Below are 72089 nucleotides of genomic sequence, written 5' to 3' on the forward strand. Positions count from 1 at the left end.
TTCAATGCTCTTGGTGTTCGCTTGATGGTCCATGCATGTGCATATGCCTCCTTCGCTTGCTACTTGGTATGCTTCGTGTGTTTGTCCAACTGTGATTAAGTCTTCTAGCATGCGGTCCTTGTTCATCTCGTTCATCGTTGCTCCATGTCTTATCCATGTACCTATTTCTGCAATCACTCATGACGAGACAACATCAAATCCAGAAATCCCCTAGTCTATAATGACGCATTGTCTTTCATTTCTGGGTGCAGGTGATCGAGAGAGAGGACAAGGCTCTAAAACAGCGCGGAGCACATGTTAGGTCAAGATGCGAGGCTCCGGGACACCGTCGAGAAAAACTGCGTAGAGGTCACTAAGAGGCTGGGTTGAGCAGTCCAGGACAACAGTGACATCTGTGGGATCTGGCTCAGCTGGGAGGTAGAATTGTGCAATTTTTCTGGGGAAGGCAGTGCGGTCAGTAGGAGGCACTGTTAGTGAAAATTGCGCATATTTTCAAAGGAGGCCGGGATCAGGTTACCGAAGCTTGGTGGCCAGAATTGCGCAGATCTGGTAGGCAATCATGCAGGACATGTTTGCATAGTTTTGGGGTTGAGAGAGGTGCCAGTAAATAGGTGGATTTTCCATGAAAACTACACAATTTTTAGGAGGAGTTGCAAGCACGCCGACAGGGGGAGTGACTGACAAAACTGTGCAATTTCCAGAGACAGTGTAGTGACAAGCAGTGGGTGCCTATCCCTCTTATCTACGCAATTTATATAGGTAGTGCAAGCAGGCAGGCTGCCAGCTTCTGCACAATTTTTGGGAGGAGTGCAGCCTTGTTTCACTGCCTAAGTCAAATTCCATGGATAACCAGTGGGAGGCTTGATGGATAGGCTTCCAGGAAGCGCAAACTAAGATAGCTTCTTGGGCAACTTTTGCGTTGTTTTGGGTGACAGTCAACTGGGTTGATTCCAGAATTATGCAGTATAGACTCCCTGGAGAGCAACCTCAAGCTCTATGCAGTTTTGGGCAACAGGGCTTGGTCACTGAGGGTTGAGACTGTGCAGTGCAGCTCAGTGGAGGTCTGAATGATGGAGGATGGTCCGGTTGACAGAATTTCGAAAAAAATGGCTAAGTGTGCGAGCGAGTGAACTTGTGTATACATGACCTTGCGAACAGACACTCAACATGACTCAACGACAAGACACATCAAACCAACATGATAACATATGCTTAGTGTGACTAACTGTGGGACTATCTAATGGTGAAAGCAATAAGTGCAACACTTCGGATAGACCTTCGGATGACTGTGACGACACTCGCGTGACAGTGCTTACAATATTGTGTGTGAGTGCGATGGGTGTTTACATAGTCGAAACAACCCATGCAGACGAAGAAAAACCTTCAATATCACCAGAACAAGGTCACAGTCGTGACATGGCAATCAAAATGTCGAAGATGAAAGTTGGTCAAACAAGCGAAAAGGAAGAAAGACATGTAGAGGAAACACATGAAATAACTTTTTTGTGTTTGCACACATGCATGTTACTAAAGGAAGGATGATATGACAATGACAAGTAGTCCTGCAAAATCAACTAAGAGGTTTACTTCGAAAGGTGTTCTTTACTTCCTATACTTACCCTCGAGATGATCATGCATTTGATGGAGCTTGGATGCGGTCTTGATCTTTTGTCGTCACTTAGTCTCCTGGTCCTTCTCCCCAACTCCTTGGGAGTTATCTCAGCATGTCACCTTTCCTGTAGTTACTGAGAGATAGATTAGCGCAATTTCAACGGGCAGTGACTGCTGTCGGGATGAGGCCATGGGAGGCCCATCTACGTAGTTTCTGTATGCAAGACAAATAGGGTAGCTTAGAAAACACTGCGTAGTTTTGAGGCATAGGACTCTGCTATGGGATGGGGGTCCTAGGAGGACACCTCTGTGCAATTTCTAAATGCAATGCAACCTCGACAATTGGGAGGCAATACTGTGCGGTTTCTGGTGTTGATTTGGGGTAGCATCGGATGTGCTTTAGCCACGAAAATTGGTGGAAAGGCTATAGCACATGAGATCTACAAGACCAAGAAATGGTTTGGGCAGCATCTAACCAGTTTGGGAGATATTAAAATAATAAATAGTTTTAATGGAGTTCCTATGTCTAAACTTATCCTATGTCTAAACTTAGGAAAAATAAAATATTAACGTGAATTAATATAAAACCAAGTTAGAATGGTCCAAAAGTCATGGATCAAGCCAAATTAGCCATTGATTAGAGATTTAATCTCGGCCATTGATGGACCAATGAGAAAAGTATGAGAGGAGGCTTGAGGGTGAGTTGGAGAACATACCGAGTTGATCAAGAATTCAATTTTCTGGGGCAGGGCTTGTTGAGGAAATCAGAGTGAACAAAGTTGTAGCTAAGGGGAAGTGAATACAATATTAGAGAGGCAGAGATAGTACCGAGAGCATCAACATAGAAGTCAGGAGAGGGTTGACATAGAGCCAGCTAGAGGCCATGCAGAGGCAGTGAGAGGCCACGCATAGGCAGCCAAGAGCTGCACAAAGCCTGAGGAGGGCCAGCATGGGAGACACAGAGGCTGACACAGATCCCCAAGAGGTTGACGTTGGACCAAATAGGTTGACGTTCGGCCAGAGACACTGATGTTGGGAGATTTTGTGGAACAAATTGGAGCTGGAGAGCTGGATAGGGTGACAGAGAGCAGCAGAAGTGTTGCAGTGTTGCTGTGGGATTGTTCATCTGATGATTTAGCTAGAATATTTGTCTCCGACTGAGAGGTACTACTGCCGAGGGCATTCTCTGTTGGGTGAGCCATTTTTGGCACCCAGATTGTATTCTAAAACTGCTTAATAATAAAACCCTCTGATAGTTGCACCGGTTTTCCCGCATTGGGTTTTTTCGGGGACATTAGTCCAAAAACAACGATGTCACTTGTGTGCTTGTTTCTTTCAGTTGATGATCTATATGTGTTGATATTGTACTTGTATTTATTTTCAGTATTTACATGGTAAATAACTTGTTAAGTAACTGAACAAGTAGGAAGAAATAAATCAGATAGTACAGGAAGAATTTCTAACGGATAGAATTAGAAATTCCAACACAGTATCAAAGTGTGGTTGCAGATCATAGGATAATTGAAGGCATTAGCCGAGCAGAGCATCAACAATGGAAACAGTTATTCGAAGTGACAAAAGTTGTTCCTAGCAGAAAGCAACAAGAAAGGGGTGATGCAGATAACATGCGTCATCAGTTCGATCCAGGAGGAGGATCAGCGCTGAGGCCCTACGCAGTGCCTGGTCATCTTTCTCAGCCAGGAAGGATTCACGTTGTGGCCAAGAGGTGAAAATTGTGTCAGTGTCGGGATTGCGCAGAGCCTAGAGGCTCTAACCTTCAGACTGTTGGGGCATAGGAGGTTGTGGGTAAGTTGCGGAGTGAAGCTGGTGGGGTATTATGGTCAGAACAATAACTAACAGGGAAAGACCAAGGAGGAGGGAGTTTCTACCGAGGATTGGCAGAGGGATTTCTAGAAGGGAAATCGAGGCTTAACAGGAGTCAAACTAAGAACTTCCAAATGAGAAGTAGAGCAACTTGAAAGAGTCGAAAGAGTAGCAGGGAAATGGCAGTGAATGGGCTAAGAGACCACGATAGACTGGACAGAGCTTCAAACTTTGTAGTTTGGAAGGCCAGGATCTTGTCCATTCTAGACAGGTATCACATCAAACACTCTGCCTTGAAAACGATAATGATCCCGGTTGACCCAGCTAAAAATGACAAGTACGAGGAGGCAATGGCCAGGGCAAAGCTCATCATCCTTGATGGTGTCAAGGATCATGTGGTGCCACATATTGCCGAGAAAGAGATGACAAATGAGATGTGGGAGGCCCTGAAGAAATCGTACCAACATACTTCTGTGCAAAGGAGGATGTTACTTGAAAACCAATTGTGGTCATATCATATGCAGAAGGGAGAGCAGATAGATCTCTTCCTCGGTGGATTGAAGGAGATCCGTGATCAGCTAACTTCCATAGGGGCCACACCAGATCATGAACTGATGGTGAGGACCGCATTGAATGCAGTCTAAGAGGATTGGGAGGTATTTGCCCAAAGTATACTAGGCAGGACAAGCCTTCCAGATTGGGAGAAAATGTGGGCAGCTCTTTGTCAAGAAGAGATCAGACGGGTGTCCAAGGCGAGGAGTGGCGGAAAAGGGGTTAGAATCAAGAAGGAGGAAGAAGAAGATGCAGCTCTCACATCTGCGGGAAGGCAAGAGAAAAGAAAGAAGAAGGACCTCTCTAAGGTCAAGTGCTTCCATTATGGGGAACTAGGTCACTATGTGAACCAGTGTCTTATGAAGAAGAGCAAGGGAGAGGCTTCTGAGACCAAGATTGCATCGGCTAAGGTGTAGAAGGAAGTGGAGACTGATGACGACTGTGCCATGAGTGCTCATGCACCTCAATAAAAGAGGTGGGGAGACATCACGCTGTAGTGAGACAAACTACAGGTGATGAGGGGCAGGATCCTTGAGGTACCCAACCTCTTGGATTATGCCTGGCTATGGGAGCCCCGAAGAGGAGTAGCAGGACTGGCGGATGTCGGTAGAGACAGGTGTAGATGGAGTGATGGAGAGTGCTACAGTGGAGGAGTCCTAGGACAACGTGAGGCAGCATTGCAAAATGCATGGAGTTGTAGCAGCAACTTAAGGTCAGAGAGGGAGCACTTGTGAGCAACAGAGGGAGCTTCAGCGTCAGGAGTGTCTCTAGCCTAACAAAGATGTCAAAGTTGGGAGTATCAATTACTTCTCAATAATTGAGTTGCAATGCAGCAGTTAGTAGTTGCAGTGCTATGGGCAGCACGATACAGCATGATGAGAGGGGATGCAGTGCAGATGCAACAGTGGCAGGGCCATGGGCAACAACACGGATGCATAGGGAGATGTCGTATGGATGCAGCAGTGGCAGTGGTAGGGCCATGGGTAGCAGTACATGATGCAGTAGTGCATAGGATGTTTGGTGGGGAGGCCTATCATCAGCACAGGGACCGATGCTGGATGATCAGGGTGATCCTCAGTGAATAGTATTACTAGAGCACAGTCCTCACTAAGAGGGAGTGTTGATTTTGGGTAGCATCGGATGTGCTCTAGCCATAAAAATTGGTGGAGAGGCTATAACACATGAGATCTCCAAGACCAGAAATGGTTTGGGCAAAACCCAACCAGTTTGGGAGATATTAAAACAATTAATATTTTAATGGAGTTCGTAAGTCTAAACTTAGGAAAAATAAAATATCAATGTGAATTAATATAAAACTGAGTTAGAATGGTCCAAAAGTCATGGATCGAGCCAAATATAATCTTATTTATTGATTAGAGATTTAATATTGGTCGTTGATGGACCAAAGAGAAAAGTATAAGTGGAGGCTTGAGGGTGAGTTGGAGAACACACCGAGTTGATCAAGAATTCGATTTTCTGGGGTAGGGCTTGCTGAGGAAATCGAAGGAGTGATCAAAGCTGCAACTGAGGGTCAGTGAATACAGTAGCAGAGAGGCAAAGATAGTACCGGGAGTGTTGAGATTGCAACAAGATGATGGAGCTTAGTGAAAAGAGTCGCCTTCACTAAGTGGGCCAGCAGGAAAATTATGGCGCAAGTTCTATTTTTGGATCCCAACAGGGATGATCACAGCAGGAGTGACCACAGCAGGGATGATCACAACAGGAGTGACCACAGCAGGAGTGATCACATCAGGAGTGATCACAGCAGGAGTGATCACAGCAGGAGTGATCAAAGTCTATTTTTAGACTGGCTATCCAAAATAGAAAGGTCAAATATTATTGTCTCATAATAATATTTGGACTATAAACTTGATCTTATTCTCTTGGAGCACTTCAGTTTGAGCTACAGATGTGGCACATGCAGCTGTCAGAAGGAAGTACACTTTTCTTATGAGTCAGTTGAGTTGTTGCATGCATGACTTCAGTTAGAACTCAATCAATTGAGTTTGGTGGAGTTGATTGTGGAGTTGATTGTGGAGTTGATGGAGTTGTGTTTAGTTTGACTTGGTTAAACTAGTTGTAATTAGTCTAACTGCAAATAGACTAATGATGAGTTGTTAAACTAATTATTAACTCATAATGCAACTATAGAATACATCAGTTAACTCAGTTGCATGTCAGTGCATGTTCAGTTCAACAGGGACAGGTGTTAGAGGATCAGATTGCTATCAGTTGTGACTATAGTTGTGCATGAGGATTTGCACAATTAAGGGATTGAGTATGCCAATGAGTTTGCCCAAGTATTTGCCCAGTATTATAGCCTCTACTCACGTCTTTCCTAGTGTGAGTGATTATTTGGAGGTAAATACGATATTGGTTAATCCATTCTCATTCATTCTTGAGTAGGTATTGAGCAGTGGAGGCAGGCAAGCAGTGGAATAGATTTGGAGATCAGATCTTAGTTGTATTGTGTGTAACAGGTGGAGTTGGTACTGGATTGCTTGTGATAAGCATTGTACTTTGTAATGTTACATGGTCTCAATCATTAATATACAGATAGTTGGGGTTTTTAGCGAGATGCTTTCCCCGGGTTACATACTGTGTTAATGTGTGAATGCTCTTGATGTTTTATTGTTATTGATGCTGCTAAATTGATGATCAACGTAGAGGAGCTTATGTATTGTGTATGTATTCCGCAATAGTACATGATCAGGATAATCTCCATTGAATATGTGTTAAATTATTCAAAATTTCTACAGGGAGCATCAGCGCAAAAGCCGGGAGAGGGTTTACGTAGAGCTAGCTAGAGGCCACACAAAGGTAGTCAGAGGTCATGCAAAGGCAGCCAGGAGTTGTGCAGAGCTTGAGGAGATCCAGCGTGGGAGATGCAGAGGCTCCAGAGGTTGAGGCAGAGCCTCGAGATGCTGAAGTTGGGCCAAATAGGCTGACGCTAGGCTAGAGAGGCTAACGCAGACCCTAGAGGCCGACTCTGGGAGATTTCGTGGGACAAATTGGAGCTGGAGAGCTAGATAGGGTGACACTGTCCCTATCAGGGTGATAAAGAGCAGCGGAAATTCTGCAGTGTTGCTATGGGATCGTTCATTCGGTGATTTATCTGGAATATCTGTCTTCAACTAAGAGGTACTACTGCCAAGGGCATTCTCTGTTGGGTGAGCCATTTCTGGCACCCAGATTGTATTATGAAACTGCTTAACAATAAAACCCTTTGATAGCTGCACCAGTTTTCCTGCATTGGGTTTATCCGGGGACATTAGTCCAAAAACAACAGTGTCACTTGTGTGCTTGTTTCTTTCAATTGATTATTCGTATGTGTTGATATTGTACTTGTCTTTTTTTTCAATATTTACATGGTAAATAACTTGTTAAGTAAGTGAACTAGTATGAAGAAATAAATCAGATAGTACAGTAAGAATTTCTAATGGATAGACTTAGAAATTCCAACATCTGGATGCAAGGCACTGTTGCGGGATGGGTTCCGAGAGGACACATCTACACAATTTTGGATGCCAAGGGAGGGTGGGGTCTCTGCGCACTGCGGAGTTCCAACAAGCAAGGGAGGAAGCTTGAGGGTTGCAAAAGTAAAGTGCATGGTTTTGGGAAGCTAGATGAAGCTAGGTTTCTTAGGAAATTAGCTAAATGTGAGATCAGTGACATAGATGTAAGCAGTGACAGGACTCTACTGTGATCACACACGGAAACTTAGTGACACAACGTAGACCATCCAGAATGCATAAGACATAGTTTGCTTGATGCAACGACCTTCATGACAAGAGTGCATGAAGTGAGTGTGAAACATGTCTACGTGATGATAATAACTCATATGCACACGATTCCCTTGAAGCAAAACAACATTCCCTTTGCATGCCAAACAACAACACCTATGCCCAAAGGTGACACATGCTACATAAAGACGAGAACTCTTAATATCAAGGAAGTGAGCTTGAAATCATCATCTTACCAACAAGTGACCAAGGATGATCGATCACAGGATCCAAGGTAGGCTCTAAAATTTGCATGCGAGCCAAAATTTTGGAGGGTGGTTGTAGCCGCTACAACATTGACGACACACTGGTAGAACTCCAGCTCTCTGTATGGACCTTGTTTCGTGAAAAACGAGTCTAACCCTTCCAGAAGTATTGTTCGATTCTTTGATTGTGATGGCTTTCGCACTAGCTTGTGTGAAAGATGTAGTCCCTGCCATTCTCTTGATCGGTCAGCACACATTCCAAGCCAAGTCAACTTAGTTGTTTCAATTGGGGATGAGGGGTATATTGGTGCACAAGTAATATAGTTGTCAAAGTTTGAGTTCCATCTCTAGTGTTGCTCCGCTGCCAGCAGGCCTAGACAGTACCCCGATGAAGTCACGCAGGAACACAAGCATCGCTCCGCTGCGAGCGTGCCTGGTTAGTACCCCGGCAGAGTTACTTGTATCACCTCTTTGCGTAGGAAGACTTTCTCTTCTTTCACCTTATTCATTTTTCATCATTTTTTTCAAAGAACTGTGCATACACACTTATTTACTTTAGAGGCAGAAGAGGGATCTCGACTTATTGACAATAAAAGAGGTTGTTCCTTTAGAGAAGTATGTTATATATACCTCTGACATACTTGTTAAGGTTTTTCCTCCACACCTTACTCTACTTGACTGAGTTGACAAGGGTTAACTCAAAAGAACCGATTAGAGTAGGCAATACTAGTTAACAATACAAGCGTTGTGTTTTCACCAAGACTCACTCTGAACAAAACATATTTTCCATCAAGGCATCATCGACTGAAGACAACAAGCTCTTCATAGAGAGAGGGGACAACAAATAACCAAATGTTGATAATTGTACAAGTCCTCTTAGATTTACTTGGCTTGTCTCGAGAGCCAACACGGCTTCATGGGAGGCTAACCTAAGCAAAAGCCAAAAGCAGAAGTAAAGCAAAAGAAAAAAAAGTTAGCAAAGCAAGCAAGCAAGCAAACCAAACCAAGTAAGCAAGAAAATTAAACATGCAAACCAGGAAGCAAAGCAAACACTACTCCTAGTCCTACACTAAACAATGCATGGGTTTATTCACGTGAAGTGATATCTCTAATGCAGCCACTGGCACATTGGTTGGCCCATGTTGTTGAAGACATGATAAAAAAGAAAGATATGCATATGAACCACTGAACAAGAAATATAGATCAGTGAAGATCAACACGCTCCAAGTTCTAAAACATCCACAGAAAAGAAAAGAATGAATGCACAAAACAAACATTCTATAGACGTACCATGGTGTTGCGACACACTGTGTGCAGACAATAAATATACACACTCTTTGGAATGTGACATATGAGTGAACATGAGAAAGACAAACAACTTATGTTTTACAAATGCGCCCGTTGTGTAAGATTCCTTCAAGGCCTAAGTGATGGGATCATGTGATTCGAGTGGAGGAAGTGAACTCTGTGTCTTAGATTGATCTTCAATGTGAAGCAGAGAGTGATGAGGAGCCTTGGGTGTTTCAAAAAAAATTTGATCAGAAATGGAACTACCCTCAAGACAACGAGGGCCTGACCTAACCATCAGATCAAGATGAAGTTGCTCGACAACCTACGGGGTTTTCACTTTGTCAATAAATAAATCGTCAAAGACTAGTGGCTTAGGAAGATAACAATGAGTGAATAAACATCATGATGAAATGAAGAAGTACAAAGATCACGACAACCATGATAAAAAAAAAAATTGGTATGTTTGTTGGCATCCTCATGATTTAATGAATCATTGAGAGGGGTAGATGAGAAAGAAGGATGTTCACCTTCTGCGTGTTCAGAAATGACAGATGACAGATGGGACGAATTTTTAGAGGAAGATGTGTCCTCTCCACAATGTAATGACAGGTTGACATTCGGTGTGTCTTGTGAATGATAGGAAGTAGAAACATCTGAAGATGAGTATTCACAAGGAAAATCAAGAGTGGAAAAATCACAATAGATTTCAGGATAGAGCAGATGAGGCACAGATGGAAGGGAGTCATCCTTCACCGCGGGTTCTTCTTCAGGTTCCCGCACACACTCATCATGAATGATAGCGCAGGTTGGTTACACAACACCAACTCTTTCGACAACTTGATCCTCGTTCACAACAAGTGTGGAGTCCGGAACGGAAGAACACAAGACAGTACAATCTAGAGGATCAACAGAACGCAGGGACAGAGGTTGAGGTAACAATTCCACATGACAACCAATAGGCTTGCAAGCCAAATTTGCGAAAACATTGAGAGCAGGTGGGGTGGGAGGATGTGACAGATCAACAAATATGTGCGCACCTTCTCCCACCTCGCACTGTGGAGCTAGAGTTGTTTGATGAGAAGAGGACGGATAGTCACTTGTGACAATGACCTCGTCCATCTTAGATTTGGCATCTCTAACAACGAGGTATGTTGGGAAGGGTTTGAATGATTCCAAGAGTTGTGGATTTTCGGAGATGTAAAGAGATAACTTAAATCTTCCATCGAGGAATACCCGATCCATTTCATCTTCAGGAAATCGATATGCAAGATTACGAAAGCACATGTGAAATTGTTCAACAGATTCATCAAGTGATTTCCGTAATTTCAGAATTTCTTTGTTGAGTTCTTTATGATCAAAATGATTGAAAGCATGGGTTGTCTCTATGATCAAATGATGGAAAGATTGAATAGATTTTTCGATCAGTGTGGCACACCATAGTAGTGGGTGCCCTCCAAGCGTGTATGCGAACAGTGCGTAGGTCATGTAATCTTCATAGATTTCATGCCTTTCACAGGAGCCTATGACGCCAACTATGTCTAAGCAAGGTCGTTACTTCACCTTCACCATCGTATGTTTTACGTGACAAGTTATTCCAAAGATCTTCGGAGATTTCAAAGTCGTTTCCATAAGACATACAACTCGAAGGAGAAACTATGTGGTCACTCATGATAAGTATGTGAAGATCCAAAACAGACTTTTAGGACTCAGCTTGTCATTTGGCCCTCCTTCTAGCGCCAGAAATGTTGATGGTGTTGGACCTGTTATCACAAAATCGTGTACTAAGGGCTGCTACTTAGCAAGATCTCATGCAACTATTTCAAACCAGGCTTTAGACTAAGGCTTAGCCTCCTTAGTCAGAGAGGGCTCTCTCACAGATTTTTGATATGAATTAATAACAAATGGCTAACTCTTCAAACAGTACATGAAAAATAAGCTGGTTGGAACAACAAAATAACACTTCTTCCATTGGGCTCATGGAGTCAAACACCTCTGCAGTAAACTATTAACTACTCAATCATGGAAGCCAAGGCATATAATGTTTAAACACTCAGAACATTTCTCAAAAAGAACCTCAACTCATAAACATACACAGGAAGTCTGAGCACTAGGTGAATTCAGAGTGATTGCATGTCTATTGAGCTGTAAAACAGAAAGGATAAAGACAAAACCACATATATTCTGAGCCTTTGAACACAAGATGAATCTTGGGAAGAAAAAGTAATCTTTCTATTACTGTCAAAAGTCTTTTACATCAGTCAATATAAAAACTCTGTTTTTTGTATAAATCTCCAACCTCACTTACATCAGAGTTTCTCCTATATATAGGAAAACAAAACTAAAACTACCTTGAGTCTCCTCCTCCAGCATGAGGGGAGCTCGATGGTCTATCATTAACTAACCTTATCTATTTTTAAACAAACTTATTAAATACATAAGGTATTGTGCTGTAAATACATAGAGTCCTAATCACATTGAAATTCTAACTCTATCTCCTCGTATGCATGATGCCTTTCTTGAGCTTTGACACCTGTACATTTTCTGTTGTGGCCGAGATATGTTGGAGGAGCATTCACTGAACGAGCTGGCCTTGGATACTAGCTGTGTAGATGGCTCATTAATTAGTAAAGATGAGTGCCCTGCTTTCACTGTCCCTGTCTTCCATTATTCTTTACTACTTAAAGACCACGCTCCAAGCTCTTTAATTCTTCAATAACAACGCATAACACCATATGCCTCATGATCTGGATGCCTTGTGGACTAAACAGGTGTACAAACCAAAAATTCCGGTAACCCTACCAGAACCCTAGTAATTCGGTCATAAAGTACCTTTAAGAAAACTTTAGCAAAAAACAAAATATTTCACCTTTTCTCCAAAACTCACACCTGTCACTGTTTGAATTGCTATGATAGCCTTGTATGGTCTCCCTCCCGTCCTCGAGGCGTTCCTTTCAAAATTCGCTGACCTCATCATCAAATTCATTGTTTTCTTATAAAACAGCATCTACAGCAGTTTCGTAGCGCGCTACGAAACTGCTGTTTTTGTCAAAACAGAACATATTTATCTTGAAGCGCTTTCTGCTTAAACTCATGATTTCTTCAGACATTTTGTACAGGTGTTAGGGACCTAAATAGTTTCAAAATGATGGAGCTTTAACCAAAATTTATCAAAACTTGAAAAGCACCTTTCCTTTTAAATCAGTGAGCTAGTTTACCTAGCTTCTTCTTCAAACTGCTAACCTCTTTCTTCAAAGCCTTATTTTCTGATCTCAGGCTCATGTTCAGCTTTCTTATGAGTTTTGCTTGCTTAAGTGCTGGTACCATCCACGAAAATACATCAGACCCCGAGTCAGCTTGACCCACTAGGCTTGTGCTGCCTTTTAATACAGCCCTTCTATAATTAGCATATCTCACTGCACGTTCTCTAGAAACATTCTTTATCTGGGCCACTTCTTCCTGGATTGTTCCTGCCTGGTTCCTGATAGCTATGACATTTCCTCCTTGGCTAATAATAACCTTTTTACTCTTGTCTTTACGCCTGGCTGCATGCACTGTTTTAGTCAAAACTTCAAGAAACTCTATACTGGGCATTTTTACAGCTGCCTCCTCTTTATGCACTTTCTCGGCCTCTTTCATTTGTCTTCTTGTAATTGGCCTCCGTGGCTTGAACACATATTCTTCACTAGGCTCTTCAAACCTTAACCTTTTCGAAGCCTTTGATTTCTTCATGCTCTCTGGTGAGGATTGGGTTAAGTCAATGTGCATTGGCTGCACTGGTTGGTCCTGCTCAAACTCTATTGGCTCAATCTGCACTGGCTGATCTTGTTCAAGCTCAATTGCCTCAAGTAAATCAGTTAAACTAGCTTTTGACATAGGACTTTCTTCAACAGCAATTGACTTGCCTTTCTCCTTGCTTAACTGACCTCTGGTTTTCACTCTTGATACCCTTTCAACTTCACTTGGTCCAGGTGCATCCTTCTTCTGTTTGACCTTCTCTTTTGATGATGATTGAGGTGTCTCCTTGACTACCAAGGGCTTCACTGGTTTCCTCAACTTGGTTTTGGACTTCTTCTGATCTTTCACCTCTTTTCTAAGCTCAGCAAGAGTAGGTTCTTCAATTGTTTCTTCTCTTTCCCTAACAGGCAATGGAGTGAGGCCTGTCTTGCTCTGAAAGCCAGCCATAAAAATAAAGGAGTTCCAATCTTTACCAATCTTCTGCAAACCATCTAACACTAACAGCTTTACCAAACCATGGTGAAACAGTGATGTTTCACAGTCATCTTTTTTCAGTTGAATTTTATCACACATTTTACTGAGGCTTCTGAACAAGTAGAAATGGATATCTATTGATGCTTTGCCTGTGAAATGTAACAAAAGTTTAAAATGATAGGAATAAACTTTGTTATACCTCCCTTCGCATGTTAAATATTTTTGGATGCATGTAAGGAGCAGTGCAAAATGTTCCTTCACATAACTCCTTGGCACAGCCTTTGTGAGATCCTCATTTACATAAGGCTCCTTCAAGAATTCCTTACAGGGGCTCATATCGAATTTGAAATTTTTGAACCATTCATGTCCTCCTCTAGGAATCTCAGTCACATTAGAAATAGCTTCTGGAGATACAGGGAATTCTAGCATTGACACCTTAGAGTTTAAACTAGTAAAATTCAATGCAAAAGCTTTTGTTACCTCTGCGTGCCCTCCCTGCAACTTCTCACAAAACCTCCAGCAACCAGCATTTTTAAAAGCTCTTGCTACACCTTCATCCTTTAACGTAAGATCAAGCCCCTCCGGTTCTGTTCTTTGGCACCTACCGGATCGATGCTCCCTCTTCTCCATTTTACTTTGAAAACTTTCGGACAGAGAACTAACAGCAGCTTCAACTCAAAAGGCAACTTCGAACTTTGGAATGCAGGCTCGCTTGCAATCAGGTCCTTTTAAATGAAAACTCGGGCTCCTTTGCGCTTCAATAGTCTTGTCATACAAGCAAGTCAGTTTACGCACTAATAACAAATATCATGACACTACCATACATCATAAAATCACTTTGAATGATGTTTATGTGCGTGGTTCTGAACCTCATGGCGGAATGATGACCCATAATGACCTGGAGAGGACATCAACTGACAATATATGGACGGACCTAATGACTCATCCCCCCAGACTTGACATTTCAAGAAAACGCACTGCAAAATCCCCGAATCCCCGATTTCGTAGCGCAGACAGTTATAAATTAACAAAATGCGCTACGAAATGGCTGGTAAATGACACGCTACGAAAAGGCGGAAACATCATTGCGCTGCCAAATTGGCCAATCAGACTGCGCTGCGAAACTGCGAAAAGGACCAATGACGCAAACAAGACAAGACATGCCTTAAACAATTATGATGGAGGATGATTAACAGTTTTTTGCAATGATTCACATCAATACCTTTTTAAATCATAATCCCTAAGTGACACACATAGGACCATAACCATTTGACACACAATTTTTGACAATGAAATTTTTTTTTTGTTTTGTTTGGGAAAACATTATGTACATGGACTGTAGTTCTAGGTGATAACAGGACCCGCCAACATTCAGGGGATCTCCCTAGTATGAAGTCCCGACTAGACCTCACACCGCTTGGTGTAGGAGTCCCATCCAGTATGATGGCATGGCTGCCATTATCTTAAAGATATGCCTTAGATCTTGCTTGTCAGCACATGAGAGTGGTATACTTAGTCTTCAAACAACGAGGTTCGTGTGCCTGGTGAGGGCTTAGTGTCGCTTGTGTCAAAGTTATTTCACTGTAGAGGGAGAGGGTGAGAGTGAATCTCAATTCAAAAGGGAATAGTCCCAACTTAGTTAGAGACACACCACACAACAAGATATGTGCAGCTTCTGGTGGAGTAGTCCACATGAATGTGACATTCACAAACACAAAGGTGAATAGATAGCTTGTACAACACCTAGCGGAGTAGTCCACCTGAGTATGGTGATAGTTATAACAACTTTACAAGAATGACTATGTCGAGTGTCTGGCGGAGTAGTCCACATGTGTGAGACAACGATAACAATTGATACAACACATTTCCAACAATATATGCACTAAAACAACCAAAACAGTTCAACTATCTTAGTACGAGTTAAAGTAACATGCATTACAAGCATCCAAAGAATAGTCGTACAAATGAATACAATACATGTGTGAAAACGTGTTGGCCTGTTAACATGCTTCTGAATTAAGCGAAAGTTCCAAGACACATTCGTACACCATACATCACTATCCCTGATAGCGGGGCATGGGAGCCACTACTTGCTTCTCAAAGAAAAGATTACAAACACTCAAGGCTATGTGGGAGGAGCCAAGTTGAAAAGTCCTTTGCATGTAAAAATGAGGATAGCCAAGGGTGAATTTGACCCTTGTGACTCTTCAACTTCCCTCATGACTTTTCGACTTACATGACTCTTCAATTTACATAACTCTTTAACTTCAACTATGGGTCTCTTGGACTTCCACGTTACATTACATTGATTACATAGTATGACCCAAAATAGTGATGTGGTCGAGGCGACTCATGACACAACTCGACATGACATTGTTGGTATGCACATGCTAGTTGTGTTTTTCATGTCGATTTGTTGTGTTGCTCAGTGATGAGTGTTACTGTGGTGTACCATAGCTTGACCTCCGCATAGCAAAGTGCGTGGAGTCTTCAGTGGTCTTGGTTTTCTCTTGATGGTCCATGCATGTGCATGTGTCTCATTCGTTGGCTACTTGGTATGCTTCATGTGTTTGTCCAACCGCGAGAAAGTATTCTAGCATAGTAGTCGCGCCATGTCTCATCCATGTACCTGTTTCTACAATCACTCATGACGAGATGACATCAAATCCAGAAATCCCTTAGTCTACCATGATGCATTGTCTTTCGTTTCTGGGTGCAGGTGACCAGGAGAGAGGACAAGGCTCTGAAACAACACAGAGCACATGTCAGGTCGGGATGCGAGGCTCTGGGACACTATCAGGAAAAACTGCATAGAGGTCACTAAGAGGCTGGGTTGAGCAGTCCGGGACAACAATGACATTTGTGAGATCTGGCTCAGCTGGGAGGCAGAACTGCACAATTTTTCCGGGGAAGGCAGTGCGGGCAGCAGGAGGCATTGGCAGTGAAAACTGCACAGATTTTTAGAGGAGGCCGGGTTCGAGCTACGGGAGCTTGCTGGCCAGAACTATGCAGATCTGGGATGTAGTCATGCAGGACATCTCTGCGCAGTTTCGGGTTGAGCAGGGTGTCCGGAAGAAGGTGGACTGTCCATGAAAATTGTGTAATTTTAAGGAGGATTAGCATGCAGGCCGGCATGGGGATTAACTGTCAGAACTGCATAATTTCCAGAGACAGTGCAGTAACAGGCAGTGGGTGCCTATCCCTCTTGTCTAGGAAATTTCTACAGGCAGTGAAAGCAGGTAGGATGGTAGCTTCTGCGCAATTTTTTGGAGGAGTACAACCATGGGTCACTGCCCAAGTAAAATTCTTTGGTTGACCAGCGGGAGGCTCGATGGATAGGCTTGTTGGAAGCGCAGACTGAGATAGATTATTGGGTAACTTCTGCATTGTTCTTGGTGACAGTCATCTTGGTTGATTCCAGAATTGTGCAGTGCAGACTACCTGGAGGGAAACCTTAAACTCTACGCAGTTCATGGCACTAGTGCTTGGTCACTGAGGGTTGACACTGCGCAGTGCCACTTAGTGGAGGTATGGCTGATGGAGGGTGGTTAGTTCGACAGAATTTTGGAAAAAATGGCTAAGTCTGTGAGCGAGTGAACTCGTGTATACATGACCTTGCAAACACACACTCAACATGACTCAACAACAAGACACCTCAAACCAACAAGACAACATATGCTCAGTGTGACTGACTGCGAGACTGTCTAATGGTGAAAGCGACAAGTGTGACACTTCGGATAAGCCTTTGGACGATCGTGACGACACTCATGCAGTAATGCTTACAACATTGTGTGTGAGTGTGACGGGTGTTTACATAGTCGAAACAACTCATGCACACGAATACAAACCTTCGATATCACCAAAACAAGGTCGCAAGCATGACATGGCAATCAACATGCCAAAGATGACAGTTGGTCAAACAAGTGAAAAGGAAGCAAGACATGTAGAGGAAACACATGAAATGACTTTTTTGTGTTTTCACACATGCATGTTACTGAAGACAGGATTATATGCCAATGGCAAGTAGTCTTGCAAACTCAACTAAGAGGTGTACTTCGAAAAGTGTTCTTTACTTACCATACTTAGCCTCGAGAAGATCATGCATTTGACAAAGTTTGCATGCGATCCTGATATTTTGTTGTCACTTAGTCTCTTGGTCCTTCTCCTCAACTCCTTAGGAGTGATCTCAGCATGTCACCTTTCCTATAGTCACTGAGAGATAGATTAGTACAGTTTCAGCAAGCAGTGACTGCTACCGGGATGAGGCCATTTGGGGCCCATCTGTGCAGTTTCTGCATGCAAGACAGATAGGGTAGCTTGGACAACACTTTGCAGTTTTGAGGCATAGGACATTGCTACAGGATGGGGGTCCTAGGAGGACACCTCTACGCAATTTCTGAATGTAGTGCAGCCTGGGCAGCTAGGGGGAAATACTATGCAATTTATGGATGCAAGGCACTATTGCAGGATGGGTTCCAGGAGGACAAATCTGTGCAATTTTGGATGCCAAGGGAGGCTGGGGTCTTTGTGCACTGTGGAGTTCTAGTAGGCAAGGGAGGAAGCTTAAGGTTGCATAAGCAAAAGTGCACAGTTTAGAGAAGCTGGATGAAGCTAGGTTGCTCAAGAAATTAGCTAAGTGTGAGATCAGTGACACAAATGTAAACAGTGACAAGACTCAACTATGATCACACACAGACACTTAGTGACACAACATAGACCATCCAGAATGCATAAGACATACTTTTCTTGATGCAACAACCTTCGCGACAAGAGTGCATGAAGTGAGTGTGAAACATGTCTACATGATGCTAACAACTCATTCACACACAATTCCCTTGAAGCAAGACAACATTCCCTTTGCATGCCAAACAACAACCCCTATGCCCAAAGGTGACACATGTTGCATAAAGATGAGAACACGTACAACTCTTAAGATCAAGGAGGGGAGCTTGAAATCACCAACTTACCAACAAGTGACCAAGGATGATCGATTGCAGGATCCAAGGTAGGCTCTGAAATTTGCATGCGAGCCAAAATTTTGGAGGGTGGTTGTAGCCACTACAACACTAGGGAAGGAGCATTGGACAACTGTGAAACGGGTTTTCAGGTAGTAATTATGGTTTGTGCTACCTAGGAATACCGGAATTGGACAGAGTTTTGGACATCCATGGCTTTGTTGAAGCAGACTGGGCCGGAGATATGGATAAGAGAAGATATACAAGTGGATATGTGTTTAACATATTTGGAGGTGCAGTCAGTTGGATGAGTAAGAGATAGTCTTTAGTGGCACTTTCAACTACAGAGGCAGAATACATAGCAACCACTCATGCAAGAAAGGAAGAAGTTTGGTTGCAGAGATTGTGTTCAAGTATGGGGTTAGTACAACGAGCTATAAGGATATATTATGACTGGCAAAGTGCAATTTTCTTGGCAAAGAACCCTGCTTATCATTCAAAGACAAAGCACATTAATGTTCAATATCACTTTGTGAGGGATATGGTTGAGGACAAAAAGGTGTTGCTAGTAGAGGTGGACACTTTCAAGAATACTGCAGATGCATTAACAAATTTTGTGAGCACTGAGAAGTTCTCTTTGTGTAGATAAACAATGGGCATTGTAGGGTTGGACCAATGACTAAGCTCTCATGTGGCCCCCTATGGAAAGAAAAAAAACAAGTGGGATAATGTTGGGTGTGTGTTATATTATTTCCATGACTAGCCCCAGTAGTGAAGTCAGGGGGTTAGAGGGGGGGTGGTCAGTTCCCCCTTCGTTGCGCCAGGCGCAGTGTGGGGGTCACAGGGGGGGCGACATCCCCCCCTGTGGAGGGGTTTGAGGGGGGCGGTAGTGCCCCTCTATGGGGTCTAGGGCAGTGCCCCGACGAAAAAAAAAATTGGACCCTATATTAGGTGGGAAAACCTACCTATGGTTTTGTGTGTGGTTTTCGCACATGGTTTTGGGCATGATGGTTTTTTGCCCATGGTATTTTGTAGATCCAGTCAAGGGAACTACTGTTATGTTCTAATCCAGGGTTAATGGATTCTTCGGCATGTATATATATGTATTGTAACATTGAAAGGAATATAATGAGAAAATCAATTTGGTAGTCCCAGTTTTGGGATCTAGGGAAAATATCTGTGTATATTTGTTTTATGGTTTATTCTCTTGCCATTGTTTATTTTCTATTTTTAGAATTCCTATGCAGGTAATTTTTGTATGGGCTTAAAACCTACATTCTATTACATTAGCAAGAATTTGGCTCCTACAAAAGTAAATTACACTGTTACAGAGAAGGAATTTCTTGTTTTTGTACATGCTATTAATAAATTTAGGCATTATATCACTAGCTACAAAACTTTTGTGTATACAAATCATTCAACTATCAATTTTTTAATGAAAAGACCCATTACAAATGCTAGGGTTACTAGGTGCTTGTTGCTACTCCAAGAGTTTGATATTACTATCATAGATAAATCTGGAAAAGATAATGTTGTGGCATACTTTATTTCTAAATTAACTAATGCTACTAACAATCTGCATGTTAAGGATGCTTTTCTAGATGAATATCTATTTGCAATGTCGGCTTATTCACCGTGGTATGTAGATATTGCTAATTATCTCGTTGCAAGAAAGTTGCCTTAGATCACCTTTTTCCTAGAGAAAGAAAGAAGATTGTACAACAAAGTGCCATATATTTTTGGGTGGATGGAAACCTTTTTCACACTGGTTTTGATCAACATATTAGGAGGTGTGTGAGGGAGGATGAAATCCATGAGATCCTTAAGGCCTACAATGATGGACCTTATGCAGGAATTTTGTAGATAAGAGGACAAGTCATAAGGTGTTGAAAATGGGCTACTTTCGGCACAATATATTTCGAGATTCAAATAGGTATGTTTAGGGTTGTGGTAGTTTCCAGAGAATGGGTTAGCCTACACAATCATATGAGAGGTCGTTACATTTCCAGCTGGCGATGGAACCTTTTGAGAGATGGGAATTAGAATTTGTGGGACCGATCAATCCCCCATCTCAGTAGAAGGTTTACATTCTTGTTTGCATATATTTTATTACCAAGTGGGTCAAGGCCAGAGCACTTATTAGGGAAACTCATCAGGTTGTTTTAGACTTTTTGTTTGAGGAAATTTTTTCTTGATATGGAGTACCAAAGGAAATAGTAATAGATGGAGGAGTGTATTTTACCTCTCGGATGATATAGGATATTGTTAAGAAATACAGAGTTCATCATAGGATTACCTCACCCTACAATCCTTAGGAAAATGGGTAGGCGGAAAGTACTAATAAAGTACTTGAAGCTATTCTTACGAAAACTCTGGCAGGACATAGAAAAGAGTGTGTGTAGAGACTTCTTGAGGTACTGTGGGATTATAAGACAACTTGGAGGAATACCACATCTTTTTCCCCTGATGAATTGTTATTTGGTAAAAATCTCATCTTCCCCATTGAGTTTGAGATTAAAACATTGAGGAATGCCTTAGAAGTATATTTAAATTTGATTGCAACTCAAGAGCATAGGCTGAAACAGTTAAATGAGTTGGATGAAAAGTGCCTGGTTGTTGTGAAATGAACATATATTATTCAACAACAACATGCTAAATGGAATGACAAGTTCTTTAAAAAGAAGTTGTTTCATAAGGGTGATTGTGCCTTACTCTATGATTCTACGTTCAAGGATTTTAAGGCAAGTTGCAAACTAGGTGGTTTGATAACATGGCTATAAAATTGACAACCATTGATAATTCTCAAGTCTACTTTCTAGTAAATGGACATCGTCTCAGGTTGTATCATAAACCTAACTTGAAGGATTCATTTGCGAACGTTGTCTCAATTGCAAGTCTGGACCTTGAAGTTGTTGGGGCAAAGAAGGTTCCTCCTATGCTGCCCTTTACTTAATTTTTTTAATAAAAATATTAGTAAAAGAAAAAAGGAAAAAATAATAATTAAAGAGAGAGAGAAAAAAAATAAAGGAAAAAATAAAAATAAATATTCAATGGTGAAAACCCCTTTCGGGCACAATTGGATGGTTGTGATGATCGAAAACCAGCTTGTTGGCGGTCATCAACTTCTTTTCTCTAACAACACTGTAATAATTATATCTAATAATTGATTTATTATTTCAAGTTTTGTTGTTATAGATCCAGCTTGGGACACATTTGGTCCATATAGTTTAGCTTTGGTTAATATTTTGTCGTTATAACTGAATATATGACTAGATGTCAACATTGTTTTATATTTTCATATGGTTGTTACTAACATCGTTATTATAGTTGGAGATCCTTTTCGAGACTCATTGTTGTTGCTTTAGAGTTGATAAAATATCTATTGTCACAACATGGATCCTTCTTCTCAATAGAATTTCACTTTTGAATATGTGCCACAAGGAGATCTTCACAGCATCATTTGACCAGTACAGTCCCATGTCATCATAACGGTAAGCCAAGGACAGGTTTGTTCTTTTGTCATTTATTTGTGGGATTTGTACTTAAAAAGTGACATCATTACCCTAATGTACATATGTTGAGGACGATTATTACAATAAGTTGGGGGGAGGAGTGTATCGTGTCATTAAACAATACACTATGATTTCACCTGAATCATTAATCATTCGATGGACAATCACCTCACCCTATTATAATAATGTATGATTGGACTTTGCAAACGTCATTACTTTTTACCCTCACGTATAATTGGATCAAGGTAACCATCATTATCATTTCCATCATTACCCTTACCATTATTACCTTTATTGTCATATTTAGAAATTGGTGCAATCATGTGAAGTCCTTTTTGTACTAAAAAAAACACAATTTGGTAATAAAAGGAAGTAATTGCTATTAATTCCAATATCTTGGCATTCTCTCCTTAAAAAGTGTCTATGTGAAATGAGGAAAAATTTTAACAGGTCTTTAGCAGTGCTAAGAAGTTACACTCTTGGGTAGCCATGGGAGGAGAAGCAATAAGGCATGAACCTGACTTTGTTGACATGTTGTTACAATACCCAAAGGCTCTAGAAATTTTTCAAAATGTTGGGTGGTTGAGTTATTTTGGGAAGTTGCATGGTTTTAGTGAGTTGGTTTCTTTGGAATTTTCTCAAACCCTAACTGAATAACACTCTAAAGTCAGGGGATTTAGAATTGTTGTTATAGAGGAGGTAATCACAAGTTTAACATGGTTGCCACAGATAAGGGCTCAGTGGTTTTCAAGGAAGGTGGAAAATCCATCAGCCAAGGCCCTATTTTTGTAGGAAGGAGAAGAATTGAGAACTAAGGGTAGGGGTTTTGATAGAACATCTCTTCCCCACCCTTGGGAATATGTAGCCCTTTTCATTCAAAAATTTATTACCTACGAGGGTCATTTTGGGATCATATTTAATTATCATTTCAACTGCTGGCACACCTGAGGACAGGGCAATTGATAAATTTTTCCATATAATTTGTTGAAATCTTTACAACACATGGTAGAGGTAGTGTGAGGGGAAAAACACCCAGAAACTTGCTTGACCAACCATGCACTTATTAAATTAATCATAATTCACTCGTTACAGGAGCAAGGAAGTTCATGGCATGGCTTGATAGAAAGACCTTGTGTTGGTGCAGAGGATGATGAAAGTGAGGAGCATGAGGAGAGTGCTGAAAAAACACCTGAAAGTAAAGCAGCCACACCCCCATGAGTAAGTTTGTTACACCCCCCAATAGTAGAACAACTATAGTCTCTAAGAAAAGAAAAGCAGCCACAGCCCCCAAGAGCAAAAAAAAGAAAGCTTCGAAGCAAATTAGGGTTGATGCATCTCTTATACATGGTCATTGAAACCCTAAGAGGTGGATCTCTATTAAAAATTCTACTGGTACATCCTCAAGAGGAAAAAGAGCATGAACGAAGGAACCTGTGGAGGTGTCTAATGAATCATCAGACAAGGGACATCATGGGTGCCCTGTTGAAGAAGAAAAACCATAAGCATCAATTTTTGAAGTAGCGGTAGTACTTGAGACAATAGATGTGGAAACAAATGGCTCTGAAGAATCCTGAGATGCCTCGGGAAAGGTGAAGGTGAAAAAGAGAAAACTAAAAAGGTCAATTGGTGAAGGACCCCCAAGAAAAGACTGTGAGTGGTTGTTGCACGAAAAGATACCCCAAAACCTGAAGAAAACATTGTTACAATTGAATCTGAGAAGCATGAGGAACAACAGGATGAAGGGAAACAAGAAAATCTTGTAGAGGAAGACACTCCTATATTTGACGACATTTTTATTACACCAAATTTCGAGGAAGGATTTTAGGAACAATATAAATAAGGAGAACCATTAACAAAAAAATTGACATAAGATAAGGAGGTTTCCCCTTCACAAGGTAAGACTGAAATAGACCCTCTTATCCATCAAATTTAAAATTTGAAGAAGGAAAATGAGGAGTTAAGGAAACAACTTTCCCTTATTGAGAAACAGTTTCAATTTAAGAAGGAAATTTGACTACAAATGTTAGGAGAAGCAGTAGAAACAACATCATCTACTGAATTGAATGTGAAATTTTGTAAAGGGTGTCAACAAATTTTTAGTGAAGTCGGGGTTATGGAATCTATTACTGTCTCAATAGGAGTTCAAGTAGGAGAACAATATGAAGAATTTAGACCTATTTCTCCAAAAGAACTTGTTGATGACGTTATTTTTACATAAGAACCAACAGTCGAAGCAGAGAAGGGAGAAGAAAAATAATTTGTTGCTCCACAATAACCTATTTGTGATGTTGTTGTTACACAAGAGCCAACAACTGAAATAGAGTGGACTGAAATTAATGTGACTTTTTCTACATAAGAACCTATCAACGATGTTATTGTTACACAAGAAGTAGTAGGAGGAGAAAGGGGATAAAGAACAGAATGTTGAGTCTAAGGATGTAACAACATCTAAAATAGCTTAGCTAAAACCTGGAGAATTATTGAGAACGACATTTCTTCTTAGAGAAATAGAAAAATGGAAGAAGTTAGCAGTTTTTCCCAAGGAGGAGATGGTCAGATGTCTTAAGAGAAATAGAAAAATGGAAGAGGTTATTTTCTTGAAAAAACATGAGGAGATGGTCAGATGTCTTAAGAAGGAATGGGTTGAAAAGTTGAGAATTCAATATTTTGTAAAAGTTCAAAAAGAGAGGAACTAGGAAATAGAGCAAGTAAAGGAATTGTAGGAGGAGGTGCAGTTGTTACAACAAGAGAAGGAATTCATCTATGAAATTATTAATTGTTTACTATGTGGCATCATGGCATGATCCCTTCTCCATCCTATCCTATATATTTGTAAGAAATACATTTCCTCTTTGAATTGAAAACTCGTAAGGAAGAGAGGTCATACAATACAAGGAAAATTCAATATTTCTTGGAAACTTTTCAGAGTGCTAATTTCTTAGAGAAGCATTTGTTGTGTGAGTTGTATCTGCATGACCTTGCTTGTTTTGGAGATCAATATTTTAATTTGACACCTTATGTGGGGGATGTTCAATTGAGGGATTTTGTATCTTTTATTCAGAATCAAGTAGGCTTGAAGGCTACATATGACACGGTAACACCCAATGGGGGGCGAGTAAGGTTGTGCATCATAAATGATCCTGACTTAGTTGAAGTTGTTGCACACATATACAATAAGATATGGTGATTTCCATACACTAAAACATTGCTAATGGACTATCAAGATTCGGTCTTACAGAGATGCCTCAAGAATATATAGGGGATGAAAGCTAGTGCATTAGAAGGGAGTAAGATAATATGGGATATTTTTCGAAAAGAGTTGAAAGAAGAGGACCCCTATTGTTATCAAAACTTTATGCAAGCTCTCTCTAAGGTTCATCAATATGTGGAGTGTATTAAGAGAAGTGGCATAGGATGGATTGGACTTAGATTCAAGTTTCCTCTTGTTTGGATTCCAACTTATCAATATTATCATCCATACCATCTTTCTGATAAACTTTGGGAAGCAAAGTTGGTCCTTTCCCAAGGCTACAGGGCCAGAGGAGAAGATATTGCAGGATCTTATGATTTCACAAGACTACACTCTCAACATGTTAAGAACCAGTCACAAGGGTCTGCATGAGGACATGCAGATGCTTAAGCTGGGGGGAGATGTTGGGCCATGGAATTGTCATCTTTTTGCATCTATTTTCCTATTTCTTTTTCCTCCTTTTTTACCAACAAGACCACATTTTACCACTGTAACAACCTTTATTCACCTAAGTATGTCATTTTCCATATGTCACTTTCTTAGTCTAATTTTTCTTATAATTTGGCATAAGAACTATTGTCTTAGGTGATTTTTATCATAAAACTAATATATGGGTTGTTTTAGGTTTAAGTGGTCTGTTGAAGTTGTTGTTACAGGATTGCACTTGCAGTTTCCTTTATCAATTTGGATCAAATGCTTCGTGAGTTGTGGCTAATACACAAACAATTTTCCTTGTGCATGTTATATTTTTCTAATTAGTTATATGGACCGGATCTAGGAGCACATCAAATCAAAGTCAATTCAACTACCGAGAGATATTCATGGAGCATAGAGACCACTTAGTTAATATTCTTTGTAAAATCATTGTAATTAAGGGAAATTGTTACAGCTTCACCCCACCATGAAAATTGTTGTATGAATTATTAAAATATATTTTTTATTTTAAGATCACATGAGAATCAAAAGATTCTCATGATGATCTTCTTGTTGTATTAAAAAATTATAAAAAAGAGAATTGTTTTTCTGCATGGACAACAAATATTGTAGAAAGATAGGATTGGAAAGAAGGGGAAAGCACTAAAACATTGTAATCCTGATGTTTTGTTAATGCAAATCTCAACCTTGTGGAATTATATCTTTCTCTAAGTAGCTTGTGTGTTGTTTAGTGCACCAGTCCCTACTGAGGAGGAAGGACCCTCCTTCTTAGCAAGGATCACTGGTTAATTAAAGTATATTAATTATTTGCATTAATTCTTCTCAGTTATGTGATTGTTGTTATTGTCAAATTTATTTATGAGTTATTGATTGTAGAGTTTTTAAATGGTGTGACAAGATAAGTCCTAGACCAGTCACTCATACTAGTGTAGCAACAATTTATTTACTTTTTTGTTATAGATTGGATTGCACTTTCTTTGAATGTGTGTGTTCAACATTTAGTTGAGTGATTGATGGGTTGCATGAGTGTTGTCTCTGAGTGAGAATGGTTGTGTAATATAGTGGCTTGTTCTGCAATTGTAAGACTCTTTTCTGGGGATTGAGATTGTGCCGAAGAGTGTAATAGCTTGTATGTTTGCTGAGAGTGAGTGTGCAATGACCTTGGTGTGAGATTCATTTTGCTAGTTAGAATTTCCCTTGCATAGAATTTGCGTGATCGCCTTAATTCTAGCTTACCTAGATTGATAATTAATGTGAGAGTGGACCTATTGCTATGATTTAAAAGAACAATTGTTTTTCCCAACATCTGGTAAATACAAATCATCTCTCATGTGTAGTGAATCTCTAAACTCCAGCAGAAACGGGGCTAACCCAACTTCTTTGATTGCATACTTGTCATTGTCTCCAAGTTCCACCTACAATGTTGAATCCCTATCTGTCAAATCAATGGGAGAATCTCAAAAACTTGTCATGTACCTAGAAGCAACATTATCCATCAACCAAACATCACTACTATTGGTAATAGTGCCTGAAAGGGTAGAGACAAGGAATATCTCCTTAGCTCCCTCCGGCTCTGGAATGACACTATCCATCCTATTTTCCATTTTGTGGCTTGGAACCATTAGGCAAGAGATCAAAAAATCTTATCAAGTTGTTGAATACTTGTCTCTTAGGATGACTTAAATGGCTACTCTTTAAACAAAGCTCTAATACCCTGTTGAATTTTTTACACGATACACAATATAATTCTATTTTCTACCAGATAATCACTTCCTAATGATTTTCTCACGATATTCTTATGACATTGATATCATTGAGAAGTTACACTCTAGAAAATATCAATAGTAAATGCAGTGAAAATAGTAAATATCATAGAAGGACAAAAATGCATAGTAGACACAAAAAAATTCACCTGGGAAAACCATCCTTGGGAGAAAACCAACAAAATTTCTTTAAGATAAATTATTCTTCAACAAGGTATACAAATCCAATTTGTCTATAAATATGTTCCATTATCCAATTAAACCTGGCCATACTCCAACAAATCAAATCTAATCAAACTGCCCAAAATACCAAAAGTTAACATTGGTAAAATAATCAATTTTTTGGCCCTGTAGTCAATGGCCTACGTTAAAAAATATACATGTGCAACCTTGCGGTTAACTTGTAGTCAACTTGCATGTGCGTGCCCATACTATGGTCAATGACTCGATCAACTTATTCAGTATCGGCCTCCTTCTTGTTGCATGTGAAGTTACTTTAGAAGAGATAAGAGGATGAGAGAGAATATGAAGTTGCACTTACTTGATGGAGAAAATGATATATCACATCATCTATATATACTTGTCAAATTGGAGTAAATTAACCTAAGGGACACACCCTTTCATGTGGTTGGGCTGATTTGTCTTCCTGGGCTGACTTGATGTTCCAATTTTTTTATTTTATTTTATTTTTTTTAGCAGGCATGTGGGATTACCTCTCAACGCTACAAAAATCAACAAAATATTATTTTAAAGATAAATTTACAAGAAACATATTAGTAGTCTATTTCTAGTGATATTAGAGTTGTAATTGATACTTTACATGCAATTTGTGCTTGAACAAAATGAACTGAGTGAACCACTTATCATATTTGAGGTTGATTGTATACGACTATTTTAGGGCAGATTTTTTACATTATTTTTGTTGAGGAAAATTGTGGACCATTAAATTATTAGTGGATGACTAATTATTGTGCACTAGAGATGCCACTTGAGGGTAGATTTGTTGTATTATTGTTGTTGAGGGCATTGTGATCAATTGAATGATTTGTTGGAATAATTCTTGTTATTTATGCCAAAGGAGACACCATCTAAAGAAGCAAATCACATAGGGTTGTAGAGGACTCCAAGCCCTTTCCAACGAGCACTTACTTGCCTTCTAACTCCTACTTGTTGCTGAGATATTGAATATTTAAGTTGAGAAACCCATATGCTTGTCTCTCTTCAAGTTGTCCTACATGAGACTACATGAACTCAAGTCGGCCCCTCTTCAAACTCTGTGTCTATTCAAATGTGAACAAACTAGTATAAATATAGACTCAATTGTCCTCAATTAAGCATCCAACTCGGCCAAGGATACATAGAAGAAACTCATATCTGAGGCAAGAAAGAGAAGGAGTTCACAACTCCTAAACTACAGAGTGATCAAGGGAACAAGACAAGGGATCAAGGAGCTTTTATTTTGGTTTTTGGTTATAATTTTTTGTGGTTCATTTTGGAGAAGACCTTGACATCAACTTGAAACAAATATCACACTTCTTGATAGACCAAATCTCGTCCCTTTTATAGTCCCATATTGTTCATCCCCGAGGCAAGAACTTAAGTTTGAACAAAGCACAAGTAGATCTAAGACAAGGCACATTCAAACATGTGAAAGTTTCTAAGTTTCGGCCCTATGGAGACTTGTAACAAGGAACATTTGGACCTATGGAAAGTTATGATTTTCAGCCTCTTGAAGTAGATGTTCCTGCGTAGACTTGAGAAATTTTTTGTGAATATTGTTGAAGCTATAACATGGTTTGGGATTAGTTCTTAAATTGAATTTGAAGAAAATCTTGAAAGCAAATATTGGAGCATCTTTGAAGCACTATTTAGGATATATTTGAGGCATTATTAAAGAATTAATGGAACACTATTAGAGCATTCTTGAAGACACCTTTGAAGTATTGTTGGAGCATCTTGTAGAGGACCTATTATGCAGACCTTGAAGCCAGAATTATATCCAGTTTTTGGAGCATCCCCTCTTGTATTCTTTGGAGTAGGGTTGAAGACCTTGAAGCCATATTTGGAGTATTTGTTGAAGAATTTTTTATGTAGTGTTGGAGAATACCCGAGACCCATGTTGAAGCAACCATATTGAAGATATAGATCTCTTGTTGGACCAAACATCCTTGAAGCATTGAGGACATTTTTGAAGTGAGTATTTCTTGTAAAGTTTTTTATTTGACCAAGTTGGATCTTGGAGTTGTTGAGAGGATTGGAGTCCTCATTTTTTACCAAGTTGAAGCTTGGAGTTTTTGAGAGGATTGGAGTCCTCATTTTGACCAAGTAGGAGCTTGGATCTGTTCAAAGTCAGAGCCTTGAAAAAGTAAAAGGCTTTGTTGTATATGTTCGAGCCTAAAATTATTGTAAAATAGAATTGGAGTCCTCACTATTTTTTTATCAATAAAACTACTTTGTTCTATCCCTTGTGTTCTAATTTATTTTGCGATAAAAATATTAACTTGCATAATATTAAAAAAAAAATTATTGATTCACCCCCCCTTAGTATTTCCAACAATTGGTATCAAATCCAACTTCTTCAAAGAACAACCTAATAGCTGGAAGAAGGATTTTTGAATCACAATGGCCAGTAAGGATGCTAGGGTCCCCCAATTTGATGGAAATTTTTTTACCTTATGGAAAGTTAGAATGGAGTTTTACTTAATGTCTCTTGGAGTCAAAGTTTTGAAATCTATCACAGATGGATACAAGATCCCATCTCCTCTTCCAACATATCGAGACAAGAAAAAATCATATGAGGAAAATGTAAAGGCTTTGAATTCTATAGCAAGTGGTGGGTCAGATTCATAATTCACTAAAGTGATAAATATTAAAATAGCTAAAGAGATGTGGGACAAGATCATTATCATCTATGAAGGAGATGAAATAGTCAAGAAGGCAAGGCTCCGAACATTTAGAAGGTAGTTTGAAGTCTCAAAATGAATGAAGAAGAAGACATTGTTGCTTACTTTCTTCGGGTAGATGAATTTGTCAACTCTATCAAAGGACTAGGTGAAGACATCAAGGAAAAGACAATTGTTTAGAAAGTTATGAGATCACTTCCAGACTGCTTTGATGACAAATTCAATGCCTAGAAGAATTGAAATACTTGGATACCTTGTCAATGGATGAGCTTCATGAAATCCTTATTGCATATGAAACGAGAACCGAAAACTCAACTCACAAATATGTCGCTTTCAAGGCATCAAAAACATCAAGGAAGGGGAAGAGTTGTGACTACTACAACGATGATTTTGATACTGAAACATAATTGGCACAATTTCTCAAGAAGTTGAATAAAGGGTCTAAACTCAAAGGTAAGTACCATCTCATTTGTTTTAAATGTGGAAAAATAGGATAGTGTGTTTCAAATTGTCCTTTCAAGGATGAAAGTGACAATGAAGATGAACCTAAAAGAAGGAAATTCAAAAAGAAAGGTTCAATCAAGAATAACTTCTTCTCTAAACAAGGTAGTGTTTATTTTGATTTTGATGAACCTAGGAATAGAACATTCAAGAAGAAAGGATAAAACAAAAGGAAATTCTTCTCCAAACAAGATAGTGATGATTCTGATTTTGATGATGATTATGCAAGAAGCAAAGAAATATTAATCATGGTATTCACATATGACATAGATAAAATTAAAGAAGACGAAGAAGGAAATGTGGATGAATTGTTTATTATTTCCATTGAAGAGAATGAAAAACTAAGGAAAAAGAATGGAAAATTATCATAAGAAATCATCTCTCTCAAAACCAAAAAAGAAGAAGCAAAGAGGATAGAAGGATTATTGAACAACAAGCTAAAATAAAAGGAATAGACCTACGTGAAATTAGAAGCTGAAGTAGTCCCTCTAAAAGGAAAATTGGATAAGGTCAATAAAAGGTTGAAAAGTTATCAAACACTAGATGTCGTCCTCAGCTCTTAAAGACTACAACATGACAAATCAGGAATTGGCTATATAGGTGAATCATCTAATTCAAGGGAGAACACTAATGCCCATTACGAAGAAGAACCAAGAAGTTTGTTGATTCTCTTCTCAGTCATCCAAGAAGTGAGAAGAAGTTTTATCTAAATGACATACCAAAAATATTTCTTTACAATAATACAAGGAATGAGAATCTATCTTATCTAGAGAAGAATGTCACATCAAGCCAAGCTTATACTAACAGGTATCAAACTATTTTCCTTGGCCATTATTACCTTTTTTTAAAAATTTTGGTCATCAAGCTAATCATTGCCAGGCTTATGGAGGCAATAATGTTGACTACCAAAATAATACTATTTATTCAAGGAGACAAAACCAAATCAGGACTTACAAATCATTTTCTCCTCTTTCAAAGTATAGTCTAGAATGCTCTAAATGCAATAATCCACACCATGAAGCACAAAATTGTCTACTAGAACCAAGAGAAAAGGCATGGAGAAGTAAGAATAAAGAATCCACCCCTGAAAAGTGTGATCTACCTTTGTGCACAAAAAATGAGGGAAAAAATGGTTTGTAGATAGTGAATGTTCTAGGCACATGAGTGGTGATCAAAATAATTTCATCTCACTAAACAAGAAGGATGGAAATCTGACTTTTGGAAGTGAATCTACTAATTTTGTTGGAAAAGGCATAGTGAGTCTCATAAATGGTAAAGGAAAAGCAAAAAATGCATTATTTGTTGAAGGAATCAAACACAATCTTCTAAGAATCAGCCAAATATGTGACGAAGGACATGATATCATCTTTCATGCCAAGGATTATGAAATAAGAAAATTTTCTTAGGGAAAGCTTGTGGGAAAAGGGGTAAGAACAACAGACAATGCATACATTCTCAGCGAGATACAAGAGAGATGTTAATTTAGTCAAACAGATGAAATATGGTTATGGCTCAAGCGACTGCGACATATAAATTGATCTGAATGGATAGTGGCATCCTGTTGAAAATAGCAACAAGCAATGTTAAAAATAGCATCAAGAAAAAAATCCTAATTTAATTTGTCCTCGAATTAAATTAGGAATAAAATTGTAATTCCACATCTCATGACAACTTGTAATATTTAAATAAGTTAATTTGACTTAGTTGGCTTAATTAATTCGAGTGTAGGGTCTTACTAGAGTCATGTAGAGTGTTTCCTACAATTAGGAACACTAATTGAGTTTATTTTCAGTTGTAATTATTTGATTAAGCCTAACTGAGTTAAATTCAGTTAAACTAGTTCCCATTGATGGAGGAATTAGTGGGAGGTCCAGTAGTGGGGTGCGTCCTATAGTAGTGGGGTGTTTCCAGTAGTAGTGGGGTGTTTCCTGTAGTAGTGTGGTGCTTCTTGAAGTATAGTGTGGTGATTCCTGAAGTGTAGTGTGGTGCTTCCTATAGCACAATTTGGGTGTTGCTTGAAGTGCAATGTGGTATTGCCTGCAGTACAGTGTGGTGTTGCTTGCAGTCGAGTGTGATGCTGCTTGCAGTGACCATCTAGTAATTGAAGATTCACTCATAATTAACTCATGCATTTTAGATCAGAGAAAGACCCAGTTAATATTCAAGTTCAGGGACAATGTACTATCAGTTGTAAAATCATCTAAATTAAACAAATGGTGAATGCAGTGAGAGGAATGGCTATAAGGATTGTGTAATTCATAATTGAGGAATTTCCCCATTAAATAGGGGCTAATTCCTTGACAAACAATGTAAGGAATGAGGAGCTTGGAGGCTTGGAAATTTGGCTATGTATTGGCCAAAGGTAGTCAGTCAGGCAGAGGATAGAAAATACTTGTAGCACCCTCCGCCCACATCTACCCAAGTAACCATCCAACTGGGGTAAACATGCGATGAGAGGCCACTATGATATGATTCGACCTCCTAAGTCACATTAAAGAAGTGGAACCGAAGGAAACACACCATATAGACCTTCAACATCAGCATTAGGACCCTTTGGAGCCATCCCAACCTTTCTGCCAATCAGCCCCTGGGTCCCACTAAGATTTTAGACCACTTGACCCTCCAACACTCCCATGTTATAGGTATTCCATCGTCCAAGAGGCTCTAGGCGCTCTCATCACAAGGCATGCTAGCGTCCAGGGACTATTTTGCTTAGTGTTGTGCTAGTGTCCCCAAGATTTGAGCCCTCAAGCCCAAATCCCATGTCACTGCCCATAATTGAATGACACCTTCAGAACAATAAGATAATAGGGAAATGACAGTATATTTGCAGGTACTTGAATAAGAACTTGACTAGACCCCTACTAGCCATGATAGGCATTTCGTCAAACATATCACGAATATTTAATCTACAGGTGTAAATAACATATCTAAGGATAAGGGTCTAATACTTCACTGAGAATCGCTACGAAGCATTGATGCCTTAACACATTGGCTGCCATTTCATCCATTAGGTCATAGATACATTTTTCATTCATTTACAAGTAAAAACATGATGAGAGCCATACATAGCTATTGTCATAAAACATATACATAACCATCATAATAGCAACATAAATACCAAGGAAATCACAACCATATGATCCACATATAAACTAGTATAATACTCATAGAAATAAAAGGAGAAATAACCTCATATTGATGATGCAAAATCCAAACCCGGGATGGGACTTCCACATTCAACCCAACCGTAGAATGGCTGAGCCAAATCTCTCTTCATCAATTCACCCCCGTGCCATATTCCAAGAATGAATTTGGGATCTCATAGAACACATCAATCCAAAACCATCCAAGGCTTCCAAAGGCCATCCACCTCAACCCATCCAACAATGATTCCACTTCATGGTCGGACATCACAAAACCATCATAGCTATCCAACCAAGGCTTCAAGGACTAGTAACTCAACCCACAACTATCGTCAAGCTTCTAGATAATTTGTCTAATTAAGGCTTCCAGGACTAGTAACTCAACCCACCAAGGGCTTCCAGAGCGTTTGTCCAACCAAGGCTTCCACAACTAGTAACTCAACCCAAGTTGTTATAGGGATTCTAGAGTGTTTTCCCAACCAAGGCTTCCAGGGACTAATAACTCAACCCAAGCTAAAGGAAACATGAGAACCAACAAAAAAAACAAATAAATAAACCCACAATATCCATGGCTATCCAGGGAATGGCAAGGCTAGGAAATCCACTGTCAATCCAGGCAATCTTCCATGTCAGTGACATATCATGACCAATAATCTACATTCATATGTCATGCATGACAAAACTAGTGAGGAAAACATACATGCAACTCGGTACCTACAAGCCAAATATCTTGTAGTTGTTTATCTTAATGTCCTCTTGCACTTTCCTACTCTTCCGTTGCCTTCTTGTTCCAAAACTCCAAGTATGCCATAGTCTCCAATAGTACTCCAAGAAAAATCTAAGTGTCCAAGAGTATGAGAGAGCTCCAAAACTAAACAGACAAATGTTTGTGTACTAATCCTCAAAAGCCTTTTTATGAATGAGGCCTCTATTTTCTTCATTTTCCATTATTTTCCTTCATTTTACTCCTCACATGCAACCTGTGACCTTTCACCTTCCTTTTCTCCTAATTTCCATTATTTTCATAAATAAATGTGCCAAAAATTCCATTTTTCCTTTCCAAATCCTTTTCCTTTGCCAATTTCCTTATCCATAATAACCGAAATGAACACCCACACTAGGATGTCTTTACCCACCATTAAGCTTGGAATATGTGTACCATGACCGTGGTCTTATATATTTTACATGGATTTTTTAATCAGGGTTGTTACATAACCCTCCCCCTTGGGGGAACACTGTCCTCGGTGTTCAACAACACCTATAACCACAAAACTATTGTAAGCAAAACATGTTGTCGAGGGAGCTTTATAACTTAGCTCGTTGTATTATTTACAATGATCAACCTGCTGAGAAGCAAACCAACATGAAAACATAAATAACATAACATCATAATGACATGACACCCATACCACTTATTGGATATTTATAACATATCTCATGGCGGTATTTACATCCATATACATATGTACATATACCAAACATCACCAAAACATGTACTAAAACATATACCAAGACATATACCAAAACACCATACCAAAACTGCTTTGCCTCAATCAGAAAACAAAGAAGGAAACATAGCTTGCATCAGATCTTCCATCTCCCATGTAGCTTCATTGAGCCCAAAGTTCTTCCATTGCACCTTAACTTGCTTGATTGCTCGGTTCTGGAGCATGAGCACATTGTTCAACAATGTACATTGAGGCTCCGGCTGGAATTATCCATCTGGTTCCACCTACAATATAGACCAATCAATCACATGATCAACATAGTTAACATACTTCTTAAGCAATGACACGTGGAAAACATCATGGATTTTCACTATTAGAGGCAGTGCAATTCGATAGGATGTTGGCCCAATCCTCTCAATAATAATGAAGGGTCCAAAAAACCGGGGTGCTAGCTTGGCACATGATCCAATCTGTAAGGAGATCTTCTTCAGTTTGATGCCCAAGTACACATGTTCCCCAACCTGGAAATCCTTGAATAACCTGTTCCGATCTGCATAGATCTCCTGCCTATCATGTGATGCCTTTAGATTTTTCTTGATTACCTGCATTTCTTGTTCCATGTCCACCAACATGTCCAATCCAATCAACGCCCTGTTAACGGGATCACTCCAACTAATAGGAGTATTGCAATTCCACCCATAGAATGCCTCAAATAGACTCATCCTCAAAGATTCTTGATACCCATTGTTGTAAGCGAACTCTACCAGTTGAAGATACTCTTCCCACTTTCATTGCTGATGCTTTACGTACTACATCTTCAACATGTCCTCCAATATCATATTGACCCTCTCAGTCTGTCCATCTGTCTGCAGATGATAAGTTGTACTGAAGGCCAAATCTGTACCCAAGCCTGCAAATAACTCCTTCCAATACTTGGAAGTGAACTTTGCATCCATGTCTGACACAATCTTCTTTGGAACACCATGCAATCTTACCACATCTCTTATGAATGTATGTGCTACATCGCTAGTTGAGAATGTACACTTCACTAGAATGAAGTGCGCAATTTTTGTTAACCTGTCCACAACAACCATGATGAAATCATGTTGTCTCATTGTCCTCGGAAAACTTGCGATGAAGTCCATGGAAATGACCTCCCATTTCCATTTTGGAATCACAATCAGATGTAGTAGTCCACTTAGATGTTTACACTATGCCTTCACACTCTGACAATTGAAACACCTAGCCACAAACTATGTTACATCTTTCTTCAGATTCAACCAATAATAAAATCTCTTCATTGTGGTCAATGTCTCCTGATAGCCTGGGTGACCTGAATATGGCTTTGCATGAAACTCCCTCAAGATCACCTTCTTGAGCTCACAACTGTCTAGCACATATATCCTATCTTTGAATCTAACCAATCCATCTATTGTAAGGCAATAGTCCACATCTTGTGCACCTGCACTTGTACTTATACCTGTACCACGAAATGTACATGTACTTGTACTACTACTTGTACCTCTACATGTACCACCAACTATACATGTACATGTACCACCACCTATACTTGTACATATACTACTATCCGAACTCCACTGCAACCTATGCACAATCTCCATATACCTGAAATCTTGCTGACCTGCCTACAAAATCCTATCATGTAAGTTTGTCCCATAGGAGCTCATAACTACTAAGTGATTTACCTGTATTCACTTGCTAAGGGCATCTGCCACCATGTTCTCTTTGTTGGAAATACTGGGGGGGGGTGAATCAATATTTCTTTTCAATTATTATTTTTATCAGTTAAAAACATTTATATTTGGAACACAGAAATAGATAATAGGAATAGATGCTTTTATTAATATGATCTTTGCAATAAATCAAGTAATATATATATATATATATATATATATATATATATATATGGTTTCAATCAGTTGCCAAGCACCAACTTGGACTCTTTGTGAGGCTCCAACCTCCAAAGCACCAACTCTGTCTTGTCAAGGCACCAACCTTGAATTTAGGAGCACCAACTCCCAGGACACCAATCCTTTCAATTCTGAGGCACCAACCTGAAGGGCTCCAACCCTCTATTGTAAACTGTCTGGATCTGTTTGGCTGTATTCTCTGCTCCAACCCTGCTGGACCTATGACTTACTTTTGTCCTCCTGTTCCTTTTGCTTCTGCCAGAACTTCGACTTCCTTTGTTTCTTACAGTTCGCCCACCACCCTAAACTTTCCTTGTTCTCTATTTTATCTGCTTGATACACTTGACCTTTGGCTTCCTCCTTGCTCACTTGAGCTTCAGCTTCCTCAATGCTCGCTTGATCTTTCAGCTTCCTTTGCGCTCACTCTTCGGCTTCCTCTGTCTCTTCGAATTCATCAATACTCACAGGACACATTAATTAGGAAGAGAGGCCATCTTTATTATTATTCAAACAATATACTTATTCTTTACGGCAATCGCAACATTCATGAACAGTCGAAGTTATTCCTTTAAACCCACAATCGTAATCGCAACATTCCAGAGGTCTTTATAAATCATGCCCATAGTACAGCTGATGGCCGGTAGCCGATTCCCCTGCTGCCGATAGAACGGATGCGATTATGTTATTAACCAGTTGTTAATAACTCTTTTGGTTCCATCGCCTTATCGCAATCGGTAGTTTATATCCTTACACTCCTTAAAGACTTATGATTGAACTAGATGTGATATTACATTAAACATAAGTTAATACACCTGTTGGGTTCGTGTATATATATATATATCTATATATATATATATATATATATATATATATATATATATATATATATATATATATATATATATCGCAATCGCAGGTTTGCATCCCTTTGAGACTTGCGATATCAAAATCGGAGCTTTAATATGACAAGGCCTTAAACACTTGCGATACATACCCCCGACGCGGCAGACATTAGGGCATATTACAATGGTGCATTTGGGTCCATTCTCCACCGTAGATTTCAACCCCCAAAATTCGACGGTCTATAGTGATTTTGGGTGGACTACTTGCACGAGAGTTACCCGCCCGAAATGAGTGATTTTTCTCTCTCCTCTAGTTGCTACGTGTCAACCATTGAATGGAATCAGGCGCTCTCCTCTAAATAACACTTACCATTTTGCATCCGCTCGAAATTCTGCTTATAGCTTTAAATCTACCCTTCGTCTTGGTTAACGCCCTGAATTGATTCGCTTCCGATGACTGTAGAGCTTCTACCATTGACGGCTCCACGACTTTCCTCCGAATTCCTTTTCCACTAGAACGAAAACTCATCTCCGCCATTCATCTCTTAATTCCATCCAATACGACTCCACGACTGACAACTTCCAATATTCTCTACTCTGATACGTTCCTCTTTGCTTCCAATGACCTCTTCCTCTTACGCTTTGGCTTGATGATGGCTTCCGATAACATGTTTTCGATGAACTCTTCCAATATGATTCTCTTGATAGCTCCTGTGACTTTCGATATTCTGCAATACTCCTCTGATGTGTTCCTCTTCTGATGGCTTTGCTCCTTGAATTCTTGCTCCCGTTTCTTCTTGGATCCGCTCTGCTTGGCTTCACATCATTGTTTAATCATCCAGAACATTGCCATATTGACATCAATGCCAATCTAGGTCAACACTCTTTACCTTTTATGTTTCTAATCTCAAAATCGAACTGACTGATCGCAGCCAACCACCGAGCCTATCTTGCATTCAGATTCGGTTGGTCAAATAGATACTACAACCCAATGTGATCATGTAAACCTCCTGCCCAAAAGATAGTGCCTCCACATCTTCAATGCATGTATGATTGATGCCAACTCAAGACCATGTGTGGGGTAGTTCTGCTCATGCTCATTCAACGTTCGTAACTCATAGCATACCACCTGTCCATCCTGCATAAGGAATCCACCAAGTCCTTTCTTACAAGCATTTGTGCATACTACAAAATCTTTGTCTGGATCTGCAATCTTTAGCACTGGTGCATGTGTTAACAAATGCTTAAGCTGCTCCAAACTAGCCTCACACTCCTTTGTCCACTCAAACTTCTTACCTTTTCTCTGCAATGATGTGATAGGATAAGAAGCAATATGTGAGAAGTTCCTGATGAAGCTTCGGTAATAACTTTCCAACCCCAGGAAGGATCTCACCTCGTCTACATTCCTAGGAGATACCCATTCCATGATTGCCATTATCTTTTATGGATCTACTGCAATGCCCTCCTTGGAGACAACATGTCCCAAGTAATGTACCTTAGTTATGAAGAAACTACACTTGTTGGGCTTAGCATACAATTGATGCTCTTTCAACAACCTCAACACTGCTACTAAATGCTCAATATGCTCTTCCTCATTTTTAGAATATACCAATATGTCACCAATGAACACAAAAACAAACTTATCCAAATACGGATGCAACACACTATTCATCAAGCACATAAACATAGCTGGAGCATTAGCCAAACCGAATGGAACTACAACAAACTCATAATGCCCATACCCGGTCTAGAAAGTTGTCTTGTAAATGTCCTCCTCTTTGATGCGTACCTGGTGATATTCGGATCTCAAATCAATCTTTGAGAACACTTCTTCTCCCTTCAACTGAGCAAACAAGTCATCAATCCTTAGTAATGGATATTTGTTCTTGATAGTCACTTTGTTCAACTTCTTGTAGTCAACGCATAATTTGAGAGTACCATCTTTCTTCTTCACAAACAATATCGATGTGCCCCATGGTGATGTTAGCCTCCTATACAATAGGTTTCATATTTCATGATTGACAGTGGAAGTGCCAAATATGTTCATCTTTTCCATGCTGCAAAAGTTCCATATTTGAAGAACTTCAAAATTATGCAATCAGTAATTTTGTCACAGTTAAGGGAAGGCCAAACAGCTTAATCTTGGCCTCCCTAGGTTTAAATTGCTTGTTTTAGAGATAGAGAATAAAAATCTGTCCAAACTGTTTAATCTTGGCAGATTAGTAGATAGGTAGAGAATCAAGGGTGCTCAACAGCTTAATCTGAGCCCCAGGAAGAAATAAGGATAGATTTAGATAGGAGGATAGCCAAAAGAAAATAAGAAAAGTTGGGTTTGCTAGTTCAAGTGCACCCAAACAAAGAGAAGAAAAAATGTTAGGTAAGTAGGCTGTGTAGGCAGTTTTGAGGTTGCAGAATGAAGAGTTGTGATCAATTTTGTGTTTCCAAGTGTTAAATCTACTCATATCACAAGTGCAAGGCAATTTTCCCTTGGAGCAGCTCAAGCGAGGCATGACTAACTTCCCCTTCATCCTTTTCCCCAAGTCATTCATTAATTTTCCCTAAAGATGTTAAGATCTGCTTAATATCTCTAAAATTCATCATATTCATAACATTTGCCTAAGTAAAGATCTGCTTTGCTTAAAAGGTGCTCATATTTCTTCTATAAGTCCTATTTTCCCTTTGTAGCCTAAGATTTCTATGCTTAGCGCTTTCTGATCAAAATTCATATTAATTGATAACTCTATTATGTAAATCCCTCCTTATTTCCCCTCCCCATACTAAAAATATGTTAAAAATCCCCTTTATATACATATCCCCCCTTTGGTTGAAATATAACCATAAATATTGCTTTGGGAGTTACTAAGTTTACCTGAAACTTAGTAAAAACCCTCTTTCCATGCAATTGGACCCCTTCCAATGCACTTAACCTTCCTCCGATCTCATTTTTCCCTTCTCCAATGCATTGGACCCCTTCCGATGCATTAAAAACCCTCCTCTGATTGCATTCCCCCCCCCCTCCGACGCGATATCGTTGTCGGAGGTCTCAATAGCATTGTTGGCCCTTTTTATATATGTGCCCCGATGATGCCCCACCGATGCGATTATCGCAGTCGGCAATCGCAACATATATGTGCCCCAGTTCATTCCTCTGATCCATCCTCCGATGTGATATCGCTATCGCACCCGAAAGCGATATCGCTATCGCAAGCATTCCTATCGCAAGCCCCCATTTCGCTATCGCATATATATAAGTCCCGACCTCTCGCCCTCCGCCGACGCGATATGCCGATTGCGCGTCAGCCGTCCGATCCCCCCTTCATCTAACGGCCCATATCTCATCGCTCCATCGCTTATATATAAAGCCTTTGCCCCCATGACCCCTCCGATGCGATATTGCGATCTAATCGCAGCTGTTGGATCTGCTCTCGCTAGATCCAACGGCCCTAATGTATTCCCTGCTATAGTGATCGCTCCCGCCCCCGCAAAGCTCAAATTTCCTGTGTAAAGTGTTTTTTTGCCTTATAAAGGTAAAAAGGCTATTTTCCTCATATTTCTCAATCTGCGCCCGCGCGCGCTTCCAGTTCAAAGGAAGCTTAGTCATTTCTTCACCATTTTTTATCGCCTCGGCCCAAATTTGCTCCGGACAACGAGCACGGCCTCAGCACAAGCTACCAGTCCACAAATCCTCCTCTATTATGCAGTTTTTACTCCTTTTTTGATGGTATTTTGATCGGCCAGCGCCGATAGACCTTCTAAAGCCCGCAGAAAGCACCGCAGCCGTTCCTTTTTGCCATAAAGTGGTAGGCAAGGGTGATTTTGCAAAGTTAAAGTGTATCAGTGAAGAAAAAGTGCATCAGAACAGCCGAAAAGTGTATCAGTTAAAGAGTATCAGTGGAAGACTTAATGCCAAAGCAGATGAGCATTAAAGAAGATCGCAGCAAGTCAAAGAGTATCAGTGGAGAGTTTAAAGCCATTAAAAGCTCATCAGATCGAGATTAATGCACATTAAAGCCACCTAAGAGCAGCGGATCAGAGATCAAGAAGCAGTTATTGCAGAATGAACAGCACAGAGCCAAAAGGACGCATATTAACTCATGTTTTGATGCAGCTGCCTCCAGCGCAGCTCAAAATAGATATTTTTTACATTAATTGCAGTAGAAGTTAGGTTAATCGCAGTTATTTCCTCAGATCTTTTAACAGATCTGTTTTGTAGATATTTTGCTTATAAATACCTCCCCAAACAATGTTTTAAGGGTTGGTTGTTGTTGGTTTGTTATTTCATTTCTGAACTGTGCTGTAACTCTGTGAATATTCTGAATAAAAGGCCGCTGGAATGCATTGTTGCTGAACTCTGGATGTGGGATTGATGACAGGGGGCTATGTTACAGAATTCTTGAATCATTCTGTGGATCAATAAGTCTTTCTCTTACTTGTGTCTTCAATTTCTGTCTTTCTATATCACACATGTTTCATAATCTAAATATCAGGGAAAAGGAATAGCCCATAATTTACGTAACTGTAATCTGTGTTCAATCTCTGTTATTTTCTATGTTTTCTTCAAAATTAGCACAAACAGTGAATACTTAATTGCTCCTGTTTCCCTAGTTTTTGCATCTTGATTGCAGGCTAAGAAATCCTTAATTGCTTCTTGGTCTTAATCATTCACTTTCCCTCTGTCAGATGAAGGATTCTTAGTTGCCCTTCACCTCTGACCCCATTCCATCTGACTTCAGCTTGCAGATTGTTCCATGACTGATTCCCTGCTCTGTAGCACCTCTTTTTGTCAAAGAAACCATATCCAGCTCATCCTCGTGGACTCCATTGCCCAATGGACTGAACTTCTTAGATTTGCACCCTGTTCCATTGAATGACACCATCCATCCAACCAAACTTAAAACAAACTCTGCACTTCATAACTAGCCTAACATCTCACCAAAACAAAGCTAAATCATAAAGAGAGAGCCCTCTCTGGTTGCAGGTAGGCTAGGACCTGCAACTAAAAGATTGGTTTGTGGTTACCTCGGCCGTATTCCCTTAGGAGTCAAAGGGAACAACCTGAGTGATAACATCATTGGCGACTCCGCTGGGGATCTGAATCATTTGTTTATTACTCCAAATCCAAAGACTTGATCAGTTCCTTGACTCAAATACAATCGTTTTTGAAAAAATCACAAAAAAAAAATCAAAATAATCATAAAAATCTCGAAAAAATCTTGTTTCCTAGAGAAAGTGCTCCTTTTCTTCAGAATTATTTCACGTTTAGATCTGATCTGTGTTGGTGGACAGGGATTAGACACACCAAAGGTTAAATCATCCACCTGGCGACTCCACATCATTTTTACAATCAAGACTCCACTGGAGGAACGAACCTGAAAGAGAAATCTTTAAGTTTCAGAGCGATTCTACAACCAAATAATCCCATTTCAAAGCATTAACAGTAAGACAGGATGACCGGGTTTGTGGAAGATCTTTCATTTGATGAAGCTTTAGATGAATCCAGGGAGGGGTTATCCAAATTTGAGCTTGATGAGGAATTTTTAGGATTGATGTTGTTAGCGGTCAAAATTGCAGAAGTCCCTCATAAAGTCAAAATGTATTTTCTTGATTTAGTTGTTGAAAAATATGAAAATGAAATTGAACTCTTGCATTCTCAAATTCAGTCATATGATTTTCGCGATCCTAAAGAATTCTTACAAAATCTTCCTTCTCCAAGTCATGAGGAAATTGTACTACCTTCTGACTTACAGATTGAGGATAATCATGCTTTCAAGACAAAGACTGAAAAATTAATTGCAGGGTTTATTACTAAGGATACAACTATTCAATCAGACCAAGAAGGCCCAGAAGAAACTATCACACATTACGCTTTTGTTGATCCTATAGCAGATTACATAGAGCTTCTTCTCAACTCAAAATCTTTAACATGTTTTCTCTATGAGGATCAAATACATCAGCAGTGGCCTTGCTATGTCACAATTTTGTTTATGAGGGCACATGATCGAATAATGTTTCTGATTTCACTGACTGTCAGTCAAGCAGTTCATTTGTTTCTGCAATTGCTTGATTGGCTTTATTGGCACTTTTGTGTTGTTTAACTCAGCCTGGTTTTCAATGAAATAGAGTAAGTAGGTAGGATTTTTGGTTTTTTGTTTGGATAGCAACTTGCTGCAGTTGAAGCCCGAAGAGAAGGCCCTAAGCTCCTCAAGTATGCTGTCATGTTCATAAATAAGGCAACCAGCAAAGGGAAGTTTTCAGTTTACAGCAAATAGTTGAAGATAAGGCCATCTGACCTGCTGTTCTTGACTTTTCACAAGGAAAAGCCATCCCCAAGTGGAGCCACTGTTAGCCTCCTATACAATAGGTTTCATATTTCATGATTGACAGTGGAAGTGCCAAATATGTTCATCTTTTCCATGCTGCAAAAGTTCCATATTTGAAGAACTTCAAAATTATGCAATCAGTAATTTTGTCACAGTTAAGGGAAGGCCAAACAGCTTAATCTTGGCCTCCCTAGGTTTAAATTGATTGTTTTAGAGATAGAGAATAAAAATCTGTCCAAACTGTTTAATCTTGGCATATTAGTAGTTAGGTAGAGAATCAAGGGTGCTCAACAGCTTAATCTGAGCCCCAGGAAGAAATAAGGATAGATTTAGATAGGAGGATAACCAAAAGAAAAGAAGAAAAGTTGGGTTTGCTAGTTCAAGTGCACCCAAACAAAGAGAAGAAAAAATGTTAGGTAAGTAGGTTGTGTAGGTAGTTTTGAGGTTGCAGAATGAAGAGTTGTGATCAATTTTGTGTTTCCAAGTGTTAAATCTACTCAGATCACAAGTGCAAGGCAATTTTCCCTTGGAGCAGCTCAAGCGAGGCATGACTAACTTCCCCTTCATCCTTTTCCCCAAATCATTCATTAATTTTCCCTAAAGATGTTAAGATCTGCTTAATATCTCTAAAATTCATCATATTCCATAACATTTGCCTAAGTAAAGATCTGCTTTGCTTAAAAGGTGCTCATATTTCTTCTATAAGTCCTATTTCCCCTTTGTAGCCTAAGATTTCTATGCTTAGCGCTTTCTGATCAAAATTCATATTAATTGCTAACTCTATTATGTAAATCCCTCCTTATTTCCCCTCCCCATACTAAAAATATGTTAAAAATCCCCTTTATATACATATCCCCCCCTTTGGTTGAAATATAACCATAAATATTGCTTTGGGAGTTACTAAGTTTACCTGAAACTTAGTAAAAACCCTCTTTCCATGCAATTGGACCCCTTCCAATGCACTTAACCTTCCTCTGATCTCATTTTTCCCTTCTCCAATGCATTGGACCCCTTCCGATGCGATTATCGCAGTCGGCAATCGCAACATATATGTGCCCCAGTTCATTCCTCTGATCCATCCTCCGATGTGATATCGCTATCGCACCCGAAAGCGATATCGCTATCGCAAGCCCCCATTTCGCTATCACATATATATAAGTCCCGACCTCTCGCCCTCCGCCGATGCTATATGCCGATTGCGCGTCAGCCGTCCGATCCCCCCTTCATCTAACGACCCATATCTCATCGCTCCATCGCTTATATATAAAGCCTTTGCCCCCATGACCCCTCTGATGCGATATTGCGATCTAATCGCAGCCGTTGGATCTTCTCTCGCTAGATCCAACGGCCCTAATGTATTCCCTGCTACAGTGATCGCTCCCGCCCCCGCAAAGCTCAAATTTCCTGTGTAAAGTGTTTTTTTGCCTTATAAAGGTAAAAAGGCTATTTTCCTCATATTTCTCAATCTGCGCCCACGCGCGCTTCCAGTTCAAAGGAAGCTTAGTCATTTCTTCACCATTTTTTATCGCCTCGGCCCAAATTTGCTCCGGACAACGAGCACGGCCTCAGCACAAGCTACCAGTCCACAAATCCTCCTCTATTATGCAGTTTTTACTCCCTTTTTATGGTATTTTGATCGGCCAGCGCCGATAAACCTTCTAAAGCCCACAGAAAGCACCACAGCTGTTCCTTTTTTCCATAAAGTGGTAGGAAAGGGCGATTTTGCAAAGTTAAAGTGTATCAGTGAAGAAAAAGTGCATCAGAACAGCCGAAAAGTGTATCAGTTAAAGAGTATCAGTGGAAGACTTAATGCCAAAGTAGATGAGCATTAAAGAAGATCGCAGTAAGTCAAAGAGTATCGGTGGAGAGTTTAAAGCCATTAAAAGCTCATCAGATCAAGATTAATGCACATTAAAGCCACCTAAGAGCAGCGGATCAGAGATCAAGAAGCAGTTATTGCAGAATGAACAGCACAGAGCCAAAAGGACACATATTAACTCATGTTTTGATGCAGCTGCCTCCAGCACAGCTCAAAATAGATATTTGTTACATTAATTGCAGTAGAAGTTAGGTTAATCGCAGTTATTTCCTTAGATCTTTTAACAGATCTGTTTTGTAGATATTTTGCTTATAAATACCTCCCTAAACAATGTTTTAAGGGTTGGTTGCTGTTGGTTTGTTATTTCATTTCTGAACTGTGCTGTAACTCTGTGAATATTCTGAATAAAAGGCCGCTGGAATGCATTGTTGCTGAACTCTGGATGTGGGATTGATGATAGGGGGCTATGTTACAGAATTCTTGAATCATTCTGTGGATCAATAAGTCTTTCTCTTACTTGTGTCTTCAATTTCTGTCTTTCTATATCACACATGTTTCATAATCTAAATATCAGGGAAAAGGAATAGCCCAGAATTTACGTAACTGTAATCTGTGTTCAATCTCTGTTATTTTCTATGTTTTCTTCAAAATTAGCACAAATATTGAATACTTAATTGCTCTTGTTTCCCTAGTTTTTGCATCTTGATTGCAGGCTAAGAAATCCTTAATCGCTTCTTGGTCTTAATCATTCACTTTCCCTTTGTCAGATGAAGGATTCTTAGTTGCCCTTCACCTCTGACCCCATTCCGTCTGACTTCAGCTTGCAGATTGTTCCATGACTGATTCCCTACTCTGTAGCACCTCTTTTTGTCAAAGAAACCATATCCAGCTCATCCTCGTGGACTCCATTTCCCAATGGACTGAACTTCTTAGATTTGCACCCTGTTCCATTGAATGACACCATCCATCCAACCAAACTTAAAACAAACTCCGCACTTCATAACTAGCCTAACATCTCGCCAAACAAAGCTAAATCATAAAGAGAGAGCCCTCTCTGGTTGCAGGTAGGCTAGGACCTGCAACTAAAATATTGGTTTGTGGTTACCTTGGCCGTATTCCCTTAGGAGTCAAAGGGAACAACCTGAGTGATAACAGGTGATACACTTGGCCTAATGTATCCCTTGTCCAACATTTTCTTCAACTGCAACTTCGAATCTACCAACTCAAGTGTGCTCATCCTGTAACGTGCCTTTGATGTTGGAGTTGCCCTTAGAACTAACTCAATAAAAAATTCCACCTCCCTGTGAGGTGGCAACTCTAAAATATCCACAAGAAATACATCCTGGAATTGTTGTAGAACTGCGTACCTGCTCAAAACATCCACATCCTCAACTTCCTTACGTTTGTCACTAGAAATGTGCACTGCAAATAACACACACCCTTTCCTACGACGACGCTTTTCCTACATAGCCATCACCATCCTAACTGATGTGGATTTCTTCTTTCCCTGTAAGACTCTAGGTTCTCCATTGTCATCCGAGCACTTAATAGCTTTGTAATAACAATCCACCTTGGTCCTATGAAGGTATAACCAATCCATGTCCAACAACATACTGTACGATCCCAACGGTAATACATTCAAATGTGATGTGGTAGGCATACCATTCAAATCAAATGCACAAGCTCTTACCCAATGGTGAACTCGCTTCTTTGTACTTGTAGCCAACTGCACTAACCAAGATTTTGCATGCAATTCCTTACTCAAACCACACTTATCCACCAAGTCAGGACTAACATAGCTATAATTAGATCTAGGGTCAATCAAAATAGAAATAACTTGATCACAAAGCTTACCATCCATCTCAATGATAGATGCCTAATGGTCTACTTGTTTGTTATCCAATGTTGCATAGATACGAGGAATGCTCTGACCAACATCCCCAACAGTTTTTGCGTCTTGTGCACTATATATCTAAGGCCTACCACCATGATTTTGCAAACAAGCTCTCCTGTGATGATTTCCCACAATTCCAACACTTTATAGGCTTCTAGCCTACATCCTTATTCTATTCTTCGGATCGAAATCCCTATCCTTTTTTTGATGCATTGATCTTCTTAGATGGCACTACATTCTCTTTATTACCTGTACCCCGAGGTCTTGTTCGATTTCTGTCCCATTTTCCTTTGTTCTTTCCATTACCTTTCCAGTTTGGCTTAGTCTCAGATCTATGCTTCGATTGCTCATAACAATGCCTTAGCTTTCAGATGGTCTCCTCCAATGATTTAGGCTCATTGGACTCAACCTTGTCTTTGAATGTAATCGATAATCCATTAATGAACCTCTAAATCTTGGACTTATCCTCCGTGAGGTAAGGCACATACCTTAGTAGCTCCAAGAACTTGCTAGTGTACTCCTCATCTGTTACCAATCCCATCTTTAGTTCATAGAATTATTTTGCATTGTCATCAAAGTATCTAGACTCTACATATACTTCTTCTTGAACAACCTATCGAACTCACTCCAAGTCAAGTCCTCCTCATGAATACATCTGACATTATTCACATCTTCCCACCAAATGTATGCTTACCATTTAAGACTGGATGTAGCTACTCTAGCTTTCATGTTCTCTGAGTAATCATGTAACCTGAAGAACTTCCTCATGTCAAGCAACCATGCCTCTGCATCTTGTGGTTTCTTCATCTCTCCATCAAAACTAGGTGGCTTTGCATTCTTAAACTCATCTGTCAAGTATCCCCTATCACTCCTCATATAAGGATGATGACGATGACAATCATAGTGCCCATCTGAACCAGAACTAGAATAGTACATGTGTCTATCCCCTCTCCTATCCAGAGTGTCCAATAATTTGCCATATCTCACTGTGTCATCTATATTCGGCCTGTGACCGCCATGTAAACTACTACCATATGCCCCATTAGTTTTGTCCTCCTACTCATGGCTAATCCGACGTGGTTCTTGTCGTTGTAAATATGACAAACTTTGAAGTATCACTGCATTTACCTCTGCTAGCTTCTCCTATGTCTGTATGATTTTGTCATTATCTGCCTTACAACTCCTTATTTCTTCTTTTAATCTTCTCAGTGTATCTGCCAAATCGGAAGAATTCCTAACACCATACTACTCATCTAATTCATAGGGAGAGTCTTTGTAGTCTACCATATTACTATCCATTGGATATTTCTTCCTACAAGGTATATCATGTCAGCTAAACCAAATCACAATAAACCAACATACCTTAGCATAGCTCGGGGAGGTTACCTTGTCTATAATATCAACAAATTAGCATGATACATGTATAACATAATGATGACATCATATAGAAACATAACATATAAGCCTATAACCATTCAACCATCATTCTAGCTAGGGTCCAGTCATCAATGCATGACCTCATCAATAATGCATACCACGACCTCATTTACATCATTGTACACTTGACCATATGCAAAAAATTAACATGCATAAGCAATGCGTAATCCATAACAAACAAGCATAAACAAATATAATCAAACATAAATGAACAATACTTGTAACCAAGCCTACAAGAATGATACACGTAACCAAGCATACAAGAATGATACATGTAAATGACATGTAACCAGTCATACACTCATGACGATGTATCCCACAAAAACACCATCAACTTCCATATGGTGACATCACTACAACCATGATCAACACCATGCAAAAGCAATAAGCACATGGAGTACAATCATGAGAGTCACACATGCAACCGACATGAATGCATGAAAAACACACATAGCACATCCAGTCTAAGGGGTGAACCATGCTCTGATACCACTCTGTAGTATCAAATATGACCCAAAGAGAGCACAACCTGCTCTGATACCACTCTGTAACACCCTCCTCCCACATCTACCCAAGTAACCGGCCAATCGGGGTAAACATGTGATGAGAGGCCACAATGATATGATTTGAACTCCTAAGTCATGTTAAGGAAGTGGAACTGATGGAAACACACTATATTAACCTTCAACATCAGCATCAGGACCCTCAGGAGCCATCCTAACCTTTCTGCCAATCAGCCCCTGGGTCCCACTAAGATTTTAGACCACTTGACCCCTAGACACTCCCATGCTATAGGCCTGTCAGTGTCCAGGAGGCTCTGGATGCTCTCATGACAAGGCATGCTAGCATCTAGGGACTATTTTGCTCATTGTTGTGCCAGTGTCCCCTAGATTTGAGCCATTTTTTTAAGGCCAGAGCCCAAGTCACTGCCCAAAATTGAATGACACCTTTAGAATAGTAAGATAACAGGGAAATGACAATACAAATGTAGTTAATTGAATAAGACCTTGATTGGACCCCTACTAGCCATGATAGGAATTTCGTTAAACATATCATGCATATGTAATCTACAGGTGTAAATAATATATCTAAGCATAGGGGTCTCATACTTAGCTGAGAATCGCTAAGAATCATTGATGCCTCAACACATTGGCTATCATTTCATCCATTAGGTCATAGATACATTGTTCATCCATTTACAAGTAAAAACATGATGAGAGCCATACATAGCTATTGTCATAAAACATATACATAACCAACATAATAGCAAAAGAAATACCAAGGAAATCATAGCCATATGATCCACATATAAACCAGTATAATATTCATAGAAATACAAGGAGAAATAACCTCATATTGATGATGCAAAATCCAAACCCCAGATGGGACTTCCATGTTCCACCCGACCGTAGAATGGTTGAGTCAAATCTCTCTTCAGCGATTCACCCCCGTGCCATATTCGAAGCATGAATATGGGATCTCACAGAACACATCAATCCAAAACCGTCCAGGGCTTCTAGAGGCCATCCACCTCAACCCATCAAACAATGATTCCACCTCATGGTCAGACATCACAAAACCATCATCAGATTGGTCTCTATCCAAACCTTCTAGGGCTCCAAAGCGTTTGTTCCAACTAATATTAGGGTCCAACCCTAACCCCATTATTTATGTAATAGGGTCGAGTCATAGTTATAGTTAGTTAAAGAGTCAATAAAGCCCATATTAGTAATTGTAAGTGGTTGACCTGCATTTAAAGAAGGGACCACAGTTAGTTGCAAATGGGCCATGGTATTAGAAAGATGGTATTAATAAGAACCATGGTACTGACCCATGGTATTGCATGTATGAATCCTATATAAAGGATATAGACTCCCCTTGAGGAGCGTCATGTCTTATTTTGTAATTGAGCCCAACTCTATTGGAGGTTGCCCCCTCGAAGAGGCAAGTGAACATTGCTTTCCTTTCTGAATAATAAAATACATGCTATTATTTCTTATTGTTCTGTGTTCTGGGTATATTTCTTCGCATATTTGGTATTTTGGTATCTTCTCGCAGGTCAAGAGCATAACAACCAAGGCTTCTAGGAGTAGTAACTCAACTCACATCTATTGTCGGGCTTCTAGAGTGTTTGTCCATTCAAGGCTTCCAGGACTAGTAACTCAACCCAAGTTGTTACAGGGTTTCCAGAGCGTTTTTCCAACCAGGGCTTCTAGAAACTAATAAATCGACCCAAGCTAAAGGAAACATGAGAACCAACCAAAATAAAACAAAGAAATAAACCCACAATCTCCATGACTATCCAAGAAATGGCAAGGCAATCCATTGTCAATCCTCCCTGCCATGACAAATCATGATCAAAATCCACATGCATATGCCATGCATGCCAAAACTAGTGAGGAAAACATACATGCAACTCGGTACCTGCAAGCCAAATCCATTGTAGTTGTTGATCCTTATGTCCTATTGTGCTTTCCTGCTCTTCCTTTTCCTTCTTGCTTCAAAATTCCAAGTATGCCACACTCTCCAAGAGTGCTCCAAGAAAACTCTAAGTGTCCAAGAGTATGAGAGAGCTCCAAAACTAAACTGACAAAAGTCTGTGTATTGATCCTCAGAAGCCTTTTATGAATGAGGCCTCTATTTTCTTCATTTTCCATTATTTTCCTTCATTTTCCTCCTCACATGCAACTTGTGACCCTTCACCTTCCTTTTCTCCTAATTTCCATTATTTTCATAAATAAATGTGCCAAAAATGTCATTTTGCATTTCAAAATCCATTTCCTTTTCCAATTTCCTTATCCAAAATAACCAAAATGAACACCCACACTAGGATGTCTTTGCCCACCATTCATCTTGGAATACGTCTCCCATGACCGTGGTCTTATAAGATTTACATGGATTTTTTAACTAGGGTTGTTACAATGAGCTCAAGGTTGATCATAGCATATTGTATTCATCCAGATTCTTTGACTAATGCACTATATAGATAGCAGGGTTTTTTTAGTTGTGGATTTCCCCATAAAATCATTGTGTTATGTGTGATTCAATTCTTTCTCTTGTATGCTTCATGATTTCATCGATCGCTTATTGTTTCCATTAATGAGTAGAGTAGATTCAAGTCTATTATTATAGTAGATTACGATTAGTAGTTTGAATCTACAATAAATTTCTACATGGTATCAGAGTAGAATTCATTATAGAATAGGAGAATGTGAGTTTTTCTTTTGCAGGAGAAATTAAATTTGCAGTATCATACTTCAGAGCCAACAAGATGCCATTCTATGGATTGAGACTCGAATATGCCCTTAAGGGTAGTTCAAATTATATTTCTTAGAAGGACATGATGGAGGAAGTGTTGGAAGAAAACGGGCTTAAGAAATTCATAGACAAAGATATTCCTAAGCCTCCAACAGTTGATGCTTAGGATCTAGTAGAGTGGAGAAAGTGTGTGGAAAAGGTGAGAAGGATTATCCTAGAAGGTATTAGAGATAATATTGTCTTGAACCTCCATGGTAAGACCTTGAAAGACCTGTTTCAAAACAGCATTGACCACAAGAAGCTGGCGCTGAAGGAAAAGCTCAGAAATATCAAGATGAAGAAGGCGACACAATACTGAAGTACTTGACCAAGTTCACCCATTGTCGGGATGAGATTGGAAGTGTCAATGTTATAGTTTCTGAAGATGATATGGTGAACCTAACACTTCTAGGCCTTCCCAAGGGTTGGAACAACTACCAGAACTCGGTTAATGGGAGGGAGAATATACCAAAGGGGGTGTTTTTGGTTCGATTTAGTGCAAGAAGAGATTGGGTGGAACACCAGAGATGGGACCTCATCCAAAGAAGTGGAAGAAAAATTTGCATTAGTTAGTAAAGAAAAGAAATCCAAGGGAAAGAAGTTACATGGCGAGGAGGACAACAAGAAGAAGGACTTGTCGAACATAAAGTTTTTTCATTGTCACGAGTTCAAGCACTATGCCACGAAATGGCCACAAAAGTAAATAAGAAAGAAGGAGCCTGCAGTAGCAGAAGTGGGTGAAGCTCTAGCTTCACAGTTAGAACTTGATTTTACTCTCATTTCATTAATGGAAAACACTATAATGGGAATCATGCAGTATCTTGACAACAGTTCCTCAGTCCATATGATGGGGAAAAGAAATCTCTTCAGTGACTTGGAGGAGAAATACCTCGAGCAGAACATAGAGTTTGGATATGACAGGACGTAAAGCGTGACCGGTATTGGTACTCTTACATTTCAAAGGGAGTATGGCTCCCCTCTCAGACTCATAGATGTGATGTATGTTCCAGGACTAAAGAAGAATATTTTTTATGTCACAGTATTGGAAGACTGTGGCTACGTTGTGATATTTAACAAAGGAAATTTTTTCCTTAGACACGTCGCCACGAGACAATTGAACAGATCAGTGTGCAAGTCAAGAACCTGTATGCACTTTAGGTACAATATCCATGCAAATCCTTAAGGAGCAAGGCAAAGGTTAGAGACTTGGTGGTTGAGAGGGAGCATGAATTACCTCTCAACATGCAGCCTCAGAAGTAGAATCAGCAAGTTGTGGAGTAGCCACAATTGGAGAAGTAGAGAGGAGGCTGAGTGGAGACATCCACTCAAGCAGAGACCTCCAGTAGGGGAAAGTTTTGAGCCAAGTGGGAAGAGGGAGTACATGCATCCATACCTCCAGGTGTGAGGTGGGGTGATATGAAACCTTAGTTCCAGAGTCTTAGAAATAGGGCAAGATCCATTGAGGTGTTTTTTGTATCATGGATCATTACCTTTGTTGGGTTGTGTTAAATTCTTTCCATGACTACCATTGTACGTTGCGTCGGGTGGTCACATGGGGGGGGTGGCTACACCCCTTGTTGAGGGGTATGCAAGTGGGTGGTAGCCTCCCTGCACAAGGTCTGGGGCAGCGCTTCGAGAAATTTTTTTTGGACCCTATATTAGGTGGGCAGACCTACCTATGGTTTTGTGCATGGATTTCACACATGGTTTTGGGCATGATAGTTTACTGACCATGGTATTTTGTAGATCTGGTCAAGGGAATTACGGTTATTTTCTAATCCAGGGTTAATGGATTGGGGTTTTTGGATGCTTCAGTATGTATATATATGTATCGTAACATTGAAAGGAACATAATGAAAAATCAATCCGGTAGTCCCGGTTTTGGGATCTGGGGGAAGATATCTGTGTATATCTGTTTTATGCTCTCACCATTGTTTATTTTATATTTTTAGAATTCGTATGCAGCTAATTTATGTATGGGGTTAAAACCTACAACCTTTCTACAGGGGCCCACAATATTCAGTAGCAGGAGGATCAATTTTTGTCATATACTAAGGAGTGTAGAGAAAAGTTGAAAGCAAAGCAGGAGACTTAGTAGTACAGTTAGCAGCAACACAATTTTCCCAGTAGACAGTTGCAGACACAGTTGATTCAGTTTATTTTGTTTGGATTCTTTTTAGTTGCAGATGTTGTAGTAGCAACAACAACAGTGACAAGAGTTGCATGTAGAACGTTCCAAAGGTACTAGATTGGGATAGATGTGAATTAATTTCTTATTGAGAGTGAGTGTAGAAAATAACAACAAGAAATGTTTAAAATAGCATCAAGAAAAAAATTCTAATTTAATTTGTCCTTGAATTAAATTGAGAATAAATTTGTAATTCCACCTCTCATGACAACTTGTAATAGTTAACCAAGTTAATTTGACTTAGTTGGATTAGTTATTTCAAGTTGAGGGTCTAACTAGAGTCATGTAGAGTGTCTCCTACAATTAGGAACACTAGTTGAGTTTATTTTGATTTGTAATTAGTTAATTCAGTCTAACTGAGTTAAAGTCAGTGAAACTAGTTCAAGTGACGGAGGAATTAGTGGGAGGTCTAGTAGTGGGGTGTTGCCTTCAGTAGTGAGGTGTTGCCTATAGGAGTAGGGTGTTGCCTATACTAGGGTGGTGTTTCCTGAAGTATAATGGGGTGCTACCTGAAGTGTAGTGTGGTGTTGCTTGTAGTACAGTGGTGTGTTGCCTGAAGTGCAGTGTGGTGTTGCCTACAGTCGAGTGTGGTGTTGCCTAAAGTGATCATCCAATAAACTAAAGATTCACCCATATGATTAACTCATGCATATTAGATCAGAGAAAGATCTCGTTGAGATTGGATTTCACAGACAGTGTACTATCAGTTGTCAAATCATCTAAATTAAACAAATGGTGCATGCAGTCAGAGGAAGGCCTATGAGGATTGCATAATTCATAATTGAGGAATTTCCCCGTTAAATAGGGGCTAATTCCTTGAGGAACAACACAAGGAATGAGGAGCTTGGAGGCTTGGAAATTTGGCTAAGTATTGGCCAAAGGTAGTCAATCAGGCATAGGATAGAAAATACTTATGCAGGTTGAGCTCAAGGTTGAGCATAGCATATTGTATTCATCCAGATTCCTTGATTAATGTAATATACAGATAGAAAGGTTTTTTTAGTTGTGGATTTCCCCAGAAAATCATTGTGATATGTGTGACTGAATTATTTCTCTTGTATTCTTTGTGATTTCATCGATTGTTTATTGTTTCCGCTGATGAGTAGAGTAGAGTCAAGTCAATTGTTTTAGTAAATTACAGTTATCATTTTGAATCTACAAGAAATTTCTACACATCCACCCATGGTATTCTTCCACCCATGGTATTATAACTCAATAAGGCTATAAGTAACAAGCCTCATTTTGTAAAAGGACTAATTGTCCACCACAATGTAGTCGTTACAGTTCTTTTATGTTTTAATAAAAAGTTTCTTTGTGGTTTTGTTTCCTGTGTGTTCTCCTCTTTTTCTTCCATTTGAAATTTTCAGATCTTGGCACCCCCCCAAGATTTGGATCAGCGATGTCAGAGTCAGGTTATGATTTCATGGGAACCTGAGTTTGAAAGAATTATTGTGGTGGTGTGTGTAAACTTGCGTTTATTTTTCTTGTCTCTTGATTGTACTTTTTTGGGGGGGTTTATAGGAAGTTTTAGGCATGAGTGTTTTGTTCTTACTTTTTCATTTCCCATATGGTGGACCTACTCCCAACACTCACAAGTTGTTGAAGTCTAAGTTGGACGAGAATGATTGTGTGGGCACCGATACTCAAACCATGAGTTACTACAACTTGTGAATTGATCACAACGGGGCTTGGCAAACAAATCAGTCGGCACCCCCATGAGGTTGTTTCAAGAGGAGACATGTTTCAAACACATGGAATTTTTCTACTTATGGAATGAATTAAATTTCTCTCGAGCTCTGTCACAAGGGAAAGAGTCATCCTCTCTTAGAATTTGTGTTCGCTGTAACAATGTTGGAACTAATGCTTCTGCAGGGGAGTCATCTGAAGAAGATGCTAGAGTCCATCAAGGAGCTCATAAAAAATTCTAACTTCAATTTCTTGGCCACAACCTTCTCCCTGTTCATTTCCCTTTTGTTCAGATCTGAGGGCTTCGAGCACTATCACTGCGACCAAAACATGCCCATGGGGATGAACCTCACTAACATGGCCAATATGATCAAGTGCGTCAGCAATGATGACATCATCACCATCAAGGCCGATGATAGAGGTGACACCATTACGTTCATGTTCAAAATCCCCAACTAGGACAAGATTTTAGAATTCAAAATGAAGTTAATGGATATTGACAACGTGCATCTGAGAATTCCATAGGAAAAGTATCATGCCATTGTGAGGATGCCATCTCAAGAATTTTCTTGACACCCTTTGTGCAAGGATCCAAATTCATCAGAAGGGATGATTGAATATTCATCGAATCAGATCTAAGTGTCAGATCTTAGCTGAACAGAAAAACCCCAGAATTGCCAAACTGGCTTGTGGCTAGGAGAACACGACAAATCTAACCAGGCATCATGATGCATTATCTTCTTCGACTAAATATTTTTGTGACCACTTATTCAATGGAAATAAAATAAAGTGAAGGTTTACTGAAACTTGATACGGCTGATTTTTCAAGGGAATCTTTGTTGCATCGAAAATAAAGTTAGCTATTATTTGGATCCTTGCAATATTTTTCTCCCGTGATACCTGGGTCCTTGATAGTATTGGAGACAATGGTCTAGAAACTGTATCATCAACCTAGAAATAGATTATGCTATTATTGCGGCTTTGAAAGATGATGACACGATTATGGGAAGGACTTATGAGCTTGGGGCCTAGAGGTGTTCACCATAGAACAACTGGTCCACTTGATGTTTGAAATGATATGAGAAGAGCCTTGTTTCATAAAAATTCCTATCCCGCTTGCTGGGCTTATTTCGTCACCCAGAGAGTTATTGTTGAACAAAGTCCCATTTATGCTTCCAATACTTGAGGTCCTTAACCAAGATTATGTGCACTCACTTTTAGTTGATAATGTGGTGTCTCCAAATGCATTAACATTTGCAGACTTGGGATTTGTGCCCCACTATCTCAAGCACTACCCTGTCAAATTTATTTTCCATTATCGTATTGGGGGTCCATCATTTGGTGCAACCTTGGGTGAACATATCTCAGGTGAAATATTCTAAGGAGATCGTCTGTCAGTAGTATCATTGCAATTTTCTTTAGAGCCACAAGCTTCCTAGGTCAATATGTTGTGCAACAACTTGCTAAGATAGATTCTCAAGTTATGGTTCCCTTTGGAGGTTCGTAGGATTCACCCAACCATTTGAAACTTATTGATGATCTAGGACAAATTTTTCCAATGAAATATAATCCATGGGATGAGAGCTCAATCAAGGAAGTGATGGCAAAGTCTAATGTTATCATCAATCTAATTGGTAGAGAGTATGAGACGCACAATTTCAGTTTTGAAGAGGTCAATGTAGTTATTTCTAAGCATATTGAAAAGATAGCTAAAGTGCAGGGAGGCATTATGAGGCTTATACAATTATCTTTTCTTGGAGCATATTCAACATCACCATCTAAACAACAACGAACAAAAGTAGTTGCATAGGATGTAATTCTTAGAGAATTTCCAGAGGCAACCATTATAAGACCAACTACTATGATTGGTACAGAACACCATATTTTAAATAAGTGGGGTAAGATAACGACGAAGTGGAGTGTTCTTCCCTTTATTAGAGATGGTTCCACAAGGCTTAAGTCAATTTATGTAATTGATGTTGCTATAGAAGAGACAAAATCATGAATCAAGGATTGTAAGTTTGAAAATAAGTTGTTAGATGTTTGTGATGGCAATGGAAACAATAGAAATTCTACATTTGAATATTCCCCTTAAACTGGTCAACAACATTTGGCATCTTTCAAGGTGGGACCATCAAATCACATCAATGGGAGTCACAAATGTGAAACTTGAATACTTGGAGGAAGGCTTTACAACATCTCATTGGACAGTGAGAATTTACAAATATAAACCACTATATTTCTATCAAATAGTCTGGCAAAAAAACTATCTCGAGGTCCATTTTCTAAGCCATGCACCGTCAGTCACACATTTGGCCCACAAGCATTACAGGGTATCTCTATCCTCGTACCCTCGTTCATCATGGTTATGGTTCACACACAAACCCAAGGTTATGGGTCAACTGCACAAAACCCTTGTCATCGAAGTCCATTTGCTAAGTCACACACTATTAGTATCACAGTTGGTCACAAGCATTACAGGGTATCTCTATCCTCGGACTTCGTTCGCCATGGTTATGGGTCATCCACAAACCCATGGTTCATCGAATTCCATTTGCTAGGTCACACACTATTATTATAATAGTTGGTCACACACATTGCAGGGTATCTCTATCCTCGAATCTTCATTCATCGTGGTTATGGGTCAACCACACAAAACCCTTCTCTTCAGTGGCTCTTCATATTCAACAAATACTTCTCAAGAGGGAACTTCATGCAATGGGGACCATTGCTTCTTAAGGAGGGAGGAATCATCTAAATGGAAAGTTTCATCCACCCATGGTATTCAACCACCCATGGAATTTACCCATGGTATTGTAACTCAAAAAGGTTATAAGTAACAAACCTCATTTTGTAAAAGGACAAATTGTCCATCACAATGTAGCTATTACATTTCTTCTTTGTTTTAATAAAAAGTTTCTTTGCGGTTTTGTTTCCTTTGTGTTCTCCTCTTTTTCTAGCATTTCAATTTTTCAGATCTCACCCCCCTCCTTCCCACACTGCCCCACCCCCACACCCCCTCCGCCGCCCAAGATATAGATCATAAACATTAATAATATAATGCATATTAGAAATACTAAAGCAGTGAGAGATATCCTGATAATTTCAAAACCTGAAAAGTTTATTTGTGCACCATGCCAACCTGGAAAGCAATCAAAGCCCAGTTTCAACAAAGGAATGCTCATCATCAAAGCCTCTAGAAATCATTCATGCATATTTGTGCAGGCCAACTAGAATTTGAAATGTGTAAGGAGGAAGGTACGTTATATTATTTATTCATGATTATACTGTAATGATGTGGGTATTTTTCATAAGATTTAATTCAGTACCATTAGAATGTTTTAGAACCTTCAAAGTAGCAGTTGAAAAAGAAGGTGAGCTAAATATAAAATGTTTAAGGACAAATAGAGTTGGGGAATTTACCTAAGGGGAATTCTATGAATGCTATGAAAAACATGGAATCAAGAGGGAACTATCTATTGCTAGGACTCCACAACAAAATGGAATGGTTGAAAGAAATAATATATACGTTCAAGAGATTGCAAGAACGATGATTTTAGCAGTTGGTTTAAAACCTAAATTTTGGAGAGAAGTAGTTGGGGTAGCAATATATACTATGAACAAGGCACAACTCTGAGAAAATAGTGATAAAATTCCATATGAATTATGGAAAGGAAGACCTGCTTCAGTGAAATATTTTAGAATATTTGGAAGTAAGTGTTTTATGAAGATCAATGATGATTCACTAGGAAAGTTCGATTCTCGGGTTGATGAAGGAATATTTCTTGGATACTCTACAAGAAGAAAGGCCTACAAATGCTACAACAATCGGTTGTGAAAGATAGTTGAAAGTATTGATGTAAATATTGATGAGGCTTTTCTTGAAAAATAATTTGAAATCAATGGATAATATCTTATCCTTGGAGATCCAGAAGAAGATGGTACAAAAGAAAAAAAAGGAGTTGGAAAATAAAAGGGAACCATCTCAAACACCATCAAAGGTAATGCTCATTCAAAAACATCATCCATAAGATCAAGTTATTGGTGATGTATATGGTGGAATACAAACTCGAAGGAAGATGACAAATACACCCAAAATGAATGATATTGGCTTATTACCCATAATAAAACAAAAAAAAATCACTCAAACAAGGATCCTCATTGGATAAAAGCAATGGAAGAAGAGATGTATCAAATTGAAAAGAATGGAACATGAGAGCTAGTACCTCACCCAAAATATAAGAAATTCATAGGAACCAAGTGGGTGTATAAGAATAAAATGAATGAAGATAGACAAATCAGTAAAAATAAGGCAAGATTGGTGTGAAAGGGGTACTCTCAAATTGAAGGAATTGACTTTGAAGAAACCTTCGCTCTTGTTGCATGGTTAGAAGTTATAAGGATGTTTTTGGCATTTTCTTGTTCTAAAGGCTTTAAATACTATCAAATGGATGTAAAATCATCATTTCTAAATAGTGGCCTAAAGCAAGTATACATGGAACAACCAGAAGGGTTTGACCCAGAAGAAGTAAAATATTTTGTTTGCAAATTGAAGAAGGCCTTGTATGGATTAAAGCAAGATCCAAGAGCCCGATACACTAGACTTGATCAATATCTTCAATAAAAAGGATTAAATAAAGGAGTTGTAGGAATAAATATTTACATAAGATGGACATATAATCTATTAATCACGCTAGTATATGTAGATGATTTGATCTTTGGGAGAAACAATGATGAAATCAATCATGTTGTCATTCTGTATTTTTTAGGTTGAGGGAGTAAACACATAGGACAACATCAAAACCACTTTGGAAGTTGGGATCTAACCTTGCCAGCTTCAGAGAGGGATCTCTCTGTAAAATTTAGCTATGTTTGATGTGAATTTTAGGTTAGTTATTATTGTACTAATTTTTTAATTATTGGATTGCTTGGTTGATTATATTGTTATAATTCCATTGGGCTATGGAGTCTAAAGATTAACTGGATTTGCAACAAATTTTGAAGGAGATTCACAGGGCAAGCTAGCTTGCACTATTTGGATCTTTCAGAATTTTAAATGAATTATGAAATAGAGGAAATATAAGATTTAGTAGAAATTAAGGAGAAATGAAGGATTCCTTAATTTGACTTTAGCAGAAAACATATAAATTACTAACAGCTAGAATAGGGTGTTCTTATAACATATCCTATTCATCACAATTTATGTTATGTAATTAAGATTTTCAGAAAATGACAAAGGAAAGAGACAATGAGTAAACACATGAACAAAATAAAAACATCACCAATTCATACACCACATGAATCCTGTGAAAATTTGCTTGTATTATTGATGCTTCCAGGAACTAGAAATTACAATTCACAGAGGAAATTATATTCAACAATCAACCTGTAATACTTCAAACAGTGAAGTATTTATAAAAATTATTACAAAATGATTTACAAAACCATTTTCTCAACTCATAGTGTATTATTAGCATTATCCTAAACAATAAAATCGATCTTTTGTAGAATCATAGGCGAGGTGGACAACTGCATGAAGAGGTGGCTCTATTTTGAAGGATTCGGTTGCTGAATTAGCCTATAATTGTGCTACGCTGGCTGATGTGCTCGATGATGTTTTTACTGTATTCAAGTTGCTTCTTAATCTAATAGATCACATAGTTGCTGCCACCTTTTTTCATTTGGAATGGTTAACTTGATTACCCTTCGGTAAATCTCATCAACCTCAATATACTTTGCAAATGTTGGCTTTACTATGAAGATATGTTTTACCTCATGCTGGATAAAGAAATCATTTCCCATTGTCTCTAAGAATGCTCTAGCTGTCATGCTACCTTTTATACCACTGAATTTAATACTGCTTCTGGCCACTTCCTTCATCTTCATAACATAATCTTCTTGAGTAATTAGTTTGTCATTAATCACATATATGTTGGGAAATCCTTTCTGATTTAATGCTTCAATCCTATTGAAGAATCTATTCACTCCCAACTCCAGTGTTTCACATTTCTCCTCCAATTGATTAATGAGATTTCTTTTAGTCAAAACCTTCTTGACTTCCAAGATGGTGGCAGTCTTGTCACTAATTCCTAACTCTTCAAGTTCATACTTATTCTTTGAATTCAAGAATTCGATGATGTTGTAAGCTTTTGTAGGCATGTCTCTCAACTTCTCCCTTACTTCAATAATGGTTTTAGTGGCCTTTTGTATCAATTCCTTTTGTTCAAAAATGATTTGGATGCATGGCCAAATCTCATTCATGGAGTCCAAAATATCCATCCAAATGGCTTCCTTGGCGTGGGCCAAGGTTTGACCAATTTTTGTATCCTTCTCCACCCTCTATAACCTCTCTAGTAGCCTTTGTGACTTCTGTACTTCAACCAAATGAGAAGCTTCAGTTCTGGCTTTCTGTTCTTGCAGAGCTTTGAGCTGCCCATGCAACTTATTAATTTATTCTGACTGGATTGACATATTTTCTAGTGTCTTTGTCACTTGTTCAACACTTGTATCTTGAGTTGAAGAAGTTGTTGCAGTTGTTGTTCTTGTAGCTGGGATTTGAGTGATGGGTATAGCATCCAGGGGGACTATGGCTACCCTTTGACTCTGTTCTTTCTCTTTGATCATTTTCTCCATTTCTACCTCCATCTGTCTGATCTGAACATTCTGCTCTATGATTAACTTCATCATGTCAGCCTTTTGTGTCTCATTTTCTTCAATATCTTTAGTCAAGGGATCCTCTGTGGATGGCAGTTTTAGCTGCTTTCTCAATGCTGCAATGTCAAGATTTTTCTTCTTGATGATCTCCTCTACAACATTTATATATTTAGGATCGTATCCTATCTTGACTACCAAATCTTCCAAAGATTTGATCTTATTTTCCTTTTCTAAAGAAGACACCTTTTCCATTTTTAACTAGGACTAAATGTTTGCATATGAAACCTGCAACTTTGAAAATGACATGGAAGTATTAGTTAAGGTAGAGGAAATCATCTCATCGGTCTGTTTATGCATATCCATTTGATTAATGGGATGGATATCTTTGGTGTTGAATTCAAACATCATGCTCTTGTAATCTGTTGGTGTCTTAGGATGTGGAATTTGGGCCTCAAGGAAGGTCATCTACATCTTTCCTTGTTTTGTATCAAAAACTGATAATAGTCTGCTCTGTGAATTGGAAGTATGCTTCTAAAACTGAGTGTAGGTGTTGTTCTTAAGAATTTAATTCTTAAGTTTGATCTCCTGGTACCTATCAAAAATACTTTTTTCCTTTTCTCCTTGGACATCCTGCAAATCTAGCTTTGTTTCTTTTTGACCGTGTGATATTGAAGGTCCAGTAGGATATGTAACAAACTTGCTGCTTATAGATGGTGATTCTCAAATTATGATGACATCTTTATCTTCTACCTCCTTTTTTGCATCTTTCCTAGGAGTCATCTTAGCTCTTTTCCTGTAACTGATTCTGAAATCCTTGGCCTCACTACCTGTTGTTGATGATGATCCCTCCTCTCTCTATCTTTTACTTGTTTTCTCTTGAGGAGTGGGGGTCTGTAAATTTGAAGTAGAAAACAATTGCTCCTCAGCTTCCTGTAATGTATTCTCTGCCCATTCTGATTGGTTCACATATTTCTCTATCTCAGGCCTTGGGGTATGGATATATGGAGTAGTTTTGTTTTCTACTCTCAGCTTAGAAATGATACCCCAAGGGTCATAAGACCATGTGAAACTCAGGCTGAATTTCATCTCTTTAAGGATTTTATCTGCTTCTTCTCCTGCTGACTTGGTGTTGCATATGAAAGGGCCCACATGTGTCTTTATCTGAAACTGGGACTTCTTATTTGCCACCACAAAGTGAATATCATATGAATTTAGCATTTGTATGATATATTCAAGGGAAAAAAATCCTCATGGGGAGGTATTTTGGGAGCTGGTATGGTGCTAACTTGTATCCATAAACTCTAATTTCTATATAATTCTGGTATAAATACCATTATCCAGTCCTAGCCTAATCTGTCAAATGTAGAATCCTTTTGATGTCTTCACTAATTCTAGGTTGTGCTGAGCTGTTTAGGATATTCATAGTTGGGTGAACAAACTCTTCAAAGAACTGGTTATAAGAGAATTCATGTTGTTCTTTCATCACTAAATAAGGCCAAAATATTAAAGACTGTTGGTTTCCCTCTTCATCTAACTTCTACATGGAAAAATTGAACCTGTCTGCTTGATAATATAGAAAATATAAACTAAAATTGAAGTGTACTTAAACACTTGTTCTTGTTGTGTTGGAAATTTAAGAAACTGCTCATGGATGTTATCAACGAGGAATTGACTGAAATTAAACAAAATAGATGGTTTGTTATCTGTGGAAAAGATGGAAAGGAAGCCTAGAATGGGTTCATCTATCCACTGATCAGAATAATAACCCATAATATATGAAATTATGGTTATGATATATTTAGCTTGATCATGGAAGATTGAGGAAGGGTATGGAGGAATCTTTGTCAATTGGGAATTTTCTGGTAAGAAGATATCAAAAATATTTGCTCTTCTAGAAAAATCAAGCTTCTGATAGAGTTCAGTGAGGGCTTCTAAGGAAAATGGGGCACTGTTGTCCACAGGAGGAGCTAGCATCATTTGGTTTATGGATTGGGCAGTGATTGAAAAAAGGATCTCACTAGATGGGGTCATAATCGCTCTTTGGCTGGGAACATAGCAGGCTTGGTATTTCTTGGTGAATTCATGGGCATGGAAAGTTAGAGGGAAAATATATTGAGGAAGATTGGACTCCCAGAGTCCAATTTCATCTGTTTTATCAGCATGTTTATCCTCCAACCAACAGTAAAGCTCCAACAATTCACAGTCGCACTGTGTATCACTGATCCTATAATCCCTATCAGCTAATGGAATATGGTCTAAGTATATGGATGGAGGGATTAATGTATTAACAGGGTTCTCCTGGTTCTTGCTCTTTGGAGGCATAATTAGATCAGTGAACGATTAATGGTGATGGAAGGAAAATCTTACCGGGAACAAACTTTAGGTTGTGAGCCGTCAGGGGAGGGGAGACAGAACGCTAACAATTTGATCTGGCTTCAACAAATCTTTTGAAATTGGTCGCTTTGCAGAGAAAACCTAGGAATTATAGAGAATAAGCAAGTGAAAGGGACAATGAAGACGGTTCAGGGTTTTTAAGGAAGGATTGGAAAGTTTCGTTGGAGGTTGGCGTAGGACCGTTGAAGTCGAACGGTTACCTAGGAAGGAAAAATTGAATGTTCAACGATAATTTGCTAGGAAGCCATTTAATTCGTCAATGGTAAGGAGACGTGGCGCAACAGGAGTGGCGGAGGTGTTGGGTAGGGACAATGGTAAAGGGATGAGGGGGGAAAACAACTTTCGGAGGGGGTATGAGGCAGTAAATGTTATAGGCTGGGGGGTGCGAAATGCAGAGAGGACGCCACATAGTGATGGGGCCTGACGGATAATACGAGCTTTTTGGAAAACACACCCCCCCCCCCCCCCCCTCCCCACGGTAAAGCTAGGATGGAGGGGGTGCCGAAAACAAATGGGTGTCATCAATCCTAAAGAGAGGAGAATCCCGATGCCTTTGATTGCGGCCCTTTTAACCATAAATGACAAAAAATATTTTTTGTCCACATGCACTTCTTTGATAATGCTTGAAACTTAAGATAATACTTTGGATAAAAAAATCATGAATTTGCATTATCCCATTGTGCCTTTCTTTTACAATGTCACTGAGATTTAGGGTAAAGGGCACATAAATATATTTATAAAACCAGAACTATTTCTACCTACCCTTTAACTGAGCTAACATTTTTATTTTTTCTAAAGGGGTGCATTTAGACTAGAAAACCCATAATTATTTTCTTTTATGAAAAATCAAAACTACTTAAGTCCTATCACTTATTTCTCCTATTGATTCAGATTAAACAGTTGAACCAATGTCATTTTCTACCTAACTACTGATTTACGAAGATTAAACTGTTTGGAAAATATTTATTCTCTAATCTAATTTACAGAAATTCAAACATTTTTAACCATGATTATACTGTATGATTACGAGAAAAAGATTATATTGTATGATTAAACAAATAACTAGTCATTGTGGTATTTTAAACAAGTTGCACACAACCTTAATTTATCAATCATGAAGAAAACTATCTATTTTTAGTGGAATTTGAATTTGAAACACTTTCAGTATTATTTTCTTTTTTTTTTTCTTCTTTCTTTGATGGGGTTCTATCTTTTATTCTTTTTTCAATGTTTTTTTTTTGTTTTCATTTTTTTTAATACCATCTTTTCATTTTTATTCTATTTTCTTTTGGAAATCATTTGCAGATTGACAATTATTTACAATATGAGATTTTTGAGATAAAATACTCAATCACCTTGAGATCTTATAAATTATAGGACCCTAATAGTGGCTCTAGCTGGGGATGGCACTCTTTATGTGAGGTGCTAAGAACATTTGATCAGTGGCCTTGAGTGTTCCATTTCAGCAATATGTACACCTGATTTCTTTTATTGTTGATGTAATTATGCAACATATCAATCAAAGCTTAGGGCCTTCTTTGCGGGATTCAACTTCTGTCAATAGGTCACCCAATCAAAATAATAAAGACAATCATATTTACAATGGTTTTATGTAAGAAAAACCTTTATTGCTAAGAGAAATAATGCTTCAGCATTCGACCATTCACATGTCCACCAAGATTTTATGTTCCATCTGGGTGTTTGAGAAAAAATGCATTGTGTCCTCTGAAAGCATCAATGATATAAGGTCATGTCCATAGATTGTCAAATTTTCCATGCTTTCCTTTTTCCTCTCTTCTGAAATCCCATTTTAAAACTTTGTCATCCAAGTTGAAATCATCTGCTTTAGTTCTTTTATCAAAAATCTTTTTGATATTCTCCTGGATGACTTGGGTTTTATTGTAGACTTCTTCCCTGGATTGTTGTAATTGAATAGTCAGATTAATCCTCCTCTGAATGTCATTAGGCTCAACCTGCAATTCCTTAATTATCTTCAGAACTAAAACTCCTAAAGAAGATGGAAAAAAACATCCATCCCATAAACCAATTGGTATGGTGACATGCCAATTGATTTCTTTGTTGTAAGTTTATCAGCCCAAAGTGCATTTTTTTTCCCATCAGGAAAAATCGTAATTTCATTAGAAAAGAGGAAATTACATGTTGTAGATGCTAATGCATATGTTGTGCATGATCAAGCTCATGAAAAACAGAAATGTTTCTATTGATCCACGCAAGGGACAACAATGAAACCATAACTGAGATACCAAAAAAAAGTAACTGTATGAACATATACCGAGACAATAAAAGGCTTAAGCCTGATCAAAATAAAAGATGCATGAAATAGAACCATGATAAGTTAAATATTCAGGTTCATAAAAGGTCTGTGGTAATATTGGAAGAAAGAATCTCCTTCCTGTTCTCTGATCATCCAGATGCCCGGCTCCCCGATCGCAGCCTCTTTGGATAGGCTGTCGGCAGCTCCGTTCTGCTCCCTGTAAATATGTGTGCAAGTGAAAGAATCAAAATGTGATATCAATCTCAAAGTCTCATCCAAGATATGCAATAATGTATATGTAGAGCATCTAGTTTTTCTGTTGAGCCAATCACATATAATTTTAGAGTCCCCATGAAGTTGCAAATCTGTGCAATGTTTCTCCAATGCAAATTGTATGGTGTGTTTTGCGGCTAAGAGTTCAGCTGAGTTGTTTGTGCATCTGTGAAGACCAATCAACATGCTGAAGGAGTGTTGTTGGGAAAGGTGAAGAATAGCCCCCCACCACAACCCTGTTCTTGGGCAGCACCGTCAAAAAAAGCCCACGATTTGTTGTAATTTATTTGATGGTGAGAGGGGTTGCGTCGGTGACTGGGAGGAGGATCATCCGGGATAAGCTTGTAATCAGCAATGACTTTTGCTGCCAGGGCATCCCAATTAGGCACCAAATCCTGAAAAATGTTGCGATTCCTAGCTGTCCATATTGTCCAACAGGTAAGGAGAGGGAGGTTCCGAATCTTTGGGGACGTGGAAGTCTGATACCAGACTTGCCAAGCAGCGAGTAAAGTGTTCCCAGTCCATAAAGCTGAGGGGTTGATATGCTGTAAAATCAGCTTCCACATATGACAAGTCACTGTACATTCTAAAAAAAGATGAGAAGTTGTCTCGATTGCCTGTTTACAAAGACAACACCAGTGGGGCCCATGCTGTGATCACTTGAGAAGATTTTCTCTTGTTGGTATCTTGTTCCGGAGAATAGTCCACATTAAAAGTCTAGATCTAGGGGGAGCCTTCAATTTCCAAAGATGTCTCCACCAATCAGCCAGCAGAGGAGGCCTCCTTGGTGCAACCAATGTCAAATAACCTTCCTTTGGGGAGTATCTACCATTTTTAGATAGAGCCCAAATAATTTCATCCTCCCCTTCCAATATTCGGATGTGGGTGTCCGTAAGGGCTTGTGTGAACTCCTCCCAATGTTGAGACCAAAAAGGAGGAATGTTTAAGTGCTCTGTAGATTTCCAAGCTTGATGAAGAAAAGTGGAATTTTCCAGGTCCGCAATCTGAGAAATATAAGTTAAGTTTTGTTGTTGGAGATGTAGGATGAGGTCCCTCGGTAGTCGGTGCATGTCTCCACAGCCCACCCAAGGATCAAGACCTGTTCGGACTATGTTTCCAGATCGGATCCTCCAGGTGATACCTTCTCTGATCGGACTCAAAGCTTTAAGAACCGCCTTCCAGATGATTGAGACCCCGGAGGTACTTTGATGTGCTCTCCTAATCCAGTCCATGATGTGTAGGGGAGCTATGTATTTAGCATATGTAACCCTCGTCCATAGGCTGTCTGCTGCAACTAATTTCCAACCAAGTTTTGCAGCAAGAGCTAAAGAGAAATCCTCGAGTTTTTTGATGCCCCACCCGCCCCATTTTTTTGGGAGATTTAGAGCCTCCCACCTGACCCAAGAAAAAATCCTTCCCTGTTTGTTCCCTTGCCAAAGAAACCTACAACAGAGGGCTTGAATTCTGTTGAGAATGCCCCTGGGGATCCAAGCCAAGGACATCCAATACACCGGGGTGGCCTCTAGGATGCTTTTGATGAGAGTGAGTCTTCTAGCCCTCGAAAGGTATTTGAGATACCATGTGTTTAGTATTTTTTCCAATTTGGCAATTAGCCAAGTCCAGTCAGCAATTTTATAACCTAGAGGCTTTAACTTGTAGCCCAGATATTTGAGGCCATCTGCTAATTGCAACTGGGAGAAATGGAAGCGCTGAAGGGCAAAAAATATCTCATGCGGAGTACACTCAGTTGTTGTCAGTGTAGACTTGCTATGGTTAATGATCATACCTGTAACCACTTGAAAGAGAGTGAAGGTAGCCTTGATGCTGCTAATGTCCCCAATACTACCATTGATGAAGACCAGAATGTCATCAACAAAAAGAAGGTGTGTTAGGGTGCAACCTTTTGTAATCTTTATACCTTTTAATCTGCCCCTATGATGCTCATCTTTAATGAGATTGCTGAGACCTTCCATAACGAGAAGAAAAAGCAATGGCGAAAGAGGACATCCCTGTCTCAGCCCCCTTCCGGAGGTAAAGAAGGGAGAAGCACTTCTGTTCACTAAGACACTAAAGGGAATATTAGTAACGTAGCTCATGATCCATTTAATGAATAAATACGGGAAACCTAGATGAGTTAACAACATTCTAATATAAAGCCAATTCACTCTGTCGAAAGCTTTAGATAAGTCAACTTTCAAAATCATACCTCTGCCCCGTCTTGAATGTAGTGTATGGATAACCTCCTGGGCAGTGCCAACAGCTTCATGAATCTACCTGTCTTGTAAGAAAGCAAATTGTTCCAACGAGATGTGGTTAGATAGGATGGGCTTCATCCTATTGGCAATTATCTTGGCAATAATCTTATATATGCAGTTGTAGAGTGAAATGGGGCGAAAATCCTCGAAGGTTTCCGGGTTGTCCTTCTTAGGAATGACAGCAAGGAAAGTAGAAGTAATAGAATTTTCAAGAAACCCTTTGCTTCTCGAATCCTCTATTATTTGGAGCAGATCTTCCCCAATGATGTCGAAAAAAGCCAAATAGAATTCCACCGACCACCCATCAGGTCTAGGGCTTTTGTCCTTTTTGAACCATTTTAGGGTGTGTTCCAGTTCCTCCAGAGCAACTACCTTAGTTAATTCATCCTCTTCCCCAGGATCCACATATTTGGGGAAGAGTTGTGCCACCTTGATGATTTCAGCAAGATTAATGTCCTGGGGGGCTTTGTAGGCTTTCTTGAAGTATGAGGAGGCCAGATCAGCAAGTTGAGGAAAGGTATTTAAAGCCTGCCCCTGATCATTCTGGAGCTGCCATATGGTGTTGATCGCCTTTCTTCCATTGGCAAAGTTATGGTAGAATTTGGTGTTTTCATCTCCTTCCAACATCCAGATGGCTCTGCTTCTCAGGCGCCAGATTTCCTCCTCCTTTAGAATTTTTTCCCTCTCTGCATAATGAGAAACCATCCTGTCCTTATGTTCCTCTGAGGAGTAAATACCTCCTAGATTGTTCTCAAAAGAGGCAATGTCAGCTTCAATATGATGGAGGGTTTGATTCTCCTGAGTTCTTTTATTAAGGGCCCAAAGTTTGGACATCTTCTTAAGGGCTGTAAGATTTTGGATAAATCTTCTGGTGCTGTCTTCTCTTCTTCCAGGGGGGTTTGCTCTCCAGAAATCAGAGATCATTTTTTTATAAGAGTCATCCTTGAGCCAGACTGAGCAGAATTTAAAAGGACCTTTAGGTTTTGCTCGCCCCCCTACAATTTCCAGGTAAATAGGGAGGTGGTCAGATATCCCCCCAGAGCCAACCCAGTGTCTGATATGTAGACCCAAGTCCAAAAACTTTTCTTTGACGAGGTAACGATCAAGTCTGCGGGCCAGACTGTCATCCCCCGTCCTGTTGTTTCTCCAAGTAGCTTGAGGTTTGGCTGAGGGAATATCAATTAGATGGTGGGCTTCCAGTTCAGTCAAAAAGTAATCCGAGAGAGAATCTCTCTGAGCCCTGTGTCCCCAGGATTCAGCATGACCAATGGAGAAATTCAGGTCGCCCCCAGGATCAGGTGGTCAGTCTTCATAGAATCAAAGCTTAGGAGGTTTTGCCAAAATTCAAGTCTGTTTTGGCACGAGCCGTAGATATTTAAGATCCAGAAATGAATCTCCAGTTCGGCCGAACTGATGTCTACACCCAGATGACCCATC

The 72089-nt window shown here is 39.3% G+C and overlaps 1 pseudogene; it reads left to right on the forward strand.

The window, feature by feature from the left end:
• Positions 1-4142: 4142 nt before the first annotated feature.
• Positions 4143-58806, forward strand: LOC149229708 (NADH dehydrogenase [ubiquinone] 1 alpha subcomplex subunit 9, mitochondrial pseudogene; annotated as a pseudogene).
• The last annotated feature ends 13283 nt before the right edge of the window (positions 58807-72089 follow it).

Source organism: Pinus tabuliformis, chromosome J (assembly GCF_031772625.1).
Source record: "Pinus tabuliformis cultivar Carrire ecotype Pingquan chromosome J, CPIR1, whole genome shotgun sequence".
In the NCBI taxonomy this organism is placed as follows: Eukaryota; Viridiplantae; Streptophyta; class Pinopsida; order Pinales; family Pinaceae; genus Pinus; species Pinus tabuliformis.